A 57,061-nucleotide genomic window follows, 5' to 3' on the forward strand; every position below is an offset into this window, starting at 1 on the left:
TGTACTTTTTCATTATTCTGCTTGTTACCTCACCCAGAAAGAGTCCCTGGTGAAACTATGATGTTTTAATAATCTTTTAAATGCTTTCCTAATGCTTATAGTCCTCTGTTCTGTCCCTTATGTACTTATTCTTCTTCCATTAGACCATTATTGAGAAGAATCAGAAAATGAAGTTTAACACAATATTGAAAATTACAGCTATCCTATCCATCCCAGGAACGCTGTCTGGCTGTTTTTACTGAACTGCATTGCATTAACTTTCAGGGCACATGGGAAATTTAGGCTTCTGAGATTTTTTTTTTTTTTTTGACGCACCACTAAACAAGCTTTACGTTACTGTGGACTAATAGAGTGTTTGGGATTAAATTTGGTTTTGAAAACAATTTGTTTATTTGAGTATTTGAATGAAATATGATAGACTTCCATGTTGACAACAGACTTTTTTAGAATGTTTGTTCTCAAATTAAGAGAAAAAAATAAAATAAATAAACAGATAAATAAACTGTAGAACTAACAGGCTACTTTCTGACCAGGTCTAACTTAAAAGAATTAGCAGAATACATATGTCCCTCCAACCCACAAAAACATTAATTTTGAAATTTCAAATGGAGGTTTCATTAATCTCCTAAAAAAAAAAAAAAACAGTATTGTGAAATAGTTTTTCCCAACAAGACACTGCACTATAAGCTGTTTTGTTGGGAGGATCAGCTTGCTGACAGCAAGTTCAAAGCTGTGCAGTTCTCCTGCAAGTGTCTTTTTTCTTTTTTTTTAGCAACAGAGAGAATGGAAGGGAGTTGAGGAGGAGCCTAGGACTGGAACCAGAGTTAGAGAGACTAAAACTGAGAATGTAATTTATAAACTGTAGGAATTGCCATGATAAGAAGTAGGGCAATAAATAAACAGTGAAAAAGTCAGAATAAATGAACAAGGCTAAAGGAGTTGGGATAATGGACCATAGGGGGAACAGATATGCAGTAGCATAATTATTTCCCTGCTAATGTTGTAGGAACACTCAACCTTAGTCTGCTGTCAGCAAAAACCTTTGAAAATGATTGGCAGGATGCACATGGTTGTACAGACCCACAACCTGCCCATGCCGTTTCAGCGGTTGGCCTGAGTGGGACGTACAGGCTGTAGTCCTGCTGACAACTGTGGGACTGAGTGAACTCTGCTGTCACAGATCACTCACTGGGATTTTTTAAGTGCTAAAAATGAAGCATTTGTATGCACAGAACTAGTTTAGGAGGAAAATAAATTTGCAAAGTGCTACATTGTGCAACTGCTCTGGCTTTTTATCTCCTCTTGTTCTGGCCAGGCCACTCTGGGATTTCTTGCAGCATTAATTGGAGTGTCAGCAGAGGGGTATTTCAAGCATAGTCTGCTCAGGGGTGATTTATTTTCTTCTTAAATATCAGTTTAGTAGTCCAGTCTCTCATCACTTACCGATGAATCCCTGAAGATTAGCAGTATGTCACTCGCATGCTTTTATATTAGCTTGTGGTACAGCTGACATTTGCCAGATTCATTGAGATGTCATTCTTTTGTCCCCAGTACCATAGATTTCAATGATATCTTGCCTAGAGCATCCCGTGATACTTGCACATTGTATAAAAGATCCTGCTTTAATCTCAGGTCTCTTCTTTCCTCTAAAGCCCCTTGCTTGTGCTTTTGAAGCAGGCCAAGGAGCACTGCCTCTCTTTTTTCCACCGTTTGCTCCGATCACTTCCTTTCTGCTCAACCCACAGAAAATTCCCATATGCTCATCACTGAAAAAAGCTTTCTCCTGTTCACTAAAAAAAAAAAAAAAAGCCCTTTAGAAGGGAGATGTCAGAGAGGCTCGTAGCAGCTCCTGCCCTCAGTAACTACAGCTAGAAGCAGACACCTTGCCAGGCAAAGCGTGGCCAGCTGGGGCAGGGAGCAGCTTGCCCAACAGGTCCCCCTGTGCCATCGGGTAGAGGAGAGGCACAGGGAGCAGGTCTGGGCTGTCCTCGTTTCACATCCAGCTCTGGTTCCATGGGGTCCTTCCTCACCTCAGGACAAGCTGTTCTCCCTCTTCAGCGCCCGCTCTCTCCCTCTTAGCTGCTTGATTCGGCTGGTGCTTTACACAGGTGGTTAAGGAGTCATGAGCCGCTGAGCCACCTAGTGATCTAGGGCTCCTGATCCTGCAAAAGCTCCCTCCTTTCCTGGAAACCATGGTTAGACACAGGTCTTCTGCAGGATGACGCTGCTATGATTCCCCTCCAAAACATGAACTGAATGAACGGTGGAGCAGGGGGGCCTCGGAGCCCCCTTCCCCAAACTGGGTGTCTGCTCTGAAGCCTCCTAACTCTTCTCCCCTCAGTAGTTGCTGTTTTACTGTGGGCAGGTTCCAGGAGAAACGTGAGGCATGTGGGAAACTGAGCCTGTTTGCTGTAACGGAGCCAGTAAGGGGGCAGTTCAGTGCGCGGTCAGTGCTCACGGTGCACTCATTTTTCCCTTTCACGGAGCATACCGACACGCCAGATAAACACATTCTCTATTTGCATTAACTCTAGTGTTTACAGCTATGGCAATTGGTACTGGTGAAGTTACTTGGTCAGTACTTGACTTATTTGGTGTAAACACACCCTTGCTCCATTCAGACAAAGAACGCCTCACATTAGGACAAATATTGTCTTATGCTCTTAAACTAGCCCTTCAACCACTATTTTATTTCCATTTCAACCATGTACAGAAAGTATTTTAGCATTCCTAATTTCCTTTCTTTCCTGTGCCCTGATGTGGAATGCTTCTGATAATCTAGAAACGCAACAGCCCCTGATGCTTTATCTTCCAGAATCTTCTTGCCTCAATATGGGAAGAGTAAACAAAAGAAATGGGCACACATTTTTAAATTGATTTATTTAAGATGCCATTGACAAATTAATTTGAAAGTGAGAGGTCAGTAGTTTCTTTCTTAGTTTCGCAACTCTGTATGAATTATTTATTATCTTTTACTCGGAAACTCTCTCAAATGCCAAAAGAATGAATTAAAGTGTCTCTGAATGACTGTCATGCTTCCATAGTTCATTTAAAATCTGTTTATACATCATACATATCTAAAGGAAAAAGTATTTCTATTACTTTAATATTATTTATTATTTCTTGTTCTGCTCCAGAGATCCCATAATAATGAAATATCCCAGCTTAAATAAAGTACCCCTTCTCCTCCTTCCTAGCCTCCCCAGGACTGGGTCTAGTAAATCCCTTTTCTCTAGTCTGACAAAAACTACAATATTTGTTCCTTCCTTTTATGTTTGTGTATCTCCATCTATATTTGAAAACAGCTTCTCTCTGTCTTTACCCGGTGTTCAGTCTTATTTCTCACGGCCGCTGTATCTTTCCATTCCACTTTAATATTTTCTCTGTCTCTTATAAATGCATTCCGATCCCTCTTCCTACTTTCCGTGTGCTTGTCAAGCTTATTTCTGCTTGGGGATTTGCTTTGCTGTGGCTTTGCTTTCTTTAGCTCTTTTAAGTTATTTCACTATGGGTTCTATTTCCTGCGCACCCTGACGAATGCCCCTGTCAGCACAGCCTCCGGGGGACAGAAGTGTCACGGAGGCGGTGGTGACACCAGGCTCTGCCAGGGCAGGAGGGCACCTGTATGCAGGAAGGCTCAGAGTCCCCTGGCAGGACGGTCGCTCCAGGGCCCCCAGCAAGGCATGAACATTAACATGGAGTCCAGGACTTGGAGCATTTAGTAGCGGTGCAGCAATACGTGACTAAACTTCTGAAGTTCAGCTTGTGTCTTGTTTATCTGGCAGCTGGTATTACCCACTTGCTATCCACAGAGGTATCAGCATGACAACCGCGGCGGCTCGAGTTCGTATTATTCACGGTTATGCTGCTCTCTCTATATCTATCACATCAGAAGTACAAACCTGATTTGTTTATATTGTCATTGCAAAGCATGACTAAAGTGATTTGTATTCCACTTTGTTCTTTAATGAGTTTTCTTCTAGAGCTTTCTTCTTATATTTTTTCCCAAATGTGAAATAAGACAGTAGTTTCACATATGTCTTTTCTGGTCTGTGATTGCCCAAGAAAATGAGGATTCCATTTCATGCGTTAAGCCACTTTCTTTTTATATATCCATTTTTGTTATCAGGACTAGCATTACTGTTTGACTGCAAATTCTTTCCTCTCTGCTGATTGCACTACCTCTATTTATTATTAATTCTTGCCTTTTTTACTCCTATTTGTCAAGTAGTCTGATGACAGAATTAGCTGCTCTAACAACGAAGGGGTCATCTTGTAGGTAAAAGGTAATCTGTATTTGGGATTTGTACCATTTGGGACCATTTCCATTTGAAGTCAGTAGGAGGTTTTTCAAGGATTTTAGTGAGGTGATAGCTGCTGTGTAGTTCATATTTTTATATTTATACGTATATATGTATACACACTTTTATATTGTTTTCAATAAGACATCTAAAGTGTGGGATTCAAAACCAGACTGGCAGCCTGAAGCTTGGCTACTATACTCTATCTATGTCAAGCTCCCATATATTGTACCTCATCCTGAGAGCAAGAGGTTAGTCTCATTAGAAACTGCAAGCTCCCTGGAGCATTAGTCGATGAACACTATTTACACAGATGCTTGCTAAGGGATAAGGATAGGATAAATCTGTAAATTGAGCTTCTTCTGACCGCTGTGAAAGAGGCTAAAGACTAAGAAATAATTAATGGCCATAGGGACACCTTCTGGCTTTATGTAAACCTCCTTACCTCTTTGTTAAGCACATATGTCTTAACTCTTGCCTCTTTGCCTCCTTGTTAAGCATATATGTCTTAACTCTTAATCAATAAGCCAGTGTGTTAGAGCTATCATGTTTGTTTGCAATAAATCTGACCAAACTAAGTCACCAAGGCAAGTGTGCAATTATAAAAACAAGCCTGAATGTTGAAATCTCCTCATTGCACTTGGTTAAGCACTGAAGTGTGCAGCACCTGCACATACCCATAAAGGTGACAAACATAGCAAGAGCAGCAGTGTGGTCAGTGCCTGGACAGCCAGGCCTTTCTTTCTGGTCTCTTTTTCTAGTTTTTGTGGACATTCTGGACACATGGCTAGAAAAAAAAATACTCTCATGTGTTCCATATCTTAACCATATTCTCATTATGAAATGCAGGTCATCTGTCTATTACTTCGGTATATTTGTTCCACTGTAAAGAATTCATGTTATCGCACTGGCATGGATGTGATCAAGGGACTGAAAACATTGCTAAAATCTCTGCCTTGCACTTTACAGCTTTTTCTTCATATATACTTAGTTTCGGCCAAATACTTAGGATCTTGGAGGTAGTCCCAGTTTGGAAAAGAAAGGTGAAGTCGCTGAATCATTTTACTATACTCTGCAGAGTCCTGCCTTTCTGCACACTGAACTACTCAAATTTTTATACTCAAAAATGCTCAAAGACAACTGGAAGTCTTCCCTACTCATAGCTCAAAAGCTCTTTCAGCCAACACTGCAATCCAAAAGCACATTCCCCAGGCCTCTCTCAGAGCTACAAACCTCTGCTATTGGGTGCTTCAATGAGCTGCACATCTCCCACCCTGACGTGCCTGAAGTTGAGGATTTTGGAATTCACTAGCTGGAAAAATCAGACTTCCATCCTGAAAAAAAATATTTTGTGGAACAGTTCAAATAAGCAGGATACAGCTGTCACTTGGCTAGAGCTTTATCCCCTACAGCTTCTGTCTGCCACTTCTCCCAGTAACTCTCACGCTGACTTCAGGCCACCACACCTTGGAGAAGGGTCTCCAAAGGGCAGGTTGTGGGCAGAGGTGTAGGTGGGTGTCTTGCACCGATCAGCTGGATGGGGCCCAGGCCCAGCTTTTGCCACAGGACTCGCAGGTGCGGACATCTGCAGCGCTGGGGACAAGCCACGTGCTATGCAAGATATGTGCAGCTCACCTGCTCATGCCCTGTTCTGCTCCCAGAACAGAGCAGTGCCAGTATAGTCCTGTGAAAGTTAAAGAAAAAATCACTCACCTGCACTGGAGATAATGCAAGAGAGATTTCCAGAGTAGCCTGCATTCTTTTCGTTCATTGAACAGTGGGATAACAGCCTATCAGTTGATGCTCCACAGACGCTCTCGAAAGTACAGCATGCCATTGCAATTGCAATGCAAATTACAGAAAGAAGGGGCAGAGTTATGAAATGGAAACAACTATCCAGAAGCACGATGGAGCTGTAAATCAACAGCGTCATCTCAATCATCATCAGCTTGCCTCAGGGGAGGCCAATGTCATTTTGTGAAGATGAACATGTACTGCTAGAAACTTCACTTTTAAAGAAAATAATGGATAAGACATCTCAGTTCTGCTATCTACACTGAAGATTGTCGATTTAGTATAGAATAGTGTAGATTTTTGCACAAAACACTGGACATTTTCAGAGAAAACTAATGTTTTCAGCTAGTTCCTCAACAGTTATATATGGATTGAATGGAATAGGCGCTCCCATATAAGTACAAAATTTGACTGGAAATACACCATATATTGGGGAGAATGGCAGTGATAAACATTCATACAATTTACAAAAATTGTTTCTGACATATACTCACCAAAGTCTGTTTAAACGCATTAAATAGGGGTATATCAGGAAAATACATTACTTATTTTTCTAAATAGGGATACACAGGGAAAATGCAGTACTTATTTTTCCGAGTGTCTGATATCCTTCCCTAAGATCCTGTGCAAACACAGGGATAACAGGCTGAGTTCAGGGAGCTGCATGGGGGACGGTGAGACCCCCCTCATCTCCAGCAGAAGGGGTGCTCTTGTCACCCACAACGCCCGTAGAGGTGGCAGGTACATGAATAACCCCATGTGTGAAGTGTGTGTGCATGCAGAAGTGCAGCCTTGGGAGATGAGTTATAAAAGTGTAGTTACAAACCTGGAAGTACTTATCAGCATTTTGAAAGTGTGCTGCACTCTATATGTTGTGTGGCTGATATTGATCCAGCATTTATAGTTCACGGATTACAAGTTAATTATGTGCCGTTAAAATATTGGTAGAGTCTTTGATCCTGGTTTGATTTAAACCGTATAAGCTAAGTAAGTTTTCCCTCCAAATCTCTCTTATTAGTTAAAGAAATAGCATGTTATTAAAAAATAGCAAGAAATTAGCTTAAGTATACCTGAATCACAGCCAAGTTATAACAGCTCTTCAAATCTGATGATGACAAGTTTCAATTGATAGGATAAATGTAGTTAGAAACTGAGAAGCATCTTCCTGGTCTTCTGATTATATTGCATATTCATCCCAAATAAATCTGTTATTTTGCTTCATTTTCCTGTCATTGTTCTCTACATGTGGTCATCATTTAATAGATGTTTGTAACAAGGAAAGGAAATTTCTCATTTGTAAATTACATTTTAGGCCAGAAATCACAGTATCCTCTACTCCCACAGCTGATATACCAAGTAAAGGAAGTTTTTTAGACCCGGCATAATGTAGTATTTCCAGTTCTATTTGGACTTACACTTTTGCCTCTATGTGGAGCCTTCCCTATGAAAAGGGAGAACAGAGTTGATTACTACAGCCTTGAAATGACCTAAGTTGTTGATTGTAATATTTAATCGGAAAGCAAACAGCCTTTATTTAGAGCATGGTCTTTATTTTGCTAGGTATTTACATTTTGCAGAATTTTTCTTTAACTCTGATGGATTCTCATTCCAAGGTACTAATCTTACCAAATACAGCTTTTGGATTAAATGTGCAGCTTGCTTTTTCATAACTTAAGTAGCTGCTGGCTATTTAAATGGCTATTTAAATTTCAGACTCCTGAAATATTCTGGGAACCACATTCCAAGTGAATTACCTGCCTGAAGTTTCTCATTTTATTATACATGTTCTAATTAAAGTATTTAAAAATAACTAATGGGCAAAGAGAATGCAGAAAAAGAGAGCAGAATAAAATGGAAGTTTCTCACTCATCAAAAGTTTTGAAATGAAAAATGCAGCTACAGCTTTCAGATCTTCAAATACAGTTTGGGAATCGATGTGGTTCAATAATTAGTTCCAGAGAAAGAAACTATCCCCGAAGACTAAGAATTTTACTGAAACTATGAATTATGAAACACAGCAACTAAATATAAAAACATATCATAAAAATGTAGCAGGAAAAAAAATGCACATATAATTTTTTATGAACTTAACAGAAAGAAAATAATATTACCTGTAATTGTAGTTTTAAGATGATAATAAGCCCTACCAAGTGGCTTATTGCAGATATACAGATATTTCAAGGAAGGGCTTCTTTGCATCTGCAGTTGGGAACCTCAGTATGAACAAGTTCAAGGCAAAAACTTATGTGTTCCACTGTATGGAATCTCCTTTTTACTACTGAAGTGCTAATATTAAGCTGCTTTACTGCAAATAGGAAAGGCACTTTCCTAATTTGCCATCCTGCTTCTTGGGAGGTCAGATCTGCTACAATTAGTTTTGCAGTTACTTCAACCACTATCATCTTGTTTTATGGTCAGTGATAGCTGACCACAGCTTGACTTGAGGTGAAAAATTAATTGCTTCTATAACCTCTTGCCTATGGCCATATCCTTTGATTTATCTTCCTTTGACATCACTTTGTGGCCTCCCTCCACAAAAGTTTTGCATTCCTTACATAAAATTTCCAGCCGCTCTTTAGAAGAACTCTTTTCATTCGTTAGTGGAGGATGGTCAAGCCCTGGAACGTGTTGCCTGAAGAGGTCACAGAGTCTCTGTTCTGGCAGATGGGACAACCCAACGGGACACAGCCCGGAGCAGCCTCTAGCTGCCCCTGGTTGAGCTGCGGGGTGGCCACATCATGTCCAGCGGTCCCCGCCAATCCCAGCTATCCCGCAGCGCCGCGACTCCGTGTCAGTGCAGGGCATCCCGGGCCGTGAGCAGGGCTCTTGCACAACACCAAAACGTCTACAAACTTGTTAAACGTTACACGCAAGAGGCTTAGTAATTAAATAAGGGACAGAGACATGCAAAGCTACAGACAGAAAGCTGCAAAGCTATCAGAACTACGTTTATTACAGAAATATAATAAGACACTACAAAACCTCCTTACAGGCGTAGTCGTATAAGGCTGTACCTATAAAAAATAACCCAGAGAGTTAAACAAAAAATAAAAATAAAGCTACACATCTTTGAAGTTATTGTTTTAAGATGTCCCCAGTGTGTTCTTGGTCTCAGGATGCAATCTCATTTGTTTCAAAACACATCAGTTCACACAAACAGTGGTCACTTGTAAAATAAATGGTCTAGTCTATTATCTATGACTATGTAACTTCATAGAATGTGACTGCATGTACTGCTGTACAGCAAAAGAAATGCAAAAAGTTAAACCAGAGATGACGACTGGAAGAAACAGAGGTATTAGATGAACAGTGTTGGATAATGGGCAAGACCAAGCAGGTGCTGTCCCAATTAAATATTGTTCAGGCAGGATTCAGAGCTGCTTTGAAGGAGCAGGCCCTGACAGCTGCTATTCATGTTGGCCCTGTTAAGATATGGAAACACAGTCAAAACCATAGCACAAGCATTATAAATGTTATGAGTTATCTTTCTGGGCTTTCTGTATTTTATCTCAAAGGGCAAGCTAGCAGATTCTTTATGTAGGAATTAAAGACATAGCAGTAACTGATACAACTCCCCAGTGATGCAACAAACCAGTTAACTATTTTCTGGGCATTTCTCCACTCTGATGAAATGTTACGTGAGCTTATTTAGCTGGTTTAAAGGCTTTAACAGAAAAAGAATCTGTATAAAAATAAGAGCAATTGCAGTTCATACATTGTCCTGGCATTAAAGGACATCGAGCTGTGACCTAGGCACTTATTAAGCTATCTTTTCCTTTTCAGTAGGCTTACTCCTAAACAGTTTTGCTTTGTGTTGTGCAAGTTAAGCAATCACTGTTTAACAGTTATTGCCTCATTGTAATTGCAAATGCCAAGCTGAAACTATAATGCCTACAATAACCACAACAACGGCAAGAACTTATATCTTCCATAGTACATCTCCCGTATATCCCAATATACCCCAGCTAATGACCTTAAGGTGTTATTAAGACTTAACGTATTATTAAGAAGGCAACTAGAGAAATAAAAACAAAGAATTTAGAACTAACACACCTAATTAAAATGTCTTCTTGTCCTTTTAAACATTTGTTTGATCCTCCAAACATTTAAAATGTACAGAATCTAGCTCAGATTGCTTAATGTATCTCAAAATAAAAGCAAAAAAAAAACAGTTATGTGCTGAAAAAGAATTAGAAGTGCAAAGCTTCTGGAAATACTGGAGTTTAATTTACACTGAAGCAATGTTGCTGCATAGGAGTTTCTCATGTGCTGGATCACTCACATCCAAGTGCCAAAGGAGACTCTGAAACAGAAGACAATCTTCTCATACACATAGTAATAAAACCATACGCCAAGCTACACTGACCTTGTAATAGCTTATGATAGAGTCTCTTCAGTGGACTCTAGGCCTTACAAGAAAAGGAAAAAGGAGATATAATCCTGTATTTCAGCAAGATATGAGTAATCTATAGACTGGAAAATTCAAGGCAAGTATCTTTTCAGAGGACTGGAGGGTCTCTGAAGCTGATCCTTCTATGCACATATGCAACTGGAGACCTGATATATCCTCCAGTTCCTTCACTTTATTAGGAACTGTATTCAAGCTAAAAGAAAAAGTTCTACAGATATGTCATTATTTGCCAAGAATTCACCAGAATATTGTCCATTTAAGCCACTCTTTTCTTATAAATTTGCAGTAAATGATTGGGAAGGTACAGAACACAAAGCAGAAAAAAAAAGATAAACAAAAAGCATCATACATGGAAAGTGAATCAACTAGGACCAATGCATACAAATTTTTCAGGCACTCCAGCTGAATCAGTTCTTCCAAAATCTAAGAGCGTCTCCAGCAGGTTGAGGGAGGTGATCCTGCCCCTCTACTCAGCCCTGGTGAGGCCACATCTGGACTATTGTGTCCAGTTCTGGCTCCACAGTATAAGAGGGATGTGGAGCTTCTGGAGAGAGTCCAGCGCAGGGCCACAAGGATGATCAGGGGCCTGGAACATCTGCCCTATGAGGAGAGGCTGAGGGAGCTGGGCCTGTTCAGCCTGGAGAAGAGAAGCTGAGAGGGGATCTAATCAGTGTATATAAGTACCTCAAGGGAGGCAGTGAGGAGGATGGTGCTGGCCTCTTTTCAGTGGTGGCCACCGACAGAACTAGAGGTAATGGCCACAAACTGAAGCACCAAAAGTTCCACATGAACTTAAGGAAAAATTTTTAACAGTGAGGGTGACAGAGCCCTGGAACAGGCTGCCCAGAGAGGTTGTGGAGTCTCCTTCTCTGGAGATCTTCAAAACCCGCTTGGATGCCACCCTGTGCCACGTGCTCTAGGTGTCCCTGCGTATGCAGGGGGGTTGGACTAGATGATCTCTAGAGGTCCCTTCCAACCTTAAAGATTCTATGATTCTATGATCATTTCCTGCTAAAAGAGAATATAGCACATTGAGTTAAATACTCTCAAATATTTCTTTCTCTAGTGGATAACACTACAGAAAGATAACAAAACAATATTCTTGTCTTTTATAGTATGTAGTTTACAAAATGTTACTCCTTTTAAATAGTGCTCTTAATCTTGTCTTATTATCTGCTAATAAATCAAGATTTCAATAAATGCTTAGTCATTTGGTTATATATACAGATAGATAGAAAACAATGAGAAATCTTTTCTTACCAGACATTACATAAACATATAGCAAGCCCCAACTTGGCTCAAAGAGCATGTGCCTCATTTTTCCTGCACTTCACATGCACAGTAATGCACATATGCACTCATAGGATCAGAGCTCAGAATTACATATGTGGATGAAAGATAATGTAAGAATTTTATATGCATTGCATATATTTGCTTTTGTTTTACTTTTTGTAGGTAAGGGCACTATTCGCAGCATTGCTCAACTTATCATTATTGTTTTTACCTGTGTCTGTTCTGAGCACCACTTCAGAGTGTTTGCTCAGCCACTCCAGCCCTGATCCTTACTCCCAGTTTTGCTACATTTTTGTTGCAGCGTCTTTTCTTTTGGATTTTTGTTGCAATATCCTTTCCCACCCTCCTTTCTGAACACCATCAAAATGCAAATAGTCCTTTTAGGGAGTCACTGAAAGCATGAGAAATAATATAATTACAGCTAAATCAGCAAAATCTGACACAGACATTTCTACTAAAGCTCTCCAGAGTCCAATTATTCATTTTATCATTGAGGTAGCTGAGGCCTAGAAAGGCAAAGGGACCTGTCAAGAGGTCCTGGGGGAAGGCAGGAGTCACTGGAAGGTGCCAGGGGCTGAACCCTCAATCGCACTCTTGGAGCGAAGCTCAGCAGCTTTGGGGAGCATTTTAATGGATTCACTCTGTGGGAGCACTGAAAAACTGCCCCTTTCAGCCGTAACTGCTGCACCCAGCCTGGCACAGCGGGGCTGTGATGGTGGCACTGCTCTTCCTCCTCCTCCTCTTCCTCACAGACCAACCTCCTCTGTGGGCACTGTGCAAATTAACTGGAAGATTTACTGCACAGGGACCGAGGTGGGGACAGACGGCCTGAGGGACAGAGGAACTGATAGATGGACGGGCTGATGGATGGACGCAGAAACTGATGGATGGAGTGAGTGATAGACAAACTGGCTGACTGAGGGTCGGGCTGACAGGACACACTGACCGACGCACGGACTGGCAGGCAGACGGATTGACTGGCACAGAGGACGGACGGACAGATGCCCCTTTCGGGCTCATGGACAGACTGACTGACTGACACACGGCCAGGCGCGAGGCCTGCGTGACGGTGGGAGCCTGACAGGCAGCCGGAGCGGGGCACGGAGGGACGCACGGGCGCACGGCGGGACCGACTGACGGAACCGGCGGACCCGGGGCCGCAGCGGGACGCGGGCGCCCCCGCCAGGCGGCGCGGGGCCGCGGGGGGCGGGGCCGCGGGGGCGGGCGGGGCCGCGGGGGGCGGGGCCGCCGGGGCGGGGGCGTGGTCTAGGGCGAGGGGGGCGGGGACTGATGCGCTGGGGCGGGGGCGGGCGGTGCTGTTTGCGGCGGGCCGCGTGGCGCGTCACTTCCGGCGGCGCGGCCGTTGCGCGGCCATGGTGGTGGAGGCGGCGGCGGGGCGCGCGCGGCGCGTGGCGGAGCTGCTGCTGCGCGCGGGCACGGTCGGTGATATCCGCTGCCTCTGCTCCCGCGCCTTCGTCGAGTGAGTATTGGCCGCGGCGGCTCCTCGGGAGGCCGTGCGCGCGGCTAGAGCCGCGCTGGGCGCGAGGGTGCGAGCTTAGCGCGAGGGGCGCTGCAAGCCCGTGTGTTCCGCGCGCTGAAACAGTAGCCGCTGGCAGAATAAAAATACGTGAAATTAAAAAACGCCAAAGCTGCGGTGGACTCGGTGAGCGCGGCCTGGAGCAGGCGCGGGGCCCGTGTGCGCCCGGAACAGATCTGCGCGCCTGGGCCTTTCTGCCCTCGTCCAGGAAAAGCAGTTTCCTCCCCGTTGTCATGCGCTAAAGCAGCACCTTTGCCGCTGCGGTGCGCAAACTGCCGTTTCAGCTCTGCGTCTACATGGTTTTAGTGTGTTGGGATGGGTTTTCTGTGCCCTGGAAGTGGCCACAAGCTGCGAGCAGCTCTGGACAGTGAACGAGCTGCAGAAAAAAAAGAGTTTGAGGCACCCTGTGCCATAAAGGAGAAATTTCCCAACTACAGGGTGATAGAGCTGGCCCAACGGGGGCTCAGTTATAAGTGTGTGATGTCTGGCGAAAGCGCAGGAACCCAGCGTGCCTTTTCACAGTTGGGGGCAGGTTTGGACTGAGGATGTTAAAAGTGACAGGTGGAATCCTTCTTGGGTCTGGACTGATTCCCAAGTACCCCAGGTAGCAACAGCATTTTCCGGTCATCTCTTATATTGGCCTTTTACATAGTTCTTCAGTCCTTAAAATCCCATTTTTTTCCTCTGCTTTTGTTTTGATGATTATCTGCTTCAGTGATTTTTTTTTCCTTTTTTTTCAGAGATCGAAGATTATATAAACTGGGATTAAAGGGGTTCTATGTCAAAGATGACAATTATAGTACAGGTAAGGTGCTGAAATGCACTGTGATAACATGTGCAGTGATGCTTAAAAATAGTTGTGTTTGGTTATCTAAGGTGCAGCAGGACTGGGTGACTGCCAACACATATTTTTGGCTTGTTTCCACAACTTTGATTATGGGGACAGGTGAAAATTATGTAAGTTCTAAACTGTGATTCGCAGGTTACTAAAATCTTGATGTGGAGAGGTGTGTGTGATGCTTATTCCTCTCCACAGACACCCTAGCTCTGAAAGCCTCCCACCTGTAGAAAGCAGGCTGGCTCACAAGTGCCTGACCTGCTCTCAAGTAATCGCTTCTACTCCCCTAACTCAAGAAAAACTTATGTAAGTGAGGGTCTGTGGATCCTGGGTGGCCTAGGGGCACTACTGTCCTGTTGCTTCTGCCCTGTTTAGGATGTTAGTTCTTACTGATTAATCTGCTCAGCAGCAGAGTTGCTCCCAAACGTGGAGGAGAAACAGCGGTCCCGATGGGGAAGCTGAGGTTCCCATGCACACAGGGGAGTGTGCAATGAGGACCATTGGAGTTGGTTTCTTGCTCAGCATCCTTGTATTTCTGGAAGGGCAATGCTGTGGCAAATTCAGCCCCATTCCCTTGCTCTGTCTGCAGCATTCTCACATCTGCCTGTCTGAACATAATTTCTTCAGTATCTGTTTTTCTATTACTATCTTGCCAGCTCCACCATAGTGTAGTTGTTTTATTTCAAAGAAGGAAGTCTCCCCAGAAAGGACTCTCTATTAAGGCTGAGAGAATAGTGCTGCTTAGATGGAGAAAATGTGAATGGAGAGAAAAAGCAGAATCTGAACCACATTTTTGTAGATATATGACTGAATTCTTGTGAAAGTAATCATTTAAAAAGGAGCTTTGTGGTCTCTGATAATTTAGCAGTATATATATGTTGACCCCCAAAAAACCTTAAGTTTTTATTATCAAGCGATATCAAATCTGCAGTAATGTTTGGGTCCAAAACTAATATATTAAAAAAATGCATTTGTATTAATATTGCTGCTTTGATGAGCTAAATCAAGGGATGAAAGATACTATATGTATTAATAGGTTTCAAATATCTGTTAGAAACTTAAATAGGAAAGTTGCAAGTAGGAAAAGGAGGTTAAGGGGCATTTCTGATGATTTTTGTAGCCAGACTGCTTTGTTAGAGTACCAAAGTCAGATTGTGTTTATATTTCATGTAATTGTTCATAGGAGCATCTGAGGAAGAAAACGATCATCCCAATACAACATTAAAGGCGGGCACGAATCATGCATTGGAAGAAGAAGCTGAACTAGACTCGGAGGCTGAGCTTATGAAGAGTCTGGGGTTGCCTCTTCAGTTTGGTGGGCAGTCAACTCGCAGAGATTTTGTGGTAAGACTTCTGCTTTGAAGCTGCAAAAGCCAAGGGTACATCTGCCCTTCAGTTGCTGTTGAGACAGCAGTTGTGGGAAGGCAGCTGAGCTGGCTTTAAGTTGCCTGGCTTGAGCACTTCTAGCAACATAGCCATAGCAGCACTGCGGTCTCCAGGTTGTAAAAATTATCTATCAGTTTAACTAAATGTTGACTGTGCTTTATGTTTCTGCCTCTGTAGCTCTTGCTGCTAAAAAGAACTAGCTTAAAAAATGCTGATAGTAACATTTATCTTGGGACAACTGGTACTCACGAAAGTAAGTGTGGGCGTTAACAATCTCTGCTTTCGGCATCTATCTTTGGATAAAAATATAAAGCTGGGTATTTTTTGTTTGGTTTTTATTTTTTATTTTTTTTCCCCCCGTATCGCTGATGGAGAGAGCCAGGCTTTTCAAAGTATTGAATGGAACTTTTTTTCAAAGCTTGGAATGAGACTTGGGTGCTTTGCCTTTTGAGGAGAGCAGTCGAGCTGTAGAGGAAGACTAGATTGTGCTTGTATGAAAGGAAGTCTTGCAGTATCCATGTTGTCCACTTTACGGTGTAGAGCTCCCTAGAGGTGAAAAGGTACTTTGGGGCAGAGTGCTCTGGGATTGTCACCTGATGAAGTTAGTAAAAGAATAGGACAAACTTGGATTTTATTTAAAACAGTGGCACATAAATAGGTGTTCTAGGTATCTGAATTTAAACCCAGAGTATGTAATTTGTGTTGCTGCGTACATAGTAATATACTTCAAAGAACTTGAATGACAAAATAATACTTTTTTATTAGGCTACTGTTAAGCACTGTGCTTTTGCAGTCTGCATTAACATGACAATGAGGAATATGAATGAAAGGCTAGTATCAGTTCTCTGAAACCAGTTTCTTTATAGTCCACCTTGTGTCTTTGTTGGTGCAACAAAAATAAGGATTGATACAAGGATAGCTACTAATGTCTTCTATCTCAACAGAGTCTGTGATTCTACCTGTCATGTCTTGTCTTTTTACTCATGTTCTCACAGCATTTTCAGAAGTGTGTCAATGTTATGCAGCTGGGCCATATCAAAGTTGGGTTTAGGATCCTTGTAACACTGATAGCTGAATCTTTTGAAGGCAGAAAGGTTACAGTGGGGTTATGGCAAGAGGGAGGGTTACAGCAGAGGCAGAAATGTACTTAGAGGGACAAGGGAAGACTGCATACATGTTACAGGCTTCTGAATATGTTCTTTTTGTTATATTTTAGGCAATAGACAATTGTAAAAAGAGAAATAACGTGAAGATCATGAAAAAGAAGAAGAAAAAGAAAAAAGAGTTGCAGCAAAAGCACTGTAACCAATCCATTTCTGATGAGCCAGCCCTAGCTTCAGAGCAAAGTGAAGAGGGGAATAAAATTCAGGTTATAAATGAAGGGAACTGTGAAAGTCCAGAAATTCTTATTCATGATGCCTTCCAGGGTGAGCTTAAAGAAAAATGGGAGAAATACTGGAGTGAGTATGGAGAGGGCCTTCTTTGGCAGAGCTGGCTGGAGAAGCATGAAGAGTTGTCTGAGGCCACAGCAAACTCTGAGCCTTGGAACAGTCCTGATACCCAGGAAGAGTGGGAGCAGCATTACAGGGAACTGTACTGGTATTACTGGGGACAGTTTCAGTACTGGACAAGTCAAGGATGGACTACAGAGAGTTCATGCAACAACGGTGTGGAGGTTAATGGTGTAACCCAGGACACTGATCCTTTGGGAAAAATGGACTTTGTTAGCCCAGATGCTGAGTGTAAAGTGTTGAACCTGGAGCTGTCTCCGCCTAACATCAGAAGTGAGGAAGCACCTGCTTCAAGTGCTGAGCCCCACAGCGAAATTATCTCTGGGATCTCTAACATAAATCTGAACTCGGAGGAAGTGGAGCAGAGCAGGGCAGCTCCAGCAGTTACCTGTGATGATCCTCAAAAGCATTGTTCATCTGACAGTGAAAACCAGGGTTCTTCTGTTTCAAGCCAAAAGGAGCCATGTGATGGAGGAACCAGGAAAAGGAGGGCCTCCAATGACAATACAATTATTAACCAATCAGGTAATACAGAATCAGTTAAAATCGTTTCTCTTGGTATTTCTCTAAAAGAATGTGTTTAAAAACAAAATGGTGCTTTACTATGTCATTTAAAAATATGGATTGAGCATTTTTGTTGATTGATCAAGTATTTAATTGCTTTTTCTTCCCTCTGATTCTGTGAAAGATCTCTCCTGTCATACCTGTATAGTGAATGTATTCTTCATCCAGAAGTGATCTTAATGAAACATCTTTATCATAAATCATCAAAATGTAGTGGGAGAATAGTGGCATTGCCTTCTTCCCGCCCCCTCCCCCCCTTAGTATTGACATTACAGTTGCATCTTTACTGATCTGTTGTTTTACTCATTTATTTCAGATGACCAGAGAGAAAGTTCAGGTTAATGTTCTAGTGAATCTGACCTATTTAGGGTCAACTTTTTGAGGAGGAAAAAAAAAATCTGTAAATCTACAAAAAAAAAAAGTAGTTCTGTTTCTTTTTACCTTTTGTTTGAAAAATACCATACTTGTAAATAAACTCTTTTGTTGCATAATATCCTGTGGATCAGATGACTTCCAGAGGACTGTTCCAACATTAAGTCATTAATTAGCCAGCCAATTGCAGTCACCTTTATAAGCCAAACTTCATCAGTGTGCAGCTAGTGCTAACGAATGCGAGTGCTGCAGTCTATCTGCCAGTTGAAGCAGTCAGTGTTCCCTGCAAGCAGTAGAGTAACATCTTTCCTGACTGTTGCGTGGTTTCTTCTGCTGAAGGGAAATAATGGAGTATGTCAGCATCTTGATGTCAGTTTGATGGAGAGACCTTTGAGTGAATTGCTAGTGACTGTCCATGGAAGGGAAGAGCAGTCGTGCTCCCACATTGATCTTACAGTAGAGTTAGAGTGGGAGAGATGGAAGGAAAATCTCCTTTCCAACAAGAAATGAGGTAAGACATTGGAATCCTCCTCTATTAGAAGTATGTGAAAATCTTCAAGAGCTGTTCAACTGGAAACAAAATTTAAGAAACACAAAGAAGCTATTTGTAATTTGTACTCTGCAGATACTCGATCCTTCTTGGAGAGCTGAGGTATTAGAAAGCTGGGTCGTTTTAGGACTGCTAAGACCCCCCCAAGCTCGTGGGAGCTTGTATTGTGCTGGCTCCCTGAGCAAAATAAAGATTTGTGTGGTTTGGCACTGATATCGTATTTATCAGATTTAGGAAGTTAGACAATATAACTGTTTGAAAGATGTCCAAATATGCTTTTAGGGCTGGAAGATAAGGAATGTATTAGCGAAGAGATTGATCTTATCTACCTTTTCAGGTTCACAGGGTTCATATCAATCAAACTTGAAGGACAAAGAGCAATTGCCGCTTGGTGACAAGAATGAAGATGAAGAGGAAGAGCCTCCTGAAAACAGACGTACCAAGCTCAAGAGAGGGCAAGTCGTGTTTTATTTTCTCAAATGCAGGAAGGCCCAGAGCCTTCTACTGGGCTTGTCAAGTATCACTTCAGTGCAAAACCATCTGACCCTCTATCACTGTGTATCACTTTACCTGACAGCAAGCAGTTGTTATTTCTCTTCTTCCTTTGCATTAAAAAAGAATGTATGGCCTTGATACTGAGTTCTGTGCAATGTAACATTGCAGCTGTTGTACCCCTGAAGGAGATAAGATTATAAATTGGATGAAATAATTTCTTTATTTAGTATAGAAAATATGAGAACAATATTAAAAAATGTGTATCATTCAACTGAATTACGTGTTGTCAACAATATAGTGCTCTGGAAATCATAGGTAATTTCTGCCTTGCCTCAGTCATTGCTCTTTTTTAATACAGTTATAATATCAAAGGATGTAGGAATGACTCTTATTCTTTTCTCCCTTATTTACAATCTCAAAGCTGTAGGCAGGGATGGAGTAATTAACTTATAATGGTGTCACTTTATTGTCTTACAATATTTTGCAAAGAAGCTGTCAGCATAGGATTAATAATACTAGATTTAAGATATTAGGTAGATAATATTATAGTTAACGGGGGATAATAGTTGATGAAGGTAATCTGGAAATAGGGTAAATTTACCTTCTCCAGTTCTGAGTCGGACTTAGTGTTAAATGCTGTGAGAAGTAATTCAGACTGCCTGGAATATTATAACACCTGAAGATGAATGTACATTCTTAGAGTGGGGGTAAAAAGATAATGTGTTTGTCTGCATGGTGTTACCTGCCTGTGTGGTTTCAGGAGTGGTAGATCTCACTGAAGTGAGCATGTGAATGTTCTGTATAGATAAGTTTTGTAGTGGCATATATTTAAACTAAGTGATTTTTTTTTAAAAAACTTTTCTTCATCTGCATGTTTTTTCTAGTCATGAGCTGGATGTGGATGAGAATCCGATGGAAGATCCTGAGGAAACCTGTTCTATTTTGGGCTTCAAGTGTGGCACAGGACAAAAGTAATTGTTAATAGAAATTGAGCATATCTTCACATCAAAGCATTTTTTCTCAAAATTAACCTTTGCTCTTAATAAACTGTAAGCCTTTAAGGAGGGAAGTGGGGAGGAAGAGGAGGAAGGAGAGAAAGGGCAAGAGCTAAAGTTATGGAGGTAAATTAAAGAAGAGTAAGAGTGCTTTGAAGCAGAAGTACTGTTTTATGAATTAAATTGGTCTAGAAAGTATCTCTTAAATAGCAGACCCACCATTCCAGTATTATTTACCCCACTACCTTAAGTCAGAAGCAACTGAAGGCCTTGACTGCTGATGATCTCCATTTGGAGTCTTGTGAACTTAAACCATAACTTTGCTGTGTTAGAATGAGATCAGCTGCCAAGTTAATATGATGTTGCCAGTGTACTGACCACTGAAATGCCATTTTCAATGGCATGACATACAGATAGGGTGATCAGTGCTGCAGAAGCAACGTTGTAAAGTCCAGAACTGGAGCTGAGCTCTAGGGATCCTGCAAGACATTGCCAATATAAATTACTTAGTATATGTATAGATTTCAATAATAATAAATAAAAATAACAGTGCTCATGAAGGCATGTCTGCTCCGCAGCTATTGCAAGTTGTATTTATTTTCAAAGAATTTTTAGGGGGCATAAATTGCTTATAAAGAGAAAATGTAGTCTAAATCGTATTTTCCAGGCATGTACATTCATGTTAAAGCTTCCAGATTAGAAATTGGCCAGCTAAGGTGACAGTCAGTCCTTTCTTTTTATTTCAGGTATGGTGGAATTCCAGATTTCACCCACCGAAGCGTGGAGTACCTGGAGAAAAATGTAAAACTCAAGTCCAGATTTTTGGACATGCGTAAACCAAGAAAAAGCAAAAACACCCACATCTTCTTTCCAGAAGAACCTGAAAAAACATCTTGTCAAAAAAGTAAAACTTTGAAAAAGGTAGGTTTAATTGTTACTCTTTATGTAATCCAGTGATTTAACGTTTCCATTAGCTGTGCTGAATTACGAAAATTAAAAAAAATAATTGTACAGAGCAGTTGACATTTTTAAATGTCAGTTTAGTGCTCTTTATGCTTTTGCATCCTTGGGATTTTTCCTTAGCGCAGAGTAGTTAGGATAGGGTGTATGTGGGAAGACATTACAGGACACTCGGCAATATATCAAGAAGAGTGTGAGCTCAGTGTTGAAGCTATGTGAAAGTCATTCCTAGTATCTGGGTTATCATTCTTTTAGAGGTTTCTGTAGTCAGTAAAATCGTCTTTGGTTTAAAATGACATCTGAGGGAACTTGTTAGTGCTGGCATTTCAGCAGTGAGAGGAAAACAGAAAAACATATGTACAAATATGAATTAGTGCAATTCCATATTACTGTTTTTTCCAGGGTTCCTTTTATGGAAGAGGAGCAGTACACGACTTCTTCACGTGTCAATTACTCAAATAAGTGATTTGACGTAAGGTCAGGAAGGGCTTTTCATCCTGTAGGCTTGCAGCAATTCTTATTTAGTCCTGATCCTTTCTACTCTGTAACACTGTATAGCGGCATCAACTTCTTTTTTAGTACTTATATGTATTTTTCACCTCTATTCTTTTATTTTTTCTTAAGAGGTTAGTAACACAAGCGGAAGAATCTTTAAAATCTGTTACATTGGTATTTAAGCATTACCTCGCATTTTCCTGGGGTGCCTGGCGTTCACTAATACATGATTACAAAATACTGTTTTTTAGGGCTGGCACCCCGGCCCCAGGGCTGGAATTTTACTGAATTGAAATCCTGTTGATACAATTTTTGATCAAAAGCTTGACCATTGCCATCGTGCATCCAAAACCAATATAGTTCTTGGAAAACTTTAATACTTATTTGGAGGAAAAAAGTTTCCTCATACCTTCTGGTAAGGAAATCATCCTGATGCCATAGGCCTCGTGTCACACAGAGTGATAGTAATGTTTAAAGTGAGTGTCCGCATGCAGTTTTGAAGAGTTTGAACCAACATCTCATTGATGAACTTCTAATGGTGAATTTTCTACTGTGCAGTGAAATGTTTTAATACATAAATTGTTTGGTGCATTTTGGAGGTGAGGAAACTGTAATGTATGAAGTTAATTTTCCCTGTTTATCTGAAGCTGTAAGGCAGAGTATGTCATTTTTGAATGCAGATTGGAGAAAAGATAATTAAAAGGTAATAATCTTGGTCAATTGTGTTGGCAAATTTAATTATATTTATTTCATATATTAATTTGAATGATTTGCTGCATTTATTGGTTGATTTCATGGAGTTTCTTTTGCATATAGCTGGTGTCTAGTTTCTATAGACGAGTTCTTTGAAAATATTGAACATAGGGAGCAGTTAAGAACTCATATGTGCTTCTGAATATTTTGTCTGTGAGTATTTTACTCTTTTCAAAACACATGTGGTAGGTCAAAAGCATCCTGCCATGGATATAACCTATATTTTTGGACCTGGTTAACAGCACAGTCTAATTTTGATTTGACAATTCCAGGTAGAGCTGTTCCTAAAGCAAGCTGTTAAACCTCTGGAGGAAGTTGTATCCCAGAAGGCCATCCCTCAGGATAAAGTAGACAAATCTTCTACAGACAGCAGCTCAGAGGATCAGGAAAGTGTTACTGCACAGAACGTGAAATTGAATGCTGAAGAACACCAACCGCAGTCTTCCACTGTGGTTACTTGTGAACTTGGAATGAATAACCTCAAAGAGGAAACAAAAGAAATCCCGGCCAATGGCACTGATTCCCAGGATGTGGAAAGGGAGACTTGTGATTCTGGAAGGCAGTTGGTCTCTCTGGATATTCCAGATTATCTTCGGGTGGAAACAGAAGATGTAAGCCAAGGTACGTCTATTTCTTGCAGACTGGAAATGCATTGGTGATGGAATGCATGTAGTAATTTGGGAAAGGAGCTTTACTTTGCCTTTTTTTATTCTATTTATTCAAAGAGACTGTTCTTTAGTCCAAGTTCTGTGTAGTGAGGCTGTCTTAGAACTGTAGCGGTGGAACTGACTTATTCGTGAAGCACCAAACATCCCAGGTCTTTTATTTAAAAGCAATTCTTTGTAGATAAACAGCCGTTGTTGGTCCTATGCACAAATATTTAGTCCTTTTTTTTTATATCCTGTTCTTCTCTTTTAAGGGTAATTAATTTCAGGTAAATGCATGGACTTTTGGGTTTTGTTCAATTCCAGTCTTTAGGGAGGATATGGTGCTGCTATTGCTTTCTAGGAGAAAAAGTCCTCTACAGCATGAACATTTCTGTTTAACACTGTAATCTGAAAACAGAGTATTTTTTTCAGTTTTCTACATATAGTTTTGTCTTCCCACACTAGTTCAATTCCATGAATTTCTAGTGTAAAACTCTTGTCCAGATTTGTTGTTTTGTATACATATGGACTTTAAATTGGTCTGTGATCCATTTTATTCAGTGCAGCATTTGCTGCTATCAGTTGAAGAAGGTATCTAATGTGTAGAGACTGTTAAATAAGGGGTAATGTCTTGTGATGTACAGGACTGTGACAGATAAGACAGATGACCTTTTCCCCTTGTTATTTAGGGACTTTTTTTATTCTCCTTAAGCCACTGACCTGCATAATCTGCTAAACAAAAACACCACTGCTAGAATTTCTTGATTAAACTTCAGCATTTTACATCTTACCACCTTTCTACCTACTAATTACGTTCCTAGCCTATGAGACCAGTACGTGTTAACTTTTGCAGTGTTTCCAGTTGTAGGTGAAACAAAGACTGCAGAGAAGCAGCAGAAAAAAAGGAGGAGAAGGAAAAGAATCACACCGGGAGATATTCCTGCTGAGATTGCTGCTGATCCCGAGTTGGCCAAGTACTGGGCACAACGTTACAGGCTGTTCTCACGGTTTGATGAGGGAATTAAATTAGATAGAGGTGTGTCTAGTATTAAGTGTGCAGAGTGGTAGTATAAGATGTATCCAAACCTGGGACCTTTCTTAAAATTTGTTCCTTTTTTTTTTTTTTTTTTTTTTTAATAAAAGGAGCATTTACAAATGCCTGTTTGCACCTCTGAGTAAATACCATGACCCAGTGAGTAGATGAGCAAAACACTCAGGTTTAAGTTGCTCTTTCAGAATGGGACACTGCTGTTTGTGTTAGTCCTGATGTTTGCTACAGGTCGTGGAGCTCCCAAATTAGGCTTGTCGGGACTCTCAGAAATTTGCTGGCATAAAATATGCATATATTTTATGATTGTTTTGTAGAAACTTGAAATACGCTGCTGAGCCTCCTAATTTTGTCCTATTAGCATGCAGAGTCTTTCAGCAGTCATTTTTAAGCTTACTCTTTTCTATGCTTACATGGAAATTGTTTCCAAATCATTAATTCATAAGTAAATGAGCAATTAGGATTGCTGCTTTGTTGGGGGGTGGAAGTGGCGAGGGGAGGTTCTTTTTGTTTTTAAGCTTTTCTTTTTCAGTACACCCCTGTATAAACATGTAGATTATTTGGTGGACCAGATATCACTGGTGTCAGGTGTGGGAGAATGTATTTCTGGTTCTGTTTGTTATGGAGTGGAATTGTGGCTGATATGTAAATCTCTTCAGGGCTGCCTCAATGGGCTTGTCCTTGATAAGCCATGATCTTTAGCACTTAGTTCAGCAAATGTTTTGCTGAATTTCTGGCATATCTGTTCACTTCAGACGTTGCATACTTAGCAAATTGCTCTATTGACTGTTGTGCTCAGCAACTTGAAAGCCTGTAATTTCCTGGCCAAGTGTGCTAAGCAAAAATAGTTATAATTAATGTTTAGTCTTCATCTGTGTAGGTATTTTTGTTTATTTGCTTTTTTGGGGTGGGGGGGTGAGGGGAAGGAGAGAGAGAGAAGGGAGTTATTGGAGTTTTTATGTAGGTGACCTTGAAATAAGCTGCAAACACTTTCCTTTCCTCTGCAGAGGGCTGGTTTTCTGTTACTCCTGAGAAAATAGCTGAACACATTGCAGTGCGTGTCAGTCAGTCATTCGACTGCAACATTATAGTGGATGCATTTTGTGGAGTTGGAGGAAATGCTATTCAATTTGCTTTGACCTCAAAAAGGGGTAAGTAGGTGTTGCATGTAGCACTTTTCAGCCTTCCTTTTTTTTCCCTAAAGATGTAAATGTGGACTTTGTACACCTATTTTCCTTTTTTTAATGATTCTGAAGAAGCGAAAAGCTTTTTGCTTTGTCAGAATCATAATATAATCTTTATGGTTTTAGAATTGACCTATAAAACTGCTTTTGTGTTTTAAATAAGGTTAAATGTGTTGGACTTGTCAGAGCTATTTTTACATGGTTACACTTTGTGGGATGCTCTGAAGACTGTTGGTAGCGGTTGAGTTCTGTTAGCAATGCAGTCTTGCAGTGACACCACAAAGTTTTTTATTTTCCGCAGCAGTTAAGCTGAGGGTATATACTCAAAAGCAAATTACGTGTGAGTAGAGCTTAAAACAGCTTAATGGGATAATATGCAGACATAGCAGAATCAAATACAGAAAAGTGATGACTTGATACTTTAGCTTAGTTTAAGTTCCTGTTGCCATCTAATGGAAATCATGTGAATCATGACATTGTAGCACTGACTACCTGATATTTTATACTCCTCAAACACTCTGGTGGAAAATATTAGTTCATTTTACACTTCTGAGTGCTTTCTAAGCAAGAAACATGATAGTTTGCATTGCATCAAATTTGGTAGGTTATGATCCATTGTGTTTTCCGAATGTCATTTCTCTTTTTATATTTGCTGGCTAAATTATATTTCTGTGATGATGTACTACCCTTGAATCCCATCTCTTGTACTGTATTAGATTTCTTTTTAGCTTTGCTTACAGTACAGTGTGGTAGGCCCTGAGATAAATATTTGCTTTTAACAAATGGGAAGAGTAGGTTTCTAGACAACACAGCTTAAGTTGTTTTGCTTCTACCAAGATCAAAGAGAGGAGAACTTCCTCCCATAGGCAAAAACCCCCTTACCTATCCACTTCAGCTGAGATGGGATTGTCAGGGTATTGCATGTATGACATCCCAAACTGTAATATAGCCTGTCAGTGGGGGTAAAAAAAATGCTTTGTAACAGCAACCGTGTCTCCCAGACTTGACTCGGTTATTCCCCTTGCTGTTTTGTAAGTGCAGTGGTTTGGCAGTGTTTGTGAAACCTGCTGCAGAGTTGGGGGAGCTTGTTCCCCTCTGAGGAAGCATGCCTTGATTTCTATTGCAAAACTGGAATAATCCCCATTGCCGCGTGATGAAACAGACTTGTAAATGTTGAAACTACAAACCTAAAAGTACATCATCAGTGTGATCTGTATCTGGTTGCTACACAAGAACATCTTTATTCTGATAATTTATTTTGGCAATTGGGTAGCGCCTGTCTGACAATTTGATAGCTTGTTTCCTCTCACCTTGATTTGCAGTGATCGCCATTGATATCGATCCTGAGAAACTCACCCTTGCACGGAACAACGCCCAAGTGTATGGTGTGGCAGAGCACATCGAGTTCATCTGTGGGGACTTCATGGTGCTGGCTGCCCAGCTCAAAGCAGATGTCGTGTTTCTGAGCCCTCCGTGGGGAGGGCCTGACTATGCCACTGCTGAAGTCTTTGATATTCAAACTATGATTTGTCCCGATGGATATCCTTTGATTTGTGTGTGTCTGTAGCCACAATTCCCAGTCGTTTACAGAGAGTTTTCCCTCTGTCTCTCCAACAGGCTGACTTGCAGTGCTATTAACTGCACTTGAAATTGCAGATGTGTCTCATTTGTTTAGCCCCCACTTCCCTGCAAGACCTCAGCTATATGAAGTTGATTTCCTTAAGGAAAAAGGAAAAAGCTATGCTTTAAAAACTGTGTCAGTTATTCATAAATGGGGGGGGGGGGGAAACCTCTTGAAGACTTCTAATAACCTAAGGACATCACATGCATGAATACTTTAACTCCTTTATGTTTTATGAAAATATACTGATGTCATCAGGTAGACACATGGTGTGTGTATCTATAGGCAACAAAGTTACATGAGCTATGAATTTGCAATTAATTCCATTTTTACTCAATTAATGAAGGGCACATTTTATTTAAAATAGTTTCTTCAGACTATTTAAATTACAGCACTTGCCTGTGACTTGGGAAAGCACAGGAAAATGTAGACAAAATACTAATCCTTTCACTCAATGCATAAAATACAAGTGATTTATTTACAGTGTTGGTCAGCTCTCATTCAGTGGCGGTGTTAGTATGTTATTTTCAAATATAAAGTGCTGTTTATGTAGTATAGTAGGTCTATAGTATATAGCAAAATGAGTTATAGTGTAGTTGCTTTTCTAGTTTTACGAGGCAATAGTGGTCAAAGAGACTTTCTGTTGTTTGGACAATATAAATTCCTATGCTGTGGAATGGTATGACTTGCACACGAAAAAGTCTAGCTACAAATTTATTTGCTTAAATGTTGCTGAATTTGAGGCGTGCTTTCAAAATGTGTGGATTTAAAACAACTTCTCCCTCGCCTTTGTTTTTGTGTTTTTTTCCTTTACTGGTTTCTACATTTGAAATTTTCAGGCTCTCCAAGATGATCACCAACAACATTGTGTATTTCCTGCCTCGGAACGCAGACATCGACCAGGTGGGTTGCTAATGACTTATAAAAAGCTCGGCTGGTTCAAAACGCAGGTATTGGCCCAAATTAGACTGAACTGGGTATATTCCTCTTAAAGCTTGGTTTCAATACTTCTGACACGATAAGTAAGAGTAGTGAATTATTTCCATGATTTTGATATTGTCCCTTCACAGAGCATGAACTTCAAGTATAGAAGGTCCAAAGCCAGTATATTTCTGTGTGAATTGGACAGACATACTATTGATAAATAGAAATAATTTATTTTAACTAGCTCATTATGGTAAGGTGCAGCATTCTAAATCTTCATGGCTTTCAGTTTATGGAGAAGCTGCAGGTAATCACTGAAATACTATTTTGATAGGTAGATCAGTAGGTTCTCAAGAGACAAATGTCTTGCTTTTAGAAGTGGGATTGATGCTGTCCACACAGATATGTGGTTACATATGAACTGCTTGTGTTGAAGTGGTCACATGAGTTAGTTTATCACTGACTTCATAAACACAATTGGTTTCACTAGTGTATGTTTTTTTATTAGAAATCTTTGTTTTAAAAAAAATTATACCTGCTTGGTTGCTAAGCTTATTGAAGCAGAATGTTAAATTTAGTCATTTGTGTACTGACAGAAATATTCCAGTCAAATATTTTTTTGAAAGTAATTATATGACTTTAGCACTTCCCTGAGTGTCTGGTTTAGTTTCCTCTGTATATTTTCTATGTTAATTATGTTTTTTAGATTTTAAGCACAGAAGGGAGAAGTGAGATATTCTGATCACCTGATATATGGAGGCCATAGAAGTTCCCCAAATTATTTCCTGCTTTTCCAAAAGCTCTATCTTACCTACAGCAGATGAGGTCTCAGGCCACATCTGTTCTGCAGAACAGACTGTGCCAGACAGTTGACTTGAAAAACAGGCTAAAATTCACATGACTTATGTATGGTGCAGTGTGCACACACTCTGTACACAGTGCCTTTTGCTCAGCAGGTGACTATTTGGCTGCATTTTATATTTTAAGCTGGTAAAAAGTCAAAATAGTTTATGAATCTCTGAATAGGAACCTTATCTTTAGGCAGAGTTTGTCTAGTTTTGACTGCTAACCACTGCATTTTATCAAGCATTTTATTCGCCCAAAGAAGAGCCAGCTTACCAGGCTTTTGTTCTGCTCATGAGCACTTGATGCTAGATCTACACGTGGACAAAGGCATCTGAATTTCACCTCTGTTCCCACCAAAGCATCCAAGAGTGCAGTCATCTGTCCTGTGCCGATTTTTACAAATGCTTCCTCTCCTCTGGTGTGTTGCTGAAATCTTCTAGCTCCCCTCAAGAGCCTGCAATTCTGCAAATGTCCAGGAATACCTTGGTCTTAGTGGTGCTGAACAGCTCAGCACCTCTATGTGGTTGGGAGCTGAGTCTTTTGCTTCGCCCGGATCCCAGGCCATTTGTCTGGATGTTGTTGGTGTGCTCTGAATAATCTTGGATGTGTATCCACAGTTTGACTTCACGCTGAGCTGCAAGTCAGAGAGAATTTAGCTGCAATTCCCTAGCCTTCAGGACTAGGCAGCCTAATACACTTATAAGGTGGCAATGGATCAGATTTAAGTATTTTGCCTAGCCTCACTAGCTGGCTTTGGCTCTGCAAGCAAGATATGTTTTATCAATTAAAATTGATTTAAAAGCTGTTTTAGTGTCATTGCAAACCTCCAGGAAGGCATTTACACTGACTGTACCAGCTAGTGTATCAGTGTCAGCTCACTTGTCCAACCAGTAAAGCTCAATAGAATCAAGCTCAACCGATCGAGCCCAAATAGAAATAAATGCCCAGCAATTAGAAGCAACCTTATAGTAAAATTATTATTTAGCCTTTAGTTATGGTGGTGCAAATCTAGTGGAATAAACATGCTTACTTCTACAGTTGGATAGCTAATGTGGAACAGGGAATGTTGGAAAACACTAATGTGAAAGCAGGTAGTAGCTAATCTTGACCTCGGTGGTTCTGAGGATGCTGTGCATTGCTTTATCATTGGCAAGATCAACAATACTGTTCCACACGATTTCTATTACAATTTTGTTATTTTTATTAGTATAGAGCTAGTCTTGTAGGGAGAACATAATCCTTTACTTGCACTGAAATTCTCTGAGGTCAAGAAGAGGAAAAAACTTTCTTATTCCTGCCTCGAGAGGGAGCAGCAAGCCAGGAGAAATGTGGCTGATGCATTTACAAGAAATCTGAAACGTTTCCCTTGATTGCGTTGAATCGCTTTGCTCATGCTCCTATACTTGTCCAGAACTTGTAGTATAGAGGTCTAGTTTTAGGTCAAATCATTCTTTTATAAAGCATTCTTTCCAGTTAACAAATCTTCAGGAACCATTATATAGATATGTAAGAATACAAAGTTTTGTTATGAGGTGCATTAATGCTTCACTATGTGTGACATCCTTGCTAATAGCAATCCCTTTGCCATGTCTTTACACGTGAGTTATTTTTAATCTTTTTCACATTCTTTAAAAAGAAAAAGGTAGTTCTGGGGAGAGCTGCCAATGGTGTGTTTGCCCGCCAATGGTATGTTTAAAAAAAAAAAAAAAAAAAAACACAACACTACTTGGAATTCCTTAGCAGTAGAAAATAATTTGGGATCAAAGTGTCAAATGTAATTCTGATTTAAATGGGCAAATCTTTGCTAGTAACGTGAAGTCTAGCAGAACCTTAAGAAAAACTTTGATAGTTGAAAACTTACTGATGACAATTAATGATGTTAATTTAAACTGATGTTGCTTAATATATATATTTTATTAGAGATGGAGCCCTTTTGTTTTTTTTTCCTGTTTCATAATGTGATGTTAATATTATTCCTGTTTTTTTTAATTGAAAAGAATGCCTTTTCCTGTTAGATTTGCTACTAAATCTTTTGCAAAATTTCCTCTTCGTTTCGAAGAATAATATTCTGCTTTCTTTTAATCATCTTAAAGTATTACTTCTTCATTAACCTTTTACTGCAGTAAATTGTTAACACAGTTTTTACTGCTGGGAGAACTGTTAGCTGGTCATTGCTGCGCACATGAGTTGTAGCTTGTGTAATGCTGGCAGGTGAAAGACACTTGTGCTTGAAATCCCGCATGGAAGACCATGACAGGCCCAATGCTTTCAGGCTGAGAAGTGTTTATGTGTATGCAGATATTAGGTACTTCGGTATCTGCAGGAAGAGCTTTCTCCTGTGCTTACCATTTCAGAGAAACCCTCAGGGGTTTTAGCTTAAGCCAGTGCTGAGAAAAGTCTTGTTCTATCCTTTAAGGCTGAGTAAAGGCTAGGGGCAGGGGGTGTGGGTTTTTTTCTTTTCAAAGATAAGACTGTAGCACTTCAATCCACATTTTCCACAACCACATCACTCTGAGGGATGAAAGAGCCCACTTCAAAACTGCCTTTGCAAGTGGCTAGAAGAGAGGCGCTGATGCAGCTTTTGCAGCGCGTGGCCTCGCGGAGGCGGCTGTGATGGGCTCTGTTACCGCGGGCGCAGCAGCGGCGCCGCTACGACGGCGCGGGGCGAACGCTGCCGTGTGCCGCGTGTCACTGCGGCCCCACGGGGTGACCTGGGCTCTGCGAGGGAGGACGCTGCGGCACCAGCAGGTTGTTCACAGGCTGGCGTGGGGTTTGCAACCCCGCTAATACTGTTTATGGCCCCTCCCAACCTCAACTGCTCTGTGATTCTGTGTATTCTCCCACATGATTTCTACTGATGGAGTAGAACTACATAAACCAAGAAAGTAATGCAAACTGTAAACATTTCTCAAATTAAGCGATTTGCTTATTGTCAGCCACTAGTAAGTCACAGGCTGCCTTATCAGTTGTCCTGTTTGTTTTGCCTAGATACGTAAAACGGTTCTGGCTAGGAAAGCCTTCCAGGCTGAATTTTATTCACTCAAGACATCTGGTTTTAAAAACTGAAGCAGCTTAGAGAGATGACAAAAATTTTAGTTAGCTTTTGTGCACAGTTAATGCTTTTTAAACCTGTTACTTTTCCAGACTTCTTCCTGCTTCTGTATTTTTAGCTTTGTGTACACAGTTACTATTTGCACATTTGGCAAGTGGTCAAATTGGGTAGGTTTTGGAGACTTTCCTTGTCGTGATAGTTGTTTAAAATTTAGTAGAATGTACTTTGTCCTTGCTAGAAATTTTGCTTTTCTAATGTTGGGCTCATGGCTCTGTTTTGTGTTCCGAAATTTGTCATAAGAAATACAATATCCTTTGTTTGTCGTCCAATGCTTCAAATAATTGGCTTTCCCCGTAATTACTTTGCCTAGTCTGCTTTTTAGCCTGATAGTCATAAGAATACATATAGAACAAGTGCTTTTGTTCCCATTTATCTTAATAGTTTTGAGAGAAGGCAGTTAGAAACAACAGCCTTGCTCTGAAACTCTAGCTCCTAGATGTAAAAAGTGAGTGTTTCTTTTTGAAATTCCATTTATAACAAATGACTGATCAACAAAGAGTGTAAAGATAGGCAAAATTTGAGCTTTTGCTTATTTGGAGTTCTTGTTTGCTTGTTTTTTTCCACTTGTATTACTGCAGCTGCAGAAAACCATGCCAGATAGACAATTTAACAAAATTATGCATGGAAAAAAATTTAATCAAGAAATAGATTATAGTGGTGCTATATAATAATATATAAGTGATAGAAGGTTGATGTGTTACGGTACTTCTGGATCCTTCCCTTTAGCTGTGATTTTTGGGTGCGATTTGCGACTGATGGCGCAGGGAAATGCAGCCTTCTAAGCAATGTTGTGTTTATTCCTGAATGAATGTAAAGGCGAGCAAAGCAGGAAGACCCCAGGAGCTAATCTTAAATTAATTGGACTTTGCTTGTAAAATGCTCGAGTATTACAGGAGTTGACAGGTAAAGGGTAGATGTATTTTGTAGGCTGATGTTTTCTTAGCAGAACATAAACTTGTAGCTGCAGCAGAAAGCTGCAGCTGTCGTGTTAATTTCCTCTTTTAACCAGCCCATCTCACTTGCGGGCATTTTCCATCTTTGAGCAAAGAGAAAGATAACATAACCCCTGCACCACCATCCTATACACTGTCAGAGTAACACTTCTGGTTTTAAATCTTCCCAAAACTCATAGTACTCAAATGCAGAAATTTAGCTTGCCCACCTCAAGCTTTAAAGATATTCTAGCCTGTCAGAGCTAATGCAGCTGTGTAGCATGGCTTTATTCACCAGAGTGTGGGCTGGCAAAAATACTGCCCGAGAGCATGACTGCCCTAGTTCTACCATGTTGAGTCCAAACAACACGAATTGAGGGTTTTTCCCTAAACTTGAGGTTTTGGGTTTTTTTTTCCTTTTTTCTTTCTTTTTTCTTTTTTTCCTGGTTTTAGTGGTATTGGCTAAAGTGACATGAGTTACAGTTCTATGAGTTACTGTTATTGTGTTGTTGTTATTACTGTTATTACTGTTATTGTATTGTTAATTAGACAAAAAGTTTATTTCCTGTAGCCCAGGAAACTTTGAAGGGACAGACTGGCATCATCAAGAGAATTCTGTTCAACAGTATAACTGAACATTATAAAGTAAATTTACGCCCTCAGACACTTGTGCTTCTGAAATAATCTTCCATGCTCCTTTGCCTTTTCATGTTTCTTTTCTGATGACGTTTACTAAACTTAGTATCAGACTTGTTGTCTGGATTCTTAGTGCTGTGTGACTGTTTCCGTAGCTGTAGAATAATTCTATTAATAGTCCTTGAATTTAGGAAATGAGCATCAGGTGAGGGGCGTCAGAGCTCTTAACTGAAGTTACTTCCTTTCCCTCTCCACAGGGAGGAGTGTGGAAAGTTCAGAATTACTGAATGGAACAAGAAGGGCGAGTTGGTGGCAGTGGGGACTTGCATACAGGTTTTTGGACAGGGTGAGGAGGTGGCCAGGGAGGTTTTGCACTTCTGGTTCCCTGGCGCCCTAGGGGAGGGACTCCCAGCCAAGGGATTCTGCGTGTTTTAACAGAGGAGTCTGGTGAGTGTCTGCACAGGTGAAGATCAGCACGGGAAGGAACTAGGGAAAATTTTGGATTAGTCCAGTTCAATTTTTTTAGTAACTTCAGAAGTCTTTCCATACTCTTCCTTGTAATTCACTTTAAGAATGGGAGTTATATGTGGATATTTCTAAAAATAGATGAGCACCTTTGTTTATTCAAAACACTGTCAAAAAAATCTGCTTGTTATTTTTAGATGGTGTCCCTCCACCAATTTAATATATAAGGGTTTTTTGTACAGCAGTTTTTGCCTCGTTAAGCTGTCAGGGTTCATTGAACTCTCTGAGGAAAACTTTCAGGCTGGCAACTTGTGCATAATTAAATTTGCAACCTCCAGTAACTTAGGAGTGAAGCCTGCTGCAAAGTATTTGCAATTTTTTCCTCTGAATGTCGGCTGTTCCACTTGAGTGACGAGCACCTTCTTAGTGAGCCCAGCTTATTTGTTTGGACCTCCCGTTAATAGGAGAAGCTGAGAAATTAGTATTGAGCTAATAGGATTTCAAGAGGAAAGCTATATAGTTCATGGCATTCTGGAGGTTTTTGTACTGAATCTTAATTTCCCTATGAAATTTATGCCTATGTACTCATTAGAACTTGTCACATTTAGGTTTTCAGATATTTTTAGTAGTCATTTTCAATTAGTCTTCATTATCCTGCGTTTAATACTTTGAGCCTTTAAACTCCAAAAAGCCTTAAAAAGATATAACGCATGGGACTTCCCAGCTGTCCTTCACTAAATACCATGTCTTAGAAGAAGGAGCAGCATAGCAGTTGTTCCTGTATTTGGTCTGCAAAGTGAAGGTTTAGTAAATAGTTATTTAATATGAATGCATTAGTTTTGCTTAGACACGCTTTTAGTGCTACAAATTGTGCCCTGAAATTCAGGCATACAGAACCCCTACAAAGTATTTTCAGTATTACTAAATTGACAAATCCAATTAATATTTTAGACTTAAATATAGTTTTTAAAATAAAAGCATTTAAAGGTTTTTTGAAATGGTCATTCCATCTTTTATTTGTAATAAAAGGTACAAAATTAATGTCTCTTTCTTAAAAAGTGTAAATTCCTCTGCCAAGTTAATGGCTTTTAGAATTTCAAGTAAGAAAAGATAAGTCATGAAATTAACATTCCTGATCCCTTGCCAGTTTCAGATTCCTGTGCTATTTATAAACCAGCCAGCTTCTGCTTTTTTACTTAAGTGGCAGGTTCCTTTTTGACAAGAACATAGAGATTTTTTCCTTATTAGCATTAAACTGAAGGATGAGGAGGCTGCTCCTGCCTTTGTTTTTGTCTGCAAATATTAAAAGAAAAAGTAAACACCTGTTTCAGATAAGTGTGGTAATTTTCTGGGCATGTCAGTAGAGGTTCAAAGTACAATATGGATTAATCTGTCATTTCCTCTCAGTGGTACGCAGGTCTTTTTAGCTTACAGTAAAATAGAGGAAGTTCAATATATTTATTTAAAACCTGCAGGGTCTCAGAGGAGTTGACAAGTGTTAGTGATACCAGCTAAAACTGCAAATACAGCTTGCTGTACCGGGGACTCGCGGGTTTGAGGATCAGTTAAAATTTGCTGCAGGTTTGTGGACCCTGATCAGGTTTTGGCTGCACAGAAACGATTTGCATCCACTTGGCATGTGGAACAGAGGCTCTTCCCAACACGCACCCGATCCCGCAGGCCGGAGCGGGAGGGAAAGTGGCGCCCTCGGTTGCGCCTGGGCCAGGCTGGGGCCGCCGGCCCTGCACATGCGGCCCAGCTCTCGCTGCCTGCCCCGCTCCCCGGTCCTGGCCGCTGCCAGTGGTTTTACCTGAGCACAGTTTGAGGTTCAAATGCACCCACCAACCACGGCAACAAAAATCCTTCAACTGATTTGTGGGACCTTTATACTGTGTGGTTTTTTTTTTTTTTTTTTTTTTTGCGCAGCCCTTTTTGGTGCAACCCTTACTTCCTGGCTTTAAGTCTCATTTTCACATGTCCTTTGCTCCCTCCCCACAAAAATAAAAGAAAAAACTTTGCACTTTTGACACTTTCCTGGCACAATTTGCAGCTTGCTCTTTGCTGTTGAAGGCAAGCAGCAAGGTTTCCCAAAGCACCTCTGCAGTAAACCCAGGGGTGACAGAGTGCTCTAGCTTTTGAGCAGTGGCGATTTATCTTGTTACTGAAGTCCTGTTACTTTCATGTCTTGGAGGGTGGGGAAACTGAGTGACAAAACCACTAACCACTTCTGTAAGCAGAGAATGACACGAATTAAAAACTAGAGGTATTAGATGACAAGAAATACCATCACCAGTATTAATACAGCAGAGATGCGCTTTAGGCAGTGTTTTAGATGAATGAAAGTTTTGCTTTACTTTTTTCATGTACATTGACTGCTTTTCATTCTTTCTTTTTTAGGTTGCTTCCTTAGCAGGGCCAGGAGGGAAAGTTGAAATAGAACAGAATTTTCTCAATAACAAACTGAAGACAATAACTGCTTATTTTGGTGATCTAATAAGACATGATGTCTCTTGAATTTCTAAACATGACCTTTGTGATTTCCTGTTTGTATAAGCATTTTTACAGCTAGCTTGTCAAAAATGACTTGAGCCTGTTTTCTGGTGTAATTTTTGTTCTGAAAAAGTATTTGTTTATTGCTACTGTCAATAAATCTTTATAATAATTTTGATAATACTAAAACTACATTTTTAATGAATATAGGAAAAAACCTTCATAGAATGCAGCCTTTTAAGTTCAATTTCCTCTAATTGAACGGAGTTCAGGACTTCTTTATAACTCTCAGATGTGCTACGTCAGTATTCCATTTGGAATAGTCAAAGTGTCAAAAAGACTAATCTGGAATTGTCAGAGTGTCAAGAATTATGGTTAATGCTTAAGAACAACACTGTCCATATAGGATATAGAATGCTCAGATATACCACAAGGTAGAGCTTTGTGTTACCCTCTCTGCTCACTTGGAAACCTTCTCAGTTTTTCTTTATAACATGAGGAGCTACAGACTGATTATAGTGACTTCGTCAGCTTGTTGCAGCTGAGGGGCAGAACTAGGTGTGTGGCACAAGTACAAAGCTCGCAGCAGTGCAGAACCCTGTTTTTCTCTCTTTTTTTTTTTTTTTCTCCTCTCCCTGCCCATCCTCTTTGTTACCAAGAGGCTTTGAGGAGCTTTTCTGCCCCCCGGGTTTCCTGTGCACCACACCTGCCTCCAGGACCTGTGTCCTCCCTTGTTGACGCCTTGGCTCCCCCATCGCAGGCAGCAGCTGCAGGATGAGAGGCCGATGCTACGCGCCGGGCCGCGGCCCTGCCTGCCGCGTGCTGCGGCACTGGGGTCTCCCCAGAGCCTGTGGGAGCTGTTGGATATCTGCATCCAAGGGAAATCCAGACTGCACGATGGAAGAAGAGTCTCCAAGGCAAAGCTCCTGCAGCGTTTGCTTCAGTCAGGAAATCCTGCTGGGGAGCTAGGATGGGTCAGGTACCTGGTGCCCTTCAGGCAGGGCCTGGCGATGCCTCGCGTTGGAATAGGCCTGGAGTGAGACCTGGGACCGGTTTCGAGCCTGTTTCTGAGGCAGGAGTGCAGGGATATAAAGCCTGATATGGAAGCTAGAAAAGACTGAGCTGTGTGACCAGAATTGTACTGACCAAGCAAACCCTATAAAATAACTGAACCGAAGGAATTTTTCTCCCCAATAAGGAAGGAAATCCGAGTCTTCAAATCACTTTTAAGAGATGTTAGTTTTTCTTGTTATGTTTTATAATGTTGTATAATGTTAAAACATATATATATATAACATATATATATATTTTTATATATATATATATATATATATAGCTTGACTCATTGCAAGGTCAAAGAGCAAAAATTATGCCCGGAATATAATTTTGCTGTAAACTTTACTGTCTGCTACTGGTCAGACAACTGCTGAGTCAATACAGAGAGGAGTACTTCATCCATGCTGTATGCAGGGTATTTTAGATTAGTCTGAAGATAATGTTTGCTTTGTTTAATCTGTGTCACCGTGTTCTGCTGCTGTTCTGCAGAGCAAGAGCTGTTGTGATAGCACCAACCTCTATGTCAATTCCTAAGGAAGCTGGAAAAAAAATCTGCTCTTCAGCTTTAGTTTCTAAGGGATGCCAAGAGAAGACTCTCTCCTTCCTCCTTCCTTCTCCTGAAAAATCTGTAGGTTTTACAGATATCCCCTTGCTACTAGTAGGAGGGAATTGCCAAGCATACCTGCTAATACTAGACGTCTTAAGCCTACCAGAGTTATAGCGTGTAGCTGTAACAATATTCCATTTTCATCCTACAAACTAAACAAAAATGGTCCTGAAGCCAAATGAATATATTTGTTGTGTGTCCTAAATATGTATATACTAAAATCTGACTGCTTACAGGAGGACTACTTTTCTGTCCTTTTTTTTTTTCTCCTTTTTTTTTTCTCTTTTTTCTCCCTAAAAATAAGGAGTAGCTTTAGGATCATTTTTAGGACTTCCTCATTCTACTCTTACAAGGTAAAACTCTAGAAAAACATGAGTGAATTTACATTTTCAGTAAGTAGTTAGTTTCTGTTCAGTGCCCTATATTCACAGTGTGGAAGATGGAAGGTAGCATAAAGAATATAACATAACACAATTATAGTTCCAGAAAGGTTTACTTCCATTAGAGCAAACTTAGTGGTAAAAAGGACAGATTTATCAAAGGTCCCTGTACCATGCAAACACGTTAAGAACCAAAACTGTCCGGAAGAATGTTATTCATGTCTGATCCTTTATGTAACTAACTAGTAAAAAGGGGCTGTTTTTTTTGGTCTGTTTTATTCTTTTATTATTATTATTTTTTCTTACAGCTCTGGCTATGCTGCTGCGTTGTGGTGAGCGTTTGCTGTCGGCTTCTCACATGGGCAGAGCAGGTGACACTTCACTGATTCTTCACAGGGGAATCAGTCAATCTGTTAAGTTCCAAACACATCTAAGTGTTTCTACTTCATTGCTATCAATGATTTCAACCAGCAAACATTCATTCAAACATTTCAGAACAGCTTCATTTAGCGTAAGGCATTCTCTAAATATTTTTCTCTTTAAAACTGCAGAAAGAAAAGTGACTTATGTTGAGACGCAAAGTTCTGATTGTCTCACACTCAGATTTCTAATACCCCATTGAGGCTCGAGTAGTGTTTTGCATATAGTATCCAAAAATAATAATGTTAGGATACAAACAAGTCTTACCGGAAAATAAATATTCATAGAGATTTGGTCCATGTCAGATGTTTATCTGTAAAAGAGGCAGAAAAAATGCAGAATTTTCTGTGCACGAGTTAATAGTCTAAACAAAAAGTCTTACAGTTTCTTCCATACACTGGAACCCCTGATCTCTTCGGCTTATTTGAATTGCATCTGATATTAAATCAAGCCCATCAGTTCCTTTTTCTCTTGTGTGCTATGAAGATAACAGATGGAACATTCAGTTAAAACAAGCCCATTACAGGGCTTAAGTTTGTTTGCAAATTGAGCAGGATCCGAGCGTAGCATCAGTGAGGCTGAACAACCGTCTCTTCATGGTAGGGAAGTTAGCGTTGCTGCCCTTCTCTGAAGGAGGCCTTGTTAATGTTATGGTAAAAATCACTGTTCCGTGCAGTTTTAATGTGCAGGTTATAGAAAATCTTCCCCAAGTATAGTGTTTCTGAAATAACATCTGGGTCTGTATGTGCAACGCAGGGGTTATATAAACAAATTAATGCTACACCACAGTGACTATGGTAACATTTAGAAGAAGAAAACCCCATAAATAGCACAGGGAGAAAAATATTTGCAGCAACTTGTTGAACAAATCAGTAGAAAATTGGGATATTTTCACTTGCTTTACTCTCTCTGCTTGTCTGCATTGTTTCACTTTAACTTTCTTCCCTGTATGCCGAAATCCTACTGCCTTCAAATACCGTGGAAGGAAAGTGGTCTTAACTCTGTAGCACTGAGTAGTTCTTTGTGCCTGGTTTAGCCTCTACCTAACACGTATTTCATTTCTCCTATCACTGGAATATCTTGATACAGTCCAGAGTATTAAACGCTTAGTGTCAAGGGGCAAGGAAGTGTTCGATTTCTGTGTGTAAACAAAGAAAAACATTTTTGCAAGCATCTTCCAAGTAAGGAAGATTTAGTGCTCATTGTTTAAGTGTTTATACATATATATTTAATGGAGAAGGGATACATGCTCTGGTAAAACCAGCCTAGGCTAGACGCTTTCCTGTTCCAGCTGTTGGGATAGCGCTGCAGCCCACCCAACCAGTGAAGGGTGTTACTAATTCACACATGTGAACCGTGTGACTAGTGAAGGCTGCTAGTAATTCACACATGCTCTGCAAGGAGTTTTGAGAGTGATGCTGTATTGATTCAGTTAAATGAAGTCCCCAAATGCCTAAAATAGCCATATTACCTGTAGGCACCTAAATTTAGAAAAGAAGCCCATGAGTGGGGAGGCCACAGAAGAGCTTGCTAGCTGAAAGGAAGTGGCAGAAATGGCTAACAACAACCCTAACCGATCCCCTTGGGGCTGGAGATTTACAGAAGTAACAAGTGAAAATCATGGCCCCAGCCACCCAGCAAAGAGGTGGGAGGAAAGCTGACGTGTGAGGCTGTCAACAGGCTCCTAGAATCCTCCTCAGGGTTTGGGTTCTGCTTTCGCTCTGTTGTCTTCAGGCCTAGCCCGAAGCGGGGCTCTCTGTGGTGGCCGCTGGCGGCGCAGGAGGCGCTGCTGCCCGTTGCTGCTCTGAGCAGGCCGGGCGCAGGGCCGGCGAGCAGCCCGGCTGGGACACGCTCTGGTGGCTCCGCGCAGGGGTTCCCCGGAGCAGGGACTTCCCCAGGCAGATGCTGGGTGCCCAGACGTGCACTGAGCTGTGCACAGCAGCCCCCGGGGTGCTGGAGAGCCACTCGTAGCCATTCTACTATCCTAAACGCCAGCTCCGCATTTCTCTGTAAAGACCCAAGGATCAATATCTTTATAGCAAGGCATATTCCTGGCATCAGGGACTGAGTTTTTGCCACCAGCCACTCGTATACGGTTTTTCGTATGTCATGCAAGTCAGTTTTCTGAGGTCTTGCTCCCGGCCATTCTCTGAGCTCTTGACCCGTCCCAGTGCAACATTGCAAAACCTGAGGGAAACTTAAAGCACTTCTCAGCAGCGTGGATGTCACTGAAAAACTGCTGAAACTGAGGCTTACTCTGGGCTTCTTAGTTCTCAGATTACTTGAGGGGAAAGAAGTGTTGCTGGAGACTGTTTTGATGACATCATGATTCTTCCTGCCTCTATATGGCTCAACTAGTTGTCTTCCTTTTTCTCAAGTCTACATTGCAATCTTCTTGTGAAACCACTGTTGTTTGTGCACCGACTGCAATACTCACCAGAACTGCAATACCCACTGGATAAACTTGAGTCAAGAGGCTCACAGGGGTCCTGTATTATACTGGGAATAACAACATAACATGCAAGTTTTTGTCCTAAAAATGTAGCCAAAAAAAAAGAAGTGCATCAGAGAAGATACTTTTCTGCACAGTTGGGGCTGTTTGAATAAATGCATTTACGCTATCAGTCATTGCTATCTAAAGTGGTGGCAAGCAGCTTTTGCGGGAGGCAGCGTTAATATTTGTCACCAAAAAGAGGTCCTAAGGTATTCACAAAATTGGTCCAGGCACAAGGACAGGCTCTTGTATGCCCAGGTTTACTGGTATACAGGAGCATAACCTGAAACTATCTAGGAAAGGTAAACACCCATAGCTTTGCCCAAGCAAACCCCAGATCCCCTCAGCTGGGCGCGCTGAGGGGTTACTCAGGGACATTCTGCACTAGACATTTGTGCAGAAGGGATTTCCAACAGATACAGGTTGCAGTTGAGCTTGTTCAAAGAGTTTCCTTATATTTAACAGCGTTTGGATGACTTCAGGAAAGACACAACTAGCTGCAGCTCCAGTCTGTACTTCTAGAAATCAACCGTCCCAAAGTAGGAAGTTGGAGTTCCCCAAGAAGGGGCCATGCTGAGAACCCAGGCCTGCGGCTTCAGCTACAAAACCTTGTGCCAGGAAGTATTTTGAATGCTGCTTTCTCTATTAAAAAGCCCAGTTCTGCTAGCAAAAGCAAATCTACGGAGACTCTTAACCTACTAGAAAAATTATCATCCAGGACAAGATGATGTAAAAAAATGGGATGACTTTTATAAGCAAGGGTAGAAGACTGCTCAGGAACAAGCTGAGTACTAAAGGCAGGACAGAGAGTGCAGGTCTGATGTGTCTGTGTTCAGATTACATAGCTCAATGCCCAGATTGTGGTTTCTGCAGTAAGCCCAACCTAGAGTTATGTAGCTGGTTAGGGGACTGGAGCATCTCACACAAGGATTGAAAGAGTTGGGCCTATTTAGCCTAGGGAAGAGAAGATGGAGAGGGGATCTTACCTGTTTGTACAGCTATCTTAAGGGAGGATGTCAAGAGGATAGGGCCACAGTATTTTCATGGCGGCCATTTCAATCAGAGAGGAGGGAATAGGCACAAACTGAAACACAGGAAGTCTCATCTGAACATACTGTGATGGTGACAGAGCACAGGAAGGGGTTGTCCAGGGAGGCTGCGGAGTCTCTTTCTCTGGAGATCTTGCAAACCCGCCTGGATGTGATCCTGTGCCACGTGCTCTAGTTGTCCCTGCTTGAGCAGGGGAGTTGGACTACAGAATCTTTAGAGGCCCCTCCAACCACAACCGTTCTGTGATTCTATAATAGTTCAGAAATCAGATAAAAATGGCTCAAATTTAGCAACAGCTTTATAAAGAGAACAACCTCATGATTTGGGCTGAGGCAGAAATGTGAAGAAGCTGACGTGATTTTCAACAGTTGAGACTGACCATGCTGCTTGTCCTTTCTGCTGTTCTGATCTACCAGCTTTGTTTCAGGCATGGTGGTGTTAAAATAAGTTCAAGTAGAAAACAGCCTGACTGCTTGTGCACTAGTTTCTGTAATAATAAAAAGAATCACTTAATGCAAAATTCTTGTCAAGTAGCATTATAGTTGATATTGGGTAAACTTTCAAAATGAAGAAATCAATTAAACTCTTTGCAAGTGGAAAATTTGTTCACAAATGGGTGCAGTGGCTGCAGAATCAAAGTCTGCCAAGAACAAATCAGAGTTGGACAATTTAGGAATTGTCCAGATAGTTTAGGAATTGTCCAGATAGTTTAAGGGGGAAACAAACAAACAAACAAACAAAAAATCTAATTATGTCAGCACAGAAGACTCAAAGTCCTGTAAAATTTGTGATCGCAGCTTAGCTCAGAGGAAGAACCAAAAAGACGAGTAGCTGTTTGACAGGTACACACCACATAGTTACCTACATGAGAGAAAAGAACCGGGTTGTTTGGTCAAATCAGAGCATGATCAGCAGTGGGGATTAGAGATCTTGGAAAGCTGCCAGCAGAAGAATTTCCAAGGAGCAATGGATCCCAGTCTAGAAGTCAACCTCTTGGATGAGAAATAAAAAGATCCAGAGTTTACTGATCACAGGTTTTGAATATCTGGTCTTGCAAAATATTCACAAGAGAGAAAAAATATTGTCAGGACCAGGCCCATGCAGGCTGGAGGGGTGACTGTCAGCAGCCTGGTAGTGCTAGCCTTGTACTGGCCTTGCCACCATTGAAGGAGCTGCTGCCTTGCACAGCAGAGCACTCTGAGCAAAGATGAAGTGATGTCCATGGCATCTCCTAATAACATAGATAAAGCAATCTTAAGAAAAGATCAAATTCCTTCTGGAGTCCAGACTGTGTTAAGCAAACGCTGGCTGTTCCTGTCCTCTGCCGTGTGAGTTTTGTGTTGCGTTTCACAGGGTGGGCTGATCAGCGCAGGGGAGTTTATTTTTCATTCACACAATGAGAGAGATGAGATAGCCTTGGTGACAGGTGTCATGCCATGTTGTTGAGACTTCATGCTAAGCTGGAAAGCTTGGGTCTCTACCAGTGGTTTTGTTTTTCCCCAGCTTCTCACAGAGGAAATAAATACAAGAACTGCTCCTTGAGACCCTCCAACAAGACTCCGAAATGCAGTAAAACTTGGGGCAAACTGAATTTGGGAGAAAAATACCACAGATACGTCAGTTAACTGGCCCGGAAGGCAATTGCTCTGTGAGCTAGGGATGGGGATAACCAGCTAATGTCACCAGCACAGGCAGTGCTGGGCCAGGCCCCTCACAGCAGCTGAGATGGTTTGCAGGTCCAAATGGGCCGCTGAAGGGAGCTGAGGCACTACCAGCAAAAGTCAGCCCCCATGTGCCGGTGCCAGCACTTGCCCTGTCCTTTCCTGGTTACTTTTGCATTAAAAATAGATCAAAATGGGCCAGTGTCTTGATGCAGTGCCACTTAGATGCTGAGACATGGTAATTTTTATTTTAGGGTAGTAACAGAAAGTAGAAATGCCACAATTTGCTACATCTGCTATAAAATATATTCACTAAAACCACTGTGGAAATAAACAATAGCTGGGAATAAATAATATATGTAAGGAGATACAGCAAAAGTTTTTAAGTTACTGGTCATGACTTCTTGCTGATCTCTGGCTATTTCAGTTGAACATTTAATTGATTCCATGGATGGAGGGAGCCCCAAATCCCTTCTCATGCAGCTAAGGAGAGACTCCTGAGCGCATGTTAGTGGGTGAAGGGATCTTCTAGTTCCCTTTCATCTGCAGGGAATCCGGTTTACCCACACCCGGATGGCCCTGCAATGTGAGCCTCAACAATGAGGACCACCGGGAAATACATTTAAGGAAAACATCCTTTACCCAAATTAACACAACTTAAGTGTAAGGGCACCTAGAGAGAAGAGGTGCCTTCCCAAGCACTGACCCCCGCTCAGAATCCTGAAACCTGGCTACCTGGGAGTACTCGGGGAGCAGACAGCACCACAAAAAGCACTGGTAGCTCTCAGGGATACTTCTTGTTTCTGCATGTGTCTGTCTCTACAGAGAGCCTCTGTAGAGCCTCTACTGAACACTTCTCCTTTTCATGTCAGTATAATCTCATTATGCTTTCACATGGCATTTGTTTCAATTGGAGTCAAGTGTTTTGGAGCTGGCCTCACAATTCCTACCAGCTTCAAGCAAGATCACTGCAAACCCAGGACATACAGGGTCATTTCTACACCAACCTCTAAGTGCTGTTTTGAAGTGACAAATACAGCAGTGAACAAGCATCTTATGCATAGGGAATATCCAAATTCTGTCTCCAAAATCATCATTCTTTCCCTTTTCTATGGATCAAAATTATATGTCACTTTATATGAGCCTCAAACCTGCCCCTCTCTTACTAGTGCTGAGTCACAGATTCATAATAAATATTATTTTATTAATTATATAGCTAGCGGGAGTTTTCCTAAAACACCAACTGCTGCTCTGTAAGCACCATAGTTATCCAGATAGGTTTTCTTGCACCCTGCCTCTTTTGTGTTTGCCCAGATCTTGCGAGCAAGCGAGTGCGTTTGGATGCGTCGGGAGAGACCGGCCTTCCTTAGGCCTGCAGGTGCCTGGGACACAGCAGCTCTACGGCTGTGGCGCGGAAATGAAGCTGCTGGAAAAGGAACCATGCTAGCCAATCTAAGAAATAACAAAGTGGTGGCAAGTAGGGCGAGAGTGCTTGGAAATAAGAATGAATTATTGTACACTCAGCTGATTGTGCACCCGGGTTGCGGCGTTCCGAACGGGTGGGCTACGCTACGACTGGGAGAAGCCAGGCACACAGCCAGGCTCGTACAATGTGCGTGTTTGTGTGGCTGGTGGCAAGCAGGCCCATCGCCCCCTTCGGAGAGGGCTGTGCGTATGAGCGAGGGCTGCCAGATGGCAGCCGCCTGGAGAGGCCCAAGGAGGGGCCAGAGCGCAACCGCGTTGTGCAGGGGAGTCAGCGGATGGAGCCCGTCTGCAAGTGGGAACTTGCAGCTCACACTGCTAGTGCAAACTCACGGGAAACGCTGACAAGTCCGAACCGAATTCCCTGCTATAATCTAAATTATCGAAAAACTAGCGTTTGGACTGATCTCACCCGGGGTTGTATAAATCCAGCCTAGATGTAGCTGAGTGGTTCTTGGTGTAGGTGCACAAAAGGCCTGCAGGAAGGCAAAACTGACTGCACGCTGCTCTTGCAGCTCATCAACCCTGGGGCTAATTAACCACTGGATCAGCCTGTATGTTACAGTAAAGCTCCCAAAGCAGAAAGCACAAGAAGTACAACTATGGTCTCTCCTCTTCCTTTGGCTGTTACCCTCTGGGGGCAGGCATAAGGATAAGGTATTGACTAAGGCTCTTGCTTCTCTACAAAAGTTTCTCTCTTTTCCGCTTTCAATGAAGGCTGAAGAAACAGGCAGCCACATGGGACTCATGTCCATGTCCTCCTGCCCCTGCTCTTCTGGCTTGACCCGCGATACGTGCAGGCTGGCTGAGCTGCGGCCCTTCTGCCCCAGGTGACACATATCTGTAACGCGCATTCCGAATCACTCGTCAATGTAATAAACCGGGGCTTTCCATTTCTCACGTCTTGAACTTCTGCTCTTATCCCATACAGGCCCAAGCAAGACAGGTCTGAGATCCCTGACAACTAAAAGGCTATAGCTATTTGAAATGAGGAGAGTACTCCAGTTCATACCTCTTGGAGGCAAGACAAAAAAATAGTCTCTTAATGCTACTTGCTTAACTCCACCTCTCTTTCTCAGCTCCTATCAAAAAGAGGCAGCTCAGAGTAGTTAATTTGATTTACACCCAAGGATAAATCTGTATGGACAAACCAGTATGAGTTACTTAAGCTGGTTATTGATACATTTATTCAGTGCCACCCTACTCCAGCAACAAAACATTTCTAGAAGAAACACTAAGACATGGGTCTGTGAAAAACTTTTAACATCTCTCCAGGCTTCATTTAGACGTGTATTTTTGTTGGGAGCCTGGATTGGAAGAAGGTGCTTTGTAAGAAATGTGAGCACTTGCATACTGCTGTGATATTATGGGTTGTTAGTGACTTGTCAGTTCATGTTCTCAATTACTGTTATTACCATTCTTTTAAAACTGTATGTGTTTCTAGAATTGCCTTATATCACATAATAAGTTACTCATTCTTTAGTTACAGTAATTAACAGTCTGAGTTTGATTCTGCCACCTCAATTGTTCCAAGAACTGGGACTGGTTACCACATCTACAAAGCACTTAGCTCTTTCCCATGAATAGATTACAACCTCCTAGTTTTAACTCTTGATATCCCAAAGACCATCCTTCCTATCCCTCTCTCTTCCATGCCTCATTCCTGTCAGTAACATCAGTGATTTCTCTAAAGTTTGCTCTCCCACCCAATGAAAGGTCTAGAAAAGGAGGATCTCTTTTTAGTGAAATAAAACTGCAGTTCCTAAGTAATTCTCCTCCTTTGGTGTGTTGCTGTGGAATGCATTAACTCTGGCCAGCACTAATGAACAGCTTCCATACGGCCTCCCATGGGCTGCTCTTACATTTCCTATCAGTTGTGCCTGCGTTCGCCAGCCCTGGCGGGGGGCATTGCAGGTAATTGCCAGCCTGCTGCGCTGAGCGCTCAAAAATGCAGTAAGTGCCCGTGTAATTGAAAACAGGATGGTAACAACTAGTTAGGGCAGAGAAAAATCTTACTTTTTAAAGTTACGTTAAAAAGAAAATCTGAGGAAACCTATCAGAGCTAGTCAAGAAAAGCAATAGAGATTCTGTAGTGTGGCACTACTGCATGCAACCACAACTTAAGGTGTGATATTAAAACAGAAGAATGTTTTCCTGAAAAATTGTTGTATTAGTCTGGAAAGCTGCTCTGAAGGGACATTGCAAAGGAGAACAACTTAATTTTCCCTCTCCCCACTAAAGAATAAAAAATCTGGATCAGACAGAACCCTGGAGGATGGTCCACAGGCACAAGCATTAACTCTAGGAAAAGGGACAGGATTATTTAATAGAATTGACTGGATTTTTTTTTTTTTTTTTTTAGAAAGCTTTGCTAGATAGGCTGTATGCATTTTATGCTCCATGGATATAGATGGTGATTGTAACCTTTTTTATTTTTTTCAGATAGAATCTAAATCTGTTTTTTTTTTTTTTATAGCTGGGAGACACAATTTTCTAGAGCCCTGAAACTGTGGTACAGTCAGCTCCATTTAATTAGGTCAGCTGATGTAATGTACTGCTCACTCGACTACACATACATATTATTCAAAAGCTGAAGCCTGTTTCTTACAAATATGTTGACACAGGAAAATTACATTAGACCAGCACTCCAGCACTTCATGATTCACTGTGGCTTCAGGTAACTACCATGTAGAAATCAAGGTTTTGCTTCATCCTAAAATAAAATAATAATAAAATGTGGGGCCTTGTTATGTGAAAATTTGCCACTCTCACATCAATACACCAAGCATTTCAGATGGATTTCTTATAGTATGAAAGGCAACGAGTTGCCAACAGATATTCATTACGTCAGGTCCTCAGTTTTGAAATTCACTTCACACCTTGGGTTCACCATTGCCCAAGTCACTTAACTTCCAATCACACTTATTTTGTGTGTGTTATGCTTTTGTGAGAAAAGCATATTTTTCTCACAACTGATATGGCATTTTCTATCCATGTGACAGCTGAAATTGTTCAAATAACAAATACCTTCTTCACTCAGCAGCCAACATGGGGAGAAATGAAATGACCGTGTCAGAGCTCACGATAGAACCCAGGTCTGTCGAGGCCTGTCCGTGCATATTTGCAGTTTCAGCATCTCACTCTGACAGTGCAAATCACAATACAAAGCTGTGAATTGCTACACAGAGTACAATTTTACTAAAGATAAGAAATAAAGAGCCAAACTGAACTTTTGTTGAACATGATAAGGTTAGCAACGTTGGATTTACTTCTAAGAAACAAATATACAAATACTCTTATTTCTCACATATGTGTTTGATTTCTAGCTGGTATATTTGTAGCCAGCATTTCCAACAATACTGGGAGCTGGCCCTCTAATGTCATCTACCAATGATCCCCTTAACGCATATGGCCCACATTCACCCTCTCTGTGGCAATAGGCTGTATTAACAAATCCAACAACACCGAATATTACAGGTGAGCTCAAAACTCTGCTCCTGGCTTGTCTGTGGCTGGGGGCCATATTGGAGGTGTGCTGGACTCCAACACTTCCACCTCATTCTTATAGACCGGGGGCACATGGCTTGGAGTGCCAGAAATACCACAGAAGCCACTCATCCCCCAAAGCCTTCTTCCCAAATAAAACCCTTATCTTCAGCAAAACAGTGGCACCTGTTGTTGAGTGAGATTGTAGCCTCTTAAGATATAATGAGCAGTAAGTTTGAAAATGAAATTTAAATGTTTTCTTGTCTTTTAATGCAGCGTAAAACTCAATGATGTCTGCAGCTTTATACTGACCAGATGAAAGCTCTGAGCGGAAACTTGTACAGTAGGTGATATTTACCCTGGCAGTGATTCAGTAGGCCATGGCTGCTGCTTTTATTGCTCTGTGGAGTAGAAGATCTGAATTTTTCACTGTACTGAACCATTTATTGTCTTGAAATTGGCAGCAGTCACCCTCAGCTGGATGTCTGTATGTTTTCTGTTTGTGAACAGGCTGATCCCTGAGAAACAAGCTAGCAGCCAAGTCAACTTCTTTATGAATCAGAGAAAATCTTTGCTTGCGTATGACGCATTTGAGCTTGAGGGGAGCTATTATTTTGGGAAAGGCCAATTAAAGAACTTTTTCAAAAAAGGACATTGTGATTCTAAAGTGTGATATTCTTATGCTGCCTTAGGTTATGCCTTGCTTTGCATAACCCAGTGGATTTTTCTGAAACAATATGTCACATCTAAGTGGCACTGGGGTCAAAAGCTCTGGGTTGAAAGTCAGAGCAGAGCTTGGTCTCTGGCTAAGCCATTGAACTGCTTAAATTGTTCCTTTCTGCCTCCCACTTTTTTACTGCCTTATATTTGCAACCGGAATTGCTCTTTCCTATCTGTTTCTCTGTTGCATAACCCTGAAGAATCCTTCTAACTGAAATAGGAAGGGAGCCTAAGAATAGCCTGCAGCTCGGTACCCATAAACAGTGCAGCATGTAGAGATTATCCTGCGTGCTTAGAGTCAGCCCGATCAAATCTCACAGTCTCGTGAATGTCACAGGATCTGCTGTTTTCTTAATTTTCCTGCTGATGGTAATCAAGGAAACACACAGTAATCTTGACTTCATTAACATATTCACACATAAGTTTCTAGTCTTGTGGTTGCTGAAAAAGCATGAACCAAGAGAGTCTAAAATCCTCAAGGTAAATAAAATCACCTCTTTGTTATTCCAAGACTTTTTTTCTCTCTTCCTGGGTTAGTAAGCCTAATGTTTCCGTGTTGCTTCCCTTATGCAACAACACAGACACGCACGCACACATACAAAAAACTGTGTTGAAGTGAAATGGCCTAGAACAATCTTTGCTGTCACCCCCAATCAGACAGTTTTAGGATTTTGTTCCTTCTCTGGTCCAAAAGTGCATGCCGGAAGTCAGTCTACAGAAATGTGTGCTGGATATTTGGACAACTTTCACGTGGCCTTTTTTTTTTTTTTTCCTCTCTCTATTCTTTTAATAAAGGGCTTCCATGTTGGTTTTTTTCCTTAAACAGTCTGTGGTCAGACTAGGGCTAAGAAGATCTGGGCTCCATTCTCACAGACTTCCTACTTCCTTCTGTATGAAATGGGGATACTCATATCAGCTTTTCTAGTCTATTTTGGCCTGAAAACTCTTTTGAACAGAGATTGCTTCTTAGCGCAGGTACATACAAGGCCAGACACAACCAGGTTTCATAACTGATCTCTGTTGACATTAGGTGGTCATTGGAGCAGGGATTGCAGTTCAGGTTTCCTCCTCACCCAGGCTGCTTCAGGGTGTCACAAGGGGAAGAAGCAGAATGCAGCCCAGCAGAAGCCATACAGCCTGTCTACCAAAAAGTGGATAATTTTGCATCGGTTCCCATAGGAGCCAGACTGGGGACTCATTTAAATTTATTAATGCTGCTGATCTGCTGCTATCAGGACTCACCATTTATGGACATTATTAAAAAAAAAAAAAGGCAAAACAAAGACCAGGGTAGTTAATTCGATATATAATCCAAGTCAAAGAACGTGCTCTGGACAGGACTTCTTCCAGAGATCTGAATGGCACTCTTTCTTTGAGGCCTTGTAACACAGCTTTCAGAAACAGACGTAAATACAGTTGTCATGAGATACTTTCCTGGATTATGGCAAGGTCTTAAAGATAGACCTTACTCTTTCATAGTATTCATACAGCTTTAAGACCTTTGCTAATAACCATGTTTTAAAGCTTGAATACTTGATATTTTCAGGAAGAAATGTGAGCAAGAAAGAAAAACACAATAGTTTCCGATCATCAAATATTTTGGGTGAGTCATTCGCCTGCATAGCTAGATAAATGCAACAGGACATCCTGTAACCGTTGTGCAGTTTCTTTAACTTCTACATTTTACCCCTGCAACATAAATAGTGAAGTAGGGAAGAAGGTGGCAGTGGATTTCTGCCTGTGCAGTTACACCCTCCTCTGTTCTTGGATCCTCTCACGTGTTATGAGAGGAATGTCAAGCAAACTTCCAGGTAACTTATTTCAGCAAGGTACTTGTGGTCTCCTCCTGGCCGACAAGGAATTCAAGGGCAAAGCATCCTGAGGCAGGGTATACAAGCTGATGTCATATTTTGGAGGTTTTTTCTCTTGAAGAAGTTTCAGCAGTGACTAGTATCTGAGAGAGGGAGTAGGTGGAAGCACACTGGAACCTTCCTGGAAAAAGACCTGTGTAAGAAGGGAGGTCTGAAAGGAATTCTGTGCTAACAGTCCTTCCTCTCGCTCATGGTTTAGAGACTAGTCTCCCCCCAACCTTTGTTTTTAGCTCTCCCCATGTGAGTAGGAGAATTTCTAAGAGATTCTGGATTTCCTTTTCAATGCTCACAACTAGCTGATGAGTATACCAGTAAAAATAAAATAACTGAATTTGAACGAATCTTGCACCCAATAAAAAAAAATCAGAAAATAATAATTCTGTTCAGACAATTGCTATGTTTAAACACAATGGAAAAAGAAGGAAGAGCTGAAACATTTTGGCAAAGAAAAAAAATGTTTCCTCATTCCTAGCTATCTATAAGTATAAACAGAGCTTTGAACTTCAGATCTTTCAAAGTCCATCTGTTATAACCTAGAGGATTTGGAAAAGAATACCTGATGTCAGGTAGTTAAACATTTAGTCATAAATCTTACAGTAAGCGTGAGAGACAGAGTGTTTATGTGTGTGCGTGTGTGTGTACACATACATAATCACTAAAAATTAAACAGCCAGATTTACAACTACAGATCAAGTAAATGGGAATTAGTGGAGAGATTAAACATGAATAAAGTCTGTCTTCCACTAGTAAATTTTAAAGGCTTTAAAGATTTTGCACCAGAAATAATTACAACCTCCTTAAATTCACCTTCTCAAATCCCTTCTGAAGATTTATCTTTTCTGTGACATTTATAAGCAGGTGACTGATCACCTAGAATAATCACATGACACTGAGAGACAGAGGGTTTTATTTGCCCTAATTGGCAACTGGAATCACCAAGAGGAGCTACATATAACATAACATAACATAACTTTACATAGCGCAACAATGTGTTCCTGTGCCCTTCCTGGTTAATTTTAATTGCCATTTAGTAGCATTATTTTTACTTGCTATCAGGAAACATCTCTCTGTATTTACACAGGACATAGCTAGTAGGCGTCCGTTCGTGGGTGTGGTTTTCAGTAAGTCCTATCATTAATGATCAGTAATAAAATCTGTCAATATGCAGGTCTCATAACTTCATGACCTTCGTGACAGTGAAATGAGACAAAGTCAGTGTTTAAATACTATTATAGCTGTTTAATTCTGGCACTGTTCTCACACACTCTCTCACACACGTATAAACCACAATAGGCAGAGCGATAGAGGTCCTTTCTCCAGGATTTCTCCAGGATGAATTTTTTTCTCTTGTACTTTTAGATAGGTTTCATATACAATTCTTCCATTTCTTCATTTTTGAGATTTTCCTGTTCCAATCACAGGCACTTGGGCAGGAAGCATTTTGTTCTTTACCTTTACAAACCGTTTTTTCCCATTTTCAGCCACCAGGTCTCCTGCTCTCTCCCATTGTCATCTATTTCACAATGAAGATTTCCATTAACAAAACAACTTCCACTCCCTTTCTGCTTTCCATCTCTGGAAATTCTCTGGGGCAGGGCCTACTTCTGCATTTATCTGCATATATATTTATTTATCTCCAAAAAGCCCTAGCTCCAAACCTCAACACCCTATTACAGTAAATAATGCTAGTGTGGGTGAAAGAAAGCTTTTACTTCCTAATTCCAAGTATCACCTACTGGAACATTACTTCCTAGCCTTGGCCAAAAGGGTACTGTAGGTGACTTATATGTTACTCTAAAGGTTGCTCTAAATTTCTTCATGGCTGCCATCAGCTCTGAGCTCCATCCCCAAAAGTCTTTCTGCTCTTTCTTTTTCATCTAGTTTCAGCCTCTGCTCTGATGGCTCTCATGGATAGCATAGAACATTTTCTTTCTCTCCCTTTTAATCAGGATAGCCCTCCTGAATAACTTTGTTTTCTCTGCTTTTCTCTAAATCTGACCTGAAAGACATCTTTCATTCCTATTTTTTCTCCCACAGTTGTTTCCTAGAACCTTTAATTTCGTTGCCTTAGTACAATATGCTATGAAAAATACCCCAGGAAAGAAAGTGTCGCTTTGTTCCAGATGGTACTTTTATTTTTGTCATGGCTGGGAACTCTCTTTAGTTTACTCACTAACATTCTTTCAGTGTTTGTTGTTGGTGACTGTGGTATCAATTTTCTGTTATGTTCTCAACACTAAGTATGGTGTAATCCCTTACTTTTCTTTGTACAGCAGGACACACCTAATAATAAACTGGTTTGGGGTTGCATTTCCCTTTATCTTTGATAACTGACGCAGTTGAGCTAATAAGTCTTTTCTCATTAATTCATTGAAAAGGTTTGCAAAATGTAAACAGAAAGCAAACAGTGGAACTGGGATTGGAAATAGAGTTTGTATTATGCTACTGTTAGTTTTTACATTTATTGTTGTATGTATTTATTTTTATAATGGATGTTTCAGGGGAGCAGCTACACTGGATGACACCAAGAAATGTAATATTCACATAGCATATGCAGAAGTGCACGTGTAACTATATTCAGAAGGTGCATGCTGGTTTTGCATGGAACTTTGCATGAAGTTCTAAGTCAGTTGTCTGCATCTGGCCTATTTTGCCTTTATCCAGAATGCAGCACCATCAGAAAACTGGTAGATGTTTTATATAGATGTTCTCACTGTCTCCTTCCTGGAATATAGCACAAACCGCCCTCATGGATCAGATCGCTGTTCACAGCTTAAGAAGGAAAATGAAAAGTTGACCAATTTATCCTTTCATGGGTAGGCTTGGTCCCAATATCCTGGAGTCAGACAGGATCCGCGCAGAAGCTCAGAGGTGCTGTGTCTGGGGAAGCGATATGAAGCCGCCTCCCAGCAGACATCACAGTATCGAGGCCGTGATGCCTTGGCAGGTGCTGCACGTCTCCTCTGCACAGCATCTTGATCCTGGCTGTCGTGTTCAGCAGCAGAAACCTCTTGGTTTCTGCTTGGCGGCTGCGGACAAAAATGGGTGGACACTGTGGCTATCATCTTGTGCAGGTGCTTCCTCATTGCCTTGGAGCTGGGCCTGGTCTAGGCACCTTGCTGCATCAATGGCCTTCTCGGCATAGTCTTACATTCATCACAGCCAGCTGAATGATAATCATTGGTCTGTCCTACAGATGTCATCATTCCTAGTGAACATCTGCCCATGCATTTCTTTGATTTCTTATCCTGCCACATTGATAGACACAATCCCTGTCCCCTGTCACACCTGAGAGATCCAGGAAGTTGCGCCTGCAAATCCATCTGAAGCTTCTCCCAGGGCTTCAGCAGTGACCCCGTCTCCCCATATTGTCACATTCACACAACCCAGTCCCCCTCTGAGGCTCCACAAAATCCTGGGACCTCCTTAGGATCTTCTTGCCTGCTCCCTCCCAGCAGATGCTGGCAAGAGTTGGCCAGGAAGAGGCCACTCAGTGGGTTAGTCCTCCGTGCTGCTGAGTCCTTCTTTTCTCTGGCTGACAGTTTCTTTGAGTAGTGGCAGTCCTCCGGGACTTCTTCACAGAGCTTTTCAGTGTTTCTCTTTTTAAACAAATAGTCCACACTCAGTTCTGTTTATCTTCATTTGTATTCTGCACTGCTTAGATGAGGGAAAAGCTAGAAGGTCAAAAATAAACAGGCTACTTAGTTCCTGAAGGTTTTATTTGCCATCATCAAAGGCTCTATTTGTCCAACACTATTTCTAAGTGCTATTATTTAATATTTTTATTATTCTAAATAGTATCTAATCTGAGCTAACACTTTCAGGAAGCAGCGGATTGTAACGTTTCACTGTGTGCTTCCATTAGCCTTCGCGTGCTCTAATAGCAAGTTATTATCGCTGCTAGTCAAAACTAGACTCTTGCCAAAACTATTTTTAACTTGCCTCTCAAGAAACAATGTAATACTGACTGTGACAAACATGCAGTTGTCAGATACTTGCAGCTTCATTTCTTAAATGTCCGTCAGTCTCTAAATGGAGCGCAGAAATTTTGCTCTGCCAGGCAAGGTTATACTTACACAATTAGTAGAGTTCTTTTTTTCTTATATTTTCCCTTAATGATATATTTGGATGGAATGAATGTGTCTTAACATCTCTGTTGTTACTTTTTTTTTTTTAAACAGGATCATGTTGTTCCTGACATAATACTAAATTAAGCCTTATTTAAATATGGCTTTCAAATATCAAGGAGTGAAGTAGTCACACATGGTGTGAGATAGGACATGTCCTCCGCAGATGCTGAATGAAGCACCTGGATGTGCTCTGGATAGCTGGGCTCTCATACACAACAAGCTCATTGTTTTTACAGAACAGCTGAGAGTTGAAATAACTTCTTTCAGTTCAAAGACAATTGAGTAGTGATGAAAAATTGCAAAGCGGATGGTGTGAGCGAATCAAAAGTGTGGTCTCACTTTGGGGCCAGTGTTGCTGACAGTTGACCAGATAGGGCAGGAAGCTTGAGCAGGAGTAAAAGAAGTTTATTTAAGAAGACCTTGAGAAGACTGAATTGAATTAGCAGAGAAAAGTGTGTGGAAGACCGACTCACAGGATAATATAGACCAGAGGCCATCTGGTTCAACTTCCCACACAAAACAGATTAGATCCCACAGTCCAGGTCCCTGTCTAGAGATTCTGAGTATTTCCAAGGACAGAGAGCCTAGACAGGCTCTCTAGACATCTGTTCTAAGTATTTAGCCACTCTTACGGTGAAAATATTTTTTCTGATATCTGGTTGGAAATGTTCTTGCTGCAAACTTAGCCATTGTCTCTCGTCCTTTCACTTTGCATCTTCAATCATTTGGCACCTTCTTCACTAAAACATATCTTTAAGTAATTAAAGATTCTAATTAGTCCTCCCCTGAGGCATTTCTCCTTCCTAGTGAAACAGTTCTCAGCTTCTTCTTGTATGTCATGCGATCTAGTCCCTTAATCATCTCTGCAGCCCTCTGCTGAACCAGCTCCAATTTGCAAATTGTCCATGGTCAGAAAGAGGTAAAAGAAATCAAGATAGAGAAAAGGCAGGAGAGGAAATTAAATGTGGGAAAAAAACTGCCAGGAAGCTAGGCTTTAGAGCTATCAGGATAATATATGCAAAACAAAACAGAAAGTGTGAAGGGAAAAAAATATCAGGAGGAAAGTCGCATCATTCCACCTATACCCTGTAGTAGCTCTATTGCTTGAGCACATCAAAAACTTGAACCCAAAAGATTTATTTGAGAGAACTGCAGTACCATTGATTCATTGAAAGGGTTTGAATTGGATGGATTTGTTTAAAAAAAAAAAAAGAAAAAAAAAGCTAGCTGATTTGGTAGTAATTTGAGTAAATTATGGAGAGGATGAAACAGACATTTTTTGACATAAGATGGTCACCATAAAAACAAGTGATACTGGTCAGGTTTTTCTTCCATTACACTTGTTCTCTCATAAATGAGATATAGATAAGCCTGAGACACAAATGTGGGGATGGAGAAAGTGGTGCCTAAGCTCTGCTTTCTTGATTTGCTTTCTTGCAGCAGGCTTGGACTTGAGCTTGCTGCAACCACTTGCTCATTTGTTTTATTCTGATCTTCCAGAAGCCACTCTCCATATTACCAGTATAAGGGCCATTTGGCAGTTT

At 41.1% G+C, this 57,061-nt stretch overlaps 1 protein-coding gene across 1 annotated transcript; it reads left to right on the forward strand.

Annotated features, from left to right (window-relative positions):
- Positions 1-13,158: 13,158 nt before the first annotated feature.
- On the forward strand, positions 13,159-36,336 carry TGS1 (trimethylguanosine synthase 1). Its single transcript, XM_088540127.1, has 13 exons — positions 13,159-13,279; positions 14,077-14,141; positions 15,358-15,518; positions 16,777-17,596; positions 18,895-19,012; positions 19,937-20,023; positions 20,794-20,968; positions 22,528-22,876; positions 23,765-23,938; positions 24,958-25,101; positions 26,457-26,673; positions 27,580-27,658; positions 36,068-36,336. The coding sequence occupies exons 1-13, from the start codon at positions 13,173-13,175 to the stop codon at positions 36,182-36,184; spliced, it is 2,613 nt and encodes an 870-aa protein (XP_088396253.1). The 5' UTR covers positions 13,159-13,172; the 3' UTR covers positions 36,185-36,336.
- The last annotated feature ends 20,725 nt before the right edge of the window (positions 36,337-57,061 follow it).

This window comes from Tinamus guttatus, unplaced genomic scaffold (genome assembly GCF_059628265.1).
Source record: "Tinamus guttatus ecotype Peru unplaced genomic scaffold, ASM5962826v1 Tinamus_guttatus_pri_ptg000056l, whole genome shotgun sequence".
NCBI classification, from domain to species: domain Eukaryota; kingdom Metazoa; phylum Chordata; class Aves; order Tinamiformes; family Tinamidae; genus Tinamus; species Tinamus guttatus.

What these genes read in the sequence shown, in the direction of transcription:
- TGS1 (XM_088540127.1), top strand. Translation starts at nt 13,173, where the DNA reads ATGGTGGTGGAGGCGGCGGCGGGGCGCGCGCGGCGCGTGGCGGAGCTG. An exon ending in TACAATTATTAACCAATCAG is followed by an intron (nt 17,597 to 18,894) that starts GTAATACAGAAT and finishes CTACCTTTTCAG; the next exon opens with GTTCACAGGGTTCATATCAA. An exon ending in AAGTGTGGCACAGGACAAAA is followed by an intron (nt 20,024 to 20,793) that starts GTAATTGTTAAT and finishes TTTTTATTTCAG; the next exon opens with GTATGGTGGAATTCCAGATT.